Here is a 72,089-nt window from a genome sequence, read left to right on the forward strand (position 1 = left end):
ATAAAGTTCTTTTCCTTGTCAGCATACAATGCTTTTTCAAAAGTTTATTAACTTACGTGATTTTTTTTCTGTCTTGAAAGGTAGGACTAAGATATCGATAAATTCAGCAACCAAATCACCATTTATTTATGAATTCCAAGATTCGTCATTTATACGTGTTATAGAGGAAGTGAATGATTAATCTTACTTCGGGATGGATCTTCTTTTTAAAATTCTTAACTTCAGACGCCGGCGCCTATGGTATACATGTACATGTGTTATGATTTCTTAGTTGGTCGAGGTAAGTTATTAATCTATCATAAGTATATATTCTTTATTTAAACTACCACTGCATGTAAATTTTCTGCAAATATAATCCTGTGCAATCTTTTTCTGTCATGGGAACTGTTACAAGTGAAATTTTATCATTTTCGCAAGGGAGATTAGATCTAGAGCCAATCTGTCCCAATATGGATTGGGACAGATCTTCCCCATAGAAGATTCTGTGCTGAACTGTATACATGTGGAACAAAAAAGAAACTACATGTACTTCTTAACTATGGGCTAACATTATTAGAAATCAACATTATCTCAACCAAAGGAGCGTTTTTGCAGAAAAATATGAGTTCAGAATCCGAAGAAGACAATGACAGATCAAATTATTTTCAATTACGTACGTGCTTTGATGACGATTGCACACATTTTTTACGAAAGTTGTTAGAAAGTTACTTTCCGACTTGTGCAGACCTTTTGAAAGAACTTCCACGTGAGATGTTTCAATCAGAAAACCCAAACGGTATTATTTCACGGAAGCAACATTTATTAATTAAAAATGAAACAGTCATTTCAAAAAAATTTAAATTCGAATTACTTTGCAACATATTGAGGACCGGAGTGTGCGACAAATTTTTTTCTTCTCTTTCTCTTGACACCCTATCGGACGATGCAAGTTCGTTAGAACATCAGAGCATTGGAGACAATATTGAAAAAATGTGGCAAATATGGGTCCAAAATTTATCAAATAACGAAGAAGAGGAAATATCCGACAGTGACAAAGAATCTATTTGGAACACATTAATAAAAGTCGCAGACTGTATGGCTAAAGTTTTCCCGAATTTTGGAAAGAAATTCTTTAAGAATATTGAGAAGAAAAAAGAAGCGGAAGAGGGAAAATATGGTAATTCCAATATGTATGAATTGTATTGCTATTTCACATATTTAAATCTTCTAAAGAAATACAATAGCGTAACATGTTTAAAACACCATCGATTAAAGAGATAAATCAATGGTTAAATGAGGTACATTTTAAGGGTACATGCATGTAGTCCGGGATAATTCTGGAATGACGAATTATCTTTCAGGTTTATGTAAGTATCTTCTCGGAAATATTTAGGTCCTACGAAGTATCAAACTTTTGTGATATTTACGAAACCTGTTCATGCAAGAAATCTTAAGAACTTGATAACATGGTGTGAAAAATTGAATTTGAATAGTCGCAAGAAATAGCTTTGCATATCCTATTCTCATGTCCTTTAAAGGTTTAAATCCCAACAAGTGAATCAAGTTTTGAGAGAAATGCATTTTTAAAAGTAATATTCATGTATGAAAAAAGAAAATGCAAAAAATTATATTGATCAGATGGAAAGCTAAAGGTACAAAATTCCAACTCTGTAATTGTTAAATTGTACACCTGTAAACCTTAATTTTTCCATTGTAAAACTAAATATTGTGTGAAGTGATTTTAAGTGCTTTTTCCTATCTTTTTTCTTCAAACTCATAAAAAAGTTGGACTATATTTGCGCTCATAGATAAAAAAATTAGTAATAAACTTCGTAAGTGTCGTCAGATTATGATTTACACACTTTAAAGAAGGTGGGTTCCCTTTTTCGCAGCTCTCAATGAGATTGTATATAGCTTATTCTAGCCAAACACCCCAGGGTTTATGAACCATTTCATCAGTACATATACAGGTAGTTTCTGCCATGCAGCCCTGATGAGAAAAAAATTCCTGTCTTGGGTCCAGCGATCAGAAAAAAAGAACATGGGAAAAATAATCAATTTTTTCGCAAGAAAAATTTTTCGGTCCATATTCATGGCAGGGTTTCACCTTACTACAACCCTACAACAAAAAGGGTGAGAGGGCTACCTGCCTTACAGTGAACATTTTCATACTAAATTAACAGTATTTTACATAGTGTTCGGAAAAAAAGTGGCCGGGGGGCATGATAATACGAGCCTTATGTACATTAATTTATTACAACTGAAAAATCTTTCGGATTCTTTCCCCTCTGTATATCTCTGTAATGTGTATGTTAAGATCCAGGAATACCCCTTTTTTCTGTATACAGCCATCTTATTTTTTATCGGCTTAAGAGACAATATGAATGCATAATATGCATGCGTATTACAAAAGTCAATTCTTTAGTATCTTGCCACCCGTAAAGCACCCTCTTTCGTCTCAGGCATTAGCATAATGCAACGTTGCGTAATTATTTAAAAATCTTGAACGTTCATGTACAACTTGCATTTCACAAGTTGACAAATCGAAAGTCGACGAATTACATGTGAGCATTGGCATAAATTGCATTTACATTTTACACATTAGAAGTTATGTTGGATACTTGCAATTAATTAAAAAATTGAGATAGAAAAATTGACAAATTGTGAAATTATGTTTTACAATTTACAAATGAGATTTACATGTATATATTCCGTTTTCGTTGCCTTTCCATATACTGACGGGCAGAAAACATGAACAAATAAATCAACAAATGTAGATTAGACTCGGATTAATATGGTGTTCCATTGGGACCATTCACACCTTCGCACTCTCGTCTTAAAGGTGCTTAGACACAGATTTGAAGTTAATATTTTCTCAAATTTTCTGTATGATATCACGACTTATATATTGCAATAGCATTTCACACGAAAATATAATTAAAAACTTATTTTATCTGGAAATTATTGGAACTACGAATTCCTAGACGCGTTTGATATACACATCCTTGCACTTTCACAAATTTTATCTTTATCCTTAACATTTAAGAAAAGAAGCGATTTTTTGTGTATTAATGAAAAATTACATCTATAATCCAGAAAATTAAGAGTAGAAATGTGCAAAAGCAAACCCCCTCACTGATATCGTCAGCCTGTGCTCAGTGTTGTGTACAGAGTTTAACAAATTGAATACACCCGTGAAACGTAAACTGTTTTTGGAAACGGGGCACGAGCTCTGTTATTGTTAATGTTTACGATTCACCGGGTGTGTTCAATTGTTAAACTCTGCACACACCACTGAGCACGGACTGACAATACTGTGAGTGGGTTTTGTTTTCGAACATTTCTACTCTGAATTTTCTGGATTATAGTTTTAATATTTTTCATTAATACACAACAAAATTGCCACTTTTCTTAAGTATTAAGAATAAAATTTAAATTTGTGAAAGTGCAAGGATGTGTCAACCAAACGCGTTCAGAAATTTGAAGTTTCAATAACTACGAGATGAAATAAGATTTTTATTATATTTTAGTATGAAATGCTATAGCAACAAATAAGTCATGAAATTATACAGAAAATTTGAGAAAATATTAACTTCAAATCTGTGTCCAAGCACCTTTAAGGGCGAAGATGGGAGAGTGCGAAGTTGCGAAGGCGAAAGTGCGAAGATGCGAAGGCGAAGGAACGAAGGTGCGATGGAGCGATACTAGTATCGCACTTTCACCATCGCAACTTCGCGCTTTCGCCTTAGCATTTTACTTTTGTGGAACTCTTTATCGTTATGAGTTAATTTTAATCGACTAAATTCAGTGAGTTTTTAGAGTTACTGTGTGTAGGCTCATTAATTTACCGCACTTTTGCCCTGGCACCTTCACTTTCGCCTTCACTTCTTTTGCGCTAGTATTTTTTTTTCTCTCGGATGTTATTGGTACGCATGCGCTAGATTAGTGTGACGGCGCCAGAATGGATGGTAAGCAATGGTTTAAATTAAGTTCAAACTGTAGAGAGGTCCACAAAAAAGGGCGAAACCGAACGTGCTAAGGCGAGAATGCGAAGTTACGAAGGTGAAAGAGCAATACTAGTATCGCTCCTTCGCCTTCGCACTTTCGCCCTCGCACCTTCGCGCTTCGCCGTCGCATCTTCGCACTTTCGCTCCCTCGCCTTCGCAACTTTACACTTTGGCATCTGCGCCTCAAAAGCGAAAGTGCGAAGGTGCGAGTGTCCCCAACGGAACACTATGAAAGATTTATTTAAATAGCAATCTTGTGAATATGATATGTTCACAACCGGGAAGTTGCCCGCGTGGCGCAGTGGTTAGAGCGTCTGCTCTAGAGTCGCGGAGTAAGGAGTTGATCCTTACGTCGCGGGTTCAAATCCCACCGTAGGACGTGGAGACCGGTCCTTCGGATGAGACCGCATAAACTGAGTTCCCGTGTCGCAGTAAGTGCTGGCACGAAAAAGATCCCTCACTGCTCAATGGCCCTGAGTGCCGAGTATAGGTCAAAATTTGTAGCCCTCCACCGGCAAGTGGTGGCGTCTCCATATGAGTGAAAAATTCTCGAGAGGGACGTTAAACAACAAACAAACAAACACAACCGAGAATTTCACCTTCATTAAATGTATTTCTTCACATGCCGTCGGTGATTGTATACTATAAAAGAAGTATATGTTAGTGATTAATTATTGTAGAGGCGAGGAACAAGGTATTGATCTTCCGCCGCACGACGAATAAAATAATATGCACTGAGACACGTGATACATAAACGAGTTTTCATTGGTGTAAGCACAGTTAATTGTCACTGCACAGGGGTTCATATGGGTTAACCAATAACATGGAAAGTTTTGTCGTAAATGTTTTTATCTTCATAATAAAATGATGTTCATTGCTTTATTTGAGATAGTCACATATACATTGTACACGTTAAATAATACGAAGCATCTCTCTTTGAAGATGTATTTGATTTAGTCAATTTAGTACTTTTGCTTGATTTCAGGACCCGATGAGCCAAGGAAGTATTACCAAATTGGCGAAAAGAACAAAATTGAACATACTAATTTGGAAAATTCGGCTGAAACTATTGTTTGTAACCAGTATGGTACCAAAAATAAGATTTCTTCGGAAAATGTAGCTCAGCATGCTGTAAAAACTTTCATATGTAAGCAACAGGGAGGAAACAACAAGATTGCTATAACACTTGACAATCAGACAAAAACCGAATTTGATATTGAAGGAAAAGGTATGAGGTATATCAAATGTATATCAAATGTTTTACTAGCTGCAGAACTGTAGCTCTCTGGTTAAGAGAATTCGGACAGATAAACCAGAGAGCTACAGATCCAAGCATTGTAAAAACCTTCGATTTACGGCGATGCTTATTTCTCGCTCGCTTCGGGAATTATTTCTTGTTTAATATGCGTTCCCCCGCTTAAAGTATGGTATCTTTAATTTAACAAATATTTTACTTCTATATAAATTCCGGATACTTTATTTACCTTTAGGGCGCGTTATTTTAGCAAGACCCCCACCATATCGACGTCGGAATGCCAAAGCTGATATTCCAAGGCTATATATGGCTGTGTGTAACCGTTGAAAGGTAAATAAAGTGTCAGAAATACAAGTAAAATATGGTTAATTAAATAATATAATCCTTTAAGCGGGTTAAGGCATATAATAAAAAAAAAAAAATTACCCGAAACGTGCGACATAATAGCGTCGCCGTAAATCGAAGGGTTTTTTTGGATCTGCGGCCCTCTGGTTTATCTGTCCGAATTTTCTCAACCAGAGAACTACAGTTCTGCAGATAGTGTTTTATATGACCTATATATATTGAAAAATATTTAACTTCTGTGGTTTTCTTTAGACTTGAGACTAACTTTGCACAGTACAGATCGAAGCGTATTTCCAGAAATTGCAAGTAGAATTGGCAGGTTATCAATCAGGGAACTAAATGAAGATCAATGTCTGAAAGAAAATGCAGTAGAAATAACTGCTATTCAAAATGCATGTCTTATAGTGGATCTAAAAATCACGGGCTCGGACATAGAGGGATCTATGGGTATCTTACTGGAATGCCTCATGCAGAAGAGCAATGCATATCAAATTCTTATTGACAATGACGTGTCTGAACTCAGTGTATTCGGATACTATTACCTGCCTCAGAATTACATAGACACAACAGGTATAGAGCTATTCTAATCCTGAACTATATGACATGCTGAACATAATTCTTTTAAATAGTTACATGTAAGAAAAATTATATATTGCCCTTCTGTTTTCATGGAATTAAAATGATATAAATATCAATTCATCCCCAACTTCCCCACTCAAAATAAAAATTAGTGACCAAAAATTTTTCTCTCTAGATTTGAAGATGAATTTTATTCTGTTCAATCATGTGACATTAACTTTAAAGAGGACAATAGGTGACATAGATGTATTTGTATCGGATTCCCTGCATTTGCTGATTCATAATAGCTTCAAAGCAGACGGTATGTTTGTTACAATATTAAATATATGCTAAATATTTATAAAATACCAAACAATCTCAGTTAAGTGGGTTACTTAATAAAATAAAATTTGATTAATTTCTTTTCTTTTTTGAAAGTTTTGTAATGAAAGATGTAGCATATAGATTAATATTTGCTGGAAAGGGTTACCATTTGTGGGTAACAGATTTCATGGTTTGTGAAAATCAGGGTACAAAATAAAATGATTCAGGGATCGACATTAACGGTTGTCCGATTGCCCGGGACAAGTAAATTCTCTGTTCGGGCAAGTGAAACTGTCAACTTACTTGTCCGATCGGGCAAGTGAATTTTTCTGATAGAAATGTATATTGGTATCTATTTTACATTAATTATAAATAAAACAATAGATTGAACACCTGATTTCCGCCAGATACATGACTGACATTGCTCCCTTGGATTTCTAGATTATATCGTTCATTAAAAATCGGGTTCGTTAGTCTTTTTTATTTCATGTTAAATACGCTCTACGTACTTTGCTAACTACTTAATTCATTCACACTGACAGAATATAACATGACCTATCCTGATCAAGATATGTATGTTTCATAGCAACTATCTACCTTACCGTTGCATCAATCAAAATTCACAAAACAAAACGATCCTACCCAAAATGATTTTTTATTGAAAAGGAAACGGATGGTTATTGATGCATTGCAGTGTGCGTTTACAGATTAAATCGACAAGGAAAGTGGTAGTATACATTTATGTCCAAACGTACCATCTAAATTTTTTCTGGTACCTCAACTTGCCAGATTTATAGTAGTGTATCTGTTCACACTTTTTCTTATCATAATATTTACGGCAATAAATTATTTTCCTATTTGGGCAACCAAGTTTTGCATTCGGACAAGTCAAAATTTGAGATCACTTGCCCTTCGGGCAAGTGATTCTGAAAGTTAACGTCTATCCCTGTGATTCCAGAGTATATTGACTTTCAAGGATAAACAATGAAGAAGAAAATGATGGTTGGATAAATTTTCTAAAAAAAAAAAATCACAATATACTATTTGCACATTATATGCATGTTATTTAATGTGGAATACAGGCTAAGTTCATTTTTCATTTAGTTGACGAAAACTTGCGGGTTCAAATCAAGGGAGATATCGTAGATCCACAAAATCTCAGATTCAAGGACATTCAGGGAGCTTTTACCAACTACACAGAAAAGCAATTGGCAACAATTAATTATTGGCTTGAATCGGAATGCCATCTGAAAATTATAAAGATATTAAGGCAAAACTCAGTGACCCATGTCATTCTAAAAACAGAGTCCTGTATTACGTACGGAAGTCTTACTGAAAAGAAAGGACCAATTGTTACTCTGCTGCATAAAATTTTCGAAGCAGAAGGCGTGGAAGAAAAGTTAGCAGAAGTCTCAATCATGAGAATTGGTCTATTAGTGAATACATCTATGGATGAGGAATTTCATGAGGAACCTGGAAAAGGTTTGTAAAATAGTAGTTTGATAATTACTTGTTCATGATAATACAACAAAGTAATTTCCTTTCATTGACTTCATTTTTGCTTCAGGTATTGTCTTTTATCTGAGTCCAGAGTCGAAGATCTCAGAAGTTATAGAGAAAAACAAATTTCCAGAGGTACTCCAGGCCATGCTAGGGGGAAAAAACGAACAAATAATGAAAGGAGCCAAACAGATGAAAATCAGAGCAGTTCTTAACTATGGTAATTTCTCTTCATATTTATGATGCAGATGTAAAAACCTTGAAGTTAAATGACATAAATGACTGAAATGCTTTTATCCTGAACATTAATTAATTGAAAATATTTTGTTCATGTACTGCTTTTTCTGCAAATTGTTTCTTATTTCAAAATGAAACAGAACGAAATGGTGATGACAGTGATCAGGCAATCGAAATTTCAGAAACATATGAAGAGGAAACAACAGAAGAAAAAATGAAACGCTTTGTAGAACAAGCAAAGAATAAACTACAATCAGATCATATGTTAGAGGCAAAAGAAATAGCACGAACGGTTTTTGAAAGACTATCAGACGAAATGGACATCAACATTTTCAAAGACCTGACAAAAATATTTGAAAAGGTATCTGATATTTATACAACTTTCTGAACAGTTCGATAGGCATTACATGACTTGATACATTTCTTTAAAAAAGTAAACAATTTATCAATTTAGTTTAAAAACTTTTAATTTCAGTGTGCTGATAATTTTTATGCCCTGAAGTGTTTTTGCAAAGGTAAAAAAAAGTAATAATGAATTCATTTAATGTTAACATTTGCTTATTGCCATTACCAAATATATATTCTTATTTCAATTTGCAGTCATAGAATGTTTGGGAATGTATGAGTTTTTGTTGTATAACTAGCAAACAAACATTGAATTTAGAAGGTTTTCATCTATAACCATTCCATCTCCTAAACAGATCAAAAAGTTGAAATAAGTAAATAATATAAAGAGAGAAAACGAAAGACATAAAAAATATTATTACACCATTCATATTTATAAAAATTTTAACTGTATTTAATATCGATTGATTTTAGTCCGTTTGTTGGAGAAGGGGGATGGCAATCTCTTGGAGTCTTTGATAAGGTCAAGGAACTACTGGTTTAACATAATATATGGTCCATATGAATTTGAGGTATGCAGTTAACTCTGCGCGATGATATGTTTGACATTTTGTTATACTAAATTTTTTGTTGACGGACCACTTTTTTTTCATAACAGGACATCCTGATTTTATTCGAGGAAATTGAAAAAATATCTTTTAATTACTTGCAACGTGACAATTACAGCTTCATAGCTTCTGGAATTTGTTGCGAATTGCTAATGTCTTATAGAAGCCTAAAATACAGATTTCAATTGCGAAAGGACAATCCTGCGGTTCAACAGAGAATGCGAAGTGTTGACTTTCATCTTTGTAAACTGTATTATTCAAAGGTAAGGCATATATTGCATCAACCAATAGCGGTGTTGCTTTTGAAGAAGGCATAAATGTACAAGAAGAGTGATAGCTCAAAAATAGAATTCTCTTAAATGTGAAATCACTGATTTTAGGTACTAGTAATCTATACCCTTAACATGAAGGATTTTTCCGAGGGTTTGGTTTTTACCTAGCAGAAGTTTTGTAGGATATTTTTCTCCACTACTGGATGTTCTACAGGCTGTTTGAATGAATACATTGAACAAAATGCCCTATCTTAGATATAAAATTAAAAGAAATTAATATTCCAAGATCTTGCAGAGGAATGCTGCTAATTTTGAAGAAAAAAAAATGACGTCTTAAAAAATTCTCCATGACCTAGATAAGAAAATAAAACTGTTTCTAAATCTCCAAATTTTTCTAAATGAAATATATGGAGATAACGAACACTATTCAAGCTCAACAGTCCATTAAACAATACAAAATAGGAGCAGAGCAAACACGGACCTCCAAAACATCAGAGGTGGGATCAGGTGCCATGGAGGAGTGAGCATCCCTTGCCGACCGGTCCCGTGTGCTCCTTGATCGGGAAATAACGAAAAAATCCGTCGACAATTATGTGTGTAAATAATGGACTAACAATTAGTATGAAAAACGTCTGTCAGCATTTGACTCAATGATAAATTGTATTTGCTGACAAGGTCATTGTATCGACCATAGAACTTACGAAATGATGACTTTAAATGAGACTGCGGAAATTCTTGTTTCATCAACTTGTTTGTCAATAATTTACCTCGTTTTAGAAATTGTACATACGTAGAGCATGCTCTTGCATATCGAATCAACTGGGAGATATAAACCCCGTATGCAGGTGATGAAGGTATATTGCTGCATAAGTAAGAGAAGTTGACGATTGAAAAGTTAAAGTCATTACGTTTATCATAAAGCTTGGTTGTTAGATTGCCATTAACGTCTTTTTCAAGTAAAATATCCAAATATGAAACAGATGTGTCAGACTCTGTGGTATCTTTTATCTCAAGCTCACCGGGATATATCGTATCGACATAAGAATGGAAATAACCATTGTTAATTGACGAAACGTCTTCGATATATCTAAGTGTCGAGTTGAAGGCTACAGCAAGTGTTTTCTTCCTTTCACGTATAAGATTTTGAACAAATTCTGCTTCATATGAATACAAAAAAGGTCTGCTAATAACGGGGCGCAATTGGTACCCATGGGAATTCCAATAGATTGTTGGAAGACCTGGTCTCCAAAAACCACATAGATATTGTCAATCAGAAACTCACGCATCTTTTTGATGTCAACTTCAGAGTACTTGTGTGTACAATCAGAATGTTTTTTAACAAAATAATTTTGCAAATGACCAATGACAAGGTAAGTAAATTTACGAGTTCCATTTTTATTGAAAAAGCAGCTGTCAATGATATCAAAAAGCCTGGACTTTAATTTATCGTGGGGAATGGTTGTGTATAAAGTTGAAAAGTCGTTAAGTCTTTAAGCTGTTGATTTTGGTAAATTCTTCTGATTTCAAATTTTCCAAAAGTTCCTTGGAATTTTTAAGTATCCACATCTGTTTTACACCACTTCTCGAATATATTGTTGCACAGTACTCTTGAAGTTTCTCCTTCACTACTGTTAATATCTTAGTGAGGAGTAAAGAAAGAGGCTTGGTTGAACATTAACTGGAACTCGCTATGTATCTTTGTTTTTATGGATTTTTATGAAGTTTCGGAATCCAATATAGATATGATAATTCAAATTCACTTTGGTTGTTTGGAATATTAAAAATATTCAAAACTGACCTATGATTTTGAAGAATGTCTTCCTTAGAAAGGGAACTATGAGTATAAATTGGATTACCACTTATAGAATTAAATCCAAGTTCCTCTAAAATACATTTAATATAATGAGCCTTACAAACAAAGACAATGTTGTTACCTGCTTTGCCAGCAGGGACCAGTACGTACTGATCCTGTATCTATCTAATTCTTTTTTCACTTCTGGATTATTGAATACAGAAGGATAGATGGTTCTCAAATTGCCCCTCAATCTTTATTGTGCGATTTTAACATACATCTGATACATTTAATCCATTCTGAGAGAGTGTCAAGGTCTTCTTTTTCATGTCTGGCCCATCGCCTGGCGTAATTCTCTACAGAATCCATAATATTTATGAAATTCCGACGCCAGTTGAAGGATCGGGGTTCCCTATATTTAAGACCTTTTAAAATTAATGATCTAAGGTCCTCATTATTAACTATATTTACATCACCAGTAATAACGCGTCCAGTCTAAAGTCAGTAACATCAAAACAGGATTTTTCTACACTTTATACAACCATTACTCACGACAACTACTCGTAAAAACTAGGCTTTTGAATATTAGGAACAAAAACAAAAGTACGGGGTTAATTTCTAAATCGTGAGTCGCTGTTGGTTTTTCTGGTCACCATTATTTGGTAATAAATGACTCTTCCACTTATGGTTACACAGGTGTCAGGTCATTTCTCTCCTGGGTTATTTCTCTCCAATACCATTTCACGGTAGGTCATTTCACTCTCCTACCTGGGTCATTTCACTCCCTGTCCGTCTGTGTTCTTGGATTCATGTCTTTTCAACTAAAATTCATAACACTGATGAAAACTGAACATTTGCCAGACTTTTGCCTTTTAGAGCGCTCTCTCGTCCATGAAAACTATATTTTGAATGGAAAATTTTAATCCAGGGTAAATAAATTTTATCAAAATAATCATTTAACCGGCTCCGTATATAAGAAAATTGTGTGTTTGACTGTTTGTAGATTAGCACTTAGATTTACAAGACATTTTCATAAATGTAGTAGCCTCTAGAATTATAGACTTAATTACAATATATTAACTGAAATAAATTGTAGAAGCAATTAAATGATGGTTTATCAGTTTTAAAAAATTGATTTACTCAGTTTGTCCAAACTCACCTATAAAACACTTATTTCATCCTAATACTCAGCTCAAGATACATTAATACTAGAAACCATGGCTATTTAATTGTTAGTTTAGATGCGTCGCGTTACAGTACTGAAGATTTTAGGAATGACTCTAATTCTTGGCCAAATTATTCGAGTATAACCTGGTTTGGGTCAGTTTACGCTTTATAATCCGCGAAGCGGATTATAAAACAGCGTAAACTGACCCAAACCAGGTTATACTCGAATAATTTGGCCAAGAATTAGAGTCATTCCTTATAATTTAATTTTAAAATCATTAAATAACTATGGGTGTAAAATTTCGTTACTTTTTATTAGTTCAAATTTGCCGCTAAATAATACAACCGTAGTAACGGAAGTGATGGGAAGCGAGGGGAGGTAAAAACTGATACATAGGCCTAGCAGCCATGTTGTTTGGTTACATGTGGTAAGATCGAATTATCGTTTGAAATTAAAGGTACATTTATTAAATCTGGAATTTTCCATGAATCCCGAGGACTGGAAATGAGAGGATTGTATGGATACAGATGATTCAGCTGGTTGTCAAGTGGGTGTGTCCCCATACCAAACCAGGTTATACAGAAATAATTTGTGTTCCTTTTTGGATATATACCAATCAGAGGCTAGAATACAAACAAAATTAAATTATATGTCCATAACATGAACGCCTTTTAAAGTAGGTGAGACAGTTGAAAAAAAAACTATTTGATGCTTTATTTTTGAATAAAGAATCATTGATTATGAATCAAACGCTTCGTATATTATACGCTTCGTATGTATATATCTTTGAAAAGTCCTTTAAATTATTTTCAAATTTGCACCAATTCTGATAAGAATTGAAGCAACATTAAAAAAAAAAGATAATCACAAGCGACGTCCTATATAATTATTGATGCAGTTACCACAGAAAAATAATTCACTTTTTTAAGTTCAGTCAATTTTTAAACGATATTAAAACAAAGCATTCTAGTGTATTTGTGAATACAAATAAACATTTTTACATTATTTAACTCCAGTCGGGATGAGTTTGATTTTGATTGGGAAATGTTTAAAGTGCAAAACTAGCAAGTTTACTAAAATTTTGCAATTTATGTCTTTTTCTATGCTATGTAAAATAATGTTCCCTTCCAAAATGGATTATCAATAACAATGGATTCTCGATCTTGATAATGAATTAAAGCAATTGAAAATTCACACATAAACATATGCCCACAGCATGTAAACATGTATAATTTATTGCCTTCGTATAATGTGTCATAAATCTGATAGACAACAACTTAAAAATTAGCATTTTAACATTACATATTCTTGATAAAAGCAATAAAAAGTAGATAAAGCAAAGGGAACAAAGATGCTATATCGGGTACTGTTCTATTTTTTTTTTTATAATCGATATTGTTAAGTCTTCAAAAATAAATAAATAAATAAATAAAACATAAATAGACTTTAAATTCTATAAAATCTATACTTATAAACTACATAATAAACTTTGCAGGTAAACTCCGAAACGCCTGCAACAGAGTTCATACTAATTCATTTTCATGAAACAAACAATCGTTTAAATATTTGATAAAACTTCATTAATGAATTATTCGATCAAAAATAGTTTTCACTAATATAGAGTGAATAAGTTTTGATTACTGATTACAAATTAAAACGTGCAAATCCTGATCGGAGTCTTGATAGTAGTACTATCATATCGCCATTAAGAGCATAATGGCAACGAATACGAAGTACAATTTAAATATAGTAATAAACTTGCTAAAAGAAAAGTCAATTGATGAATAAATTATTTTTAACATAAAGAAGAAAAAGTGCTATATCCTAGGTTTTCACATTTTTACTAAAGCTTTTAAAAAGTATGCTTTAATCAATACATTTCAGTGGTTTTTCTACATACAATCTTTTGAAATATTAAAAACTGAGTCGCTCCCCACTGTCGACTGACTTCTAAACACAAAACTATCTTTTTAGGTCACTTGAGTCACTCAGGTGACCTATTACTATCTGGTTTTGTCCGTCGGCGTGCGTCGTGTGTTAACATTTTAACATTTTCAGCTTCTTCTCTGGAACAGCTGAAGCAATTTCAGCCATTTTGGGCATATAGGATCTATAGGTGGAGGGAAACAACAATTATGAAGTTGGTGGTCCCTGCCCCCCCCCCCCCCCCGGGCCTGAGGGGTGGCCGTCAAAATTAATGAAATCTTTAAAAATCTTCTTCTTTATTTCTGGACATCGAGCAGTCAAATTATTAGCATGACTGTAATAAGTATTGAGTCTTCAACCAAAATTGTGAATTTCATGGTCCCTGCCCCCCCTGGGGCCTGAGGGGTGGGGCTAAAACCAACAAAATTAATGTAATCTTTAAAAAAATCTTCTTTACTCCTGGAAATCAAGCAGTCAAACTGTTGGCATGATTGTAATAAGCATTGAGACCTCTACCAAAATTGTGAAATTCATGGCCCCAGGATCAGGGGTTCTGGTGCTGGGGCGGAGCTATACTGATTATAAAATGAACATGCATTAATTCTTTGAAAATCTTCTTCTCTGCTCCTGGGTAATAAACACACTACGTAGATAGTTATGATGAGCAAGGGAGCCTCTTCCAAAATTGTGAAATTCATGGCCACTGGGTCAAGGTTTCTGGTGTTAGGGCGGGGCTCTATTGTTTATATAGTGAAAAAGCACTAATCTTTTGAAAAACTTTTTCTCTGCTCCTGTGTATTATCTAAACAAATTAAGTGCATTGTTATGATAAGCAAAGATGCCTCTTCCAAAATTTTGAAATTCATGACCCCAGGGTCGGGGGTTCTGGTGAAAGGGGGGATGGGGGCTCTATTGATTATATAGTGAAAAACATAATTTCTTTGAAAAACTTTTTTTCTTCCCTGGTTATAAAGCAAAGAAACAAATCGTATAGTTATGATAAGCAATAGTGCTTCTTCCAGAATTGTGAGTATCATGGCCCCTGGGTCGGATGTTCTGGTCTAAGGATGTGCTCTCTATTGAAAGTATATGGATATTGAAAAATTAATGCATTTATTAGGTCACCTGAGTCACTCAGGTGACCTATTGCTATCTGTTTTCGTCCGTCGTCGTGCGTCGTCCGTCGTCCGTCGTGCGTCGTGTGTTAACATTTGAACATTTTCAGCTTCTTCTCTGAAACCGCTGAACCAATTTGTAATAAGCATTGAGCCCTCTACCAAAATTGTGAAATTCATGGCCCCAGGGTCAGGGGTTCTGGTGCGAGGGTGGGGCTATATAGATCGTATAGTGAAAGTGCATTATTTCTTTGAAAATCTTCTTCTCTACTCCTGTGTATTATATAAACAAATTAGATACAGAGTTATGATCAGCAAGGGTGACTCTACCAAAATTGTGAAATTCATAGCCCCAGGGTAAGGGGTTCTGGTGCTGGGGGGGGGGGGGCTATATAGATCATATAGTGAAAGTGCATTATTTCTTTGAAAATCTTCTCTACTCCTGGGTATTATTTAAACAAATTAAATACATAGTTATGATAAGCAAGAGTAACTCTACCAAAATTGTGAATTTCATGGCCCCTGGGTCAGGGGTTCTGATGTTAGGGCGGGGCTTTATTTATTATATAGTGAAAATGCATTAATGCTTTAAACATCTTCTTCTCTGCTTCTGGGTATTATTTAAACAAACTAAGTACATTATTATGATAAACAAGGACACCTCTTCCAAAATTGTGAAATTCATGGCCCCAGGGACAGGGGTTCTTGTGCTAGGGTGGGGCTATATAGCTCCTACAGTGAAGGTGAATTATTTCTTTGAAAATCTTCTTCTCTGCCCCTGGGTACTATTTAAACAAACTAAGTACATTGTTATGATATGCAAGGATGCCTCTTCTAAAAATGTGAATTTCATGGCCCCAGGGTCAAGGGTCCTGGTCAAAAGGTGTGGGGGGGGGGCTCTATTGATTATATAGTGAAAAATCAAAATTTCTTTGAAAATATTCTTTTCTGCTTCTGGTTAAAAAGCAAAGAAGCTAAGTATATAGTTATGATGAGCAAGAGTGCTTCTTTCAGAGTAGTGAATTGCATGACCCCTGGGTCAGATGTGCTGGTATAAGGGTGGGGCTTTTGATAATGTAGTGAACATGCATTAATTCTATTAAATGATCCTGTCTGCTCCTTAATGTTAAGCAGTTAAACAAAGTGATTACTTATGATGAGCAAACTTGAAACTTCTGGTCCCAGGGTGAGAGGCTCTGGTGTTTCTCGGTGGTGAAGGGGAGGGGGGAGGGGCTCTATTGATAATATAGTGAATCTGTAGTGAAAATGCATTATTTTTTTAAAAAATCTTTTCTGCACTTGGGCATATCAGAGGCAAAAAGTGTAAAAGTTGTAATAAGGAAGGGTATTTTTACCAGATTTTTGAACATCTGGACCATTTGGTCAAGTGTTCTGGTCCTAGCCAGGGCTCAATTAATTTGCATTCTACTGAGAGGAGTTATTCCCCTTTGCCGTTTACTTTTGATAATTAATCATTGTAAATAATGTACTTGACAAATTAATAGAATAAGAGAATTATGCAAGAATTTTTATTGTATAATACAAAAAGTATTTTCATAGTTTTAATGATCATGTGGACTTGTAAGTAATAGATAAATAAAAATGAGACAAAAATAACTTGTCTTATTTATTGTTCATCAAAGACCAAGAGAGGCCAATGTAAGAGATTACAACAAGGAATTGAAATAGTACAAAAGCACTGATAGTTTGTTAATATACTGTATGGTGATAGTGATAAATGGGGAAGAGATGAGAACCTAATTTATGAACTGTTAATGAATAGTAGACTAATTATTTTGTTGATCCTGATCACCCTATTTTTCTTGCTTTTGGGCAACAAAGCTTCACCTTTCATTTCATTTTAATACTCTATGGATCCTCTTAATTGTTGTATTGTACTCAGGTGACCGTTAAGGCCCTTGGGCCTCTTGTTCTATTAAATGATCCTGTCTGCTCCTTAGTATTGAGCAGATGAACAAATTGCATAGTTATGATGAGCAAAGGTGCTTCTTACAAAATCTTTAAAGCTGGTGGTCCCAGGGTGAGGGGTTCTGGTGTTTCTCGCGGGGGGGGGAGGGGGGTGGTCTATTGATGATATAGTATCTTAATTCTTTGAAAATCATCAACAAAGTGTATAGTTGTGATGATGAGGGCTGTGTTGAATCTGTACTGAAAATGCAATATTTCTTTGAAAATTTTCTCTTCTCCTGGGCATATCGGAGGAAAACAGTGTAAAAGTTTTAATAAGCAAGGGTATTTTTACAAGATTTTTGAACATCTGGACCATTTGGTCAAGTGTTCTAGTGCTGGACAGGGCTCTATTAAGTTGTATTCTACTGAGAGAAGTTATTCCCCATTGCCATTCAATTTTGATAATTAATCATTTGAAAGGTTAAAAGAATAAGTGAATTACGCAAGATTTTTTATTGTATAATACAAAAATACTATTATAGTTTTAATAATTAGGTAGACTTGTTAATAATAGATATATAAAAATGAAGCAAATATAACTTATCTTATTAATTGTTCTTCAAAGACCAATAGGGGCCAATGTGAAAGGTTATGATATGGGATAAAAATAGTACAGAAGCACAAATAATGTTAATACCGGATAGTCTGCATGGTGATAAGTGATAAATGGGGGACAAATTAGAACTTAATTTATGAGTTATTACTGAATAATGGACTAATTATTTCATTGATCGTAATCATCCTTTTTCTCTCTCTTTTGGACAACAAAGCTTCATCTATCAGAGTTTATTTAATCTATGGATCCTGTAAATTGTTGTATCATACTCAGGTGACCGTTAAGGCCCTTTGGCCTCTTGTATAGACAAAAATTGTTATGATGACGTAGAAACGTCAGACGCTGATAACGTCATAATCAATATCTAAGTTTGTAGGTTTTATCATCTATAAGCAACTTAATAACGCCGTACCCATATAAAAGATATAAAATATAACACTTTGTCATTATAATATACAAATCAAATTAATAAAGTTTAATTATATCAATTATTGTTCATTTCTTTTGTTAATTGCTCATTGACAAATATTTTAGTAGTTTATCGTATTATAGTTTTATATACATCGGGTTCAGGCTCCGTTCATTCCGAAGTTGTCAATACGCAGTTAATCTGAATTTGACAGGTAAACTTCGTGAAACGAAAGAATATTATAGACAATAAACACGGAACTCTGAAATTTTCATAGCTTGTGATTGGTCACCAACAAAATTACTTTGTTAAAAATCACTCTGATTCTACACACAAGTACTTTGAGGTTGATGTTAAAAAGATACTGGAGTTCCTCATTGACAACATCAACATAGTTTTCGGAGACCAGGTCTTTCAACAAACTGTGAAATTCGATAGGCACTAATTGTGCTTCTTTATTAGCCGACTTGTTTTTATATTTCTATGAAGCAGAATCTATTTAGAGACTTCTAATTGAGAAGAAGAAAACACTTGCTTTGGTCTTCAATTCGACATTCAGATATATACAGGAAGTGTTATCAATTAACAATAGTTACTTCCATTCCATTCCATTCATACTTCGACTCAGTATACCCAAGTAAACTCGAAATAAAAGATACCAAGGAGTCTGCCACATTTGTTTCATATTTGGATGTTTTATTGACTATAGACGATAGGTCCCACTAACAACTAAATTGCATGACAAACGAGATGGCTTTTCTATCGTAAATCTTCAACTTTCCTTATTTGTGTAATAATATTCCGCTGTTACCTACATAAAGTGTTTACGTCTCCTGACTTTTTCGATACTGAATAAAATGCTGTGAGTACGATAAATTTTTTAAACCGAGGCAGGCTACTGACAGATATGTTGATGTTACAGGAATTTCAACATCATCGTTTAAAGTCACCATTTCGTAAATTCTATGGTCGTTATAATGACCTTGTTAGCAATTATAACATATCATTGGGTCGTATTTCGGCTGACATGTTTCTTACCAATTGTAAGGCCTTTATATTTAAAATTCAAACTTAATTTGACTACGGAATATTCCGTTTACCTGATCAATACATAGGGCTCATGGTGAGTGTGACCGGTCGATAGCGGATGCTTACTCCTCCTAGACACCTGATCCCACTTCTGGGATTTCTGAGGGTTCGTGTTTTATGTACTGTTCACGGATTTGTCATAATGTCATATTTGTAAATTTTTTTGAGATTGGTCACTGTTCGTTATCTTAACCTTTTTCATTTCCAAAATCAAATAGAGAAATGAGAGTATCTTTGAAATTGCAACTCGAAAGATATATATATATATATATATATATATATATATATATATATATATATATATATATATATATATATATATATATATATATATGTGTGTGTGTGTGTGTGTGTGTGTGTGAGGGTGTGTGTGTGTGTGTGTGTGTGAGGGTGAGGGTGTGTGTGTGAGGGTGTGTGGGTGTGTGTGTGTGTGTGGGGGGGGGGGGGTGTGGGTGGGTGTGTTGACAAAATAATATGTAAGTGACATCGTAGATTTTTTCGTTTGCCCGATATAACAAGGAGCACACAGCGGGTGTGACCGGCCGATAGAGGATGCCTACTACTCTATGGCACCTGCTCCCAACTTTGATGTTTTAGGGGTCCTTATTTGCCCTGCTCCTAATTTGTATTGTTTCAATGGACTTTTAAATTGATTACTTCTCGTTATCGTCATTATTCATATTGTTGTATATATGCTTCCATTCATACATAGCAGGAAATGAAATTAGTAATACAAACTTTTATTCAAATAGTGTCGTTGAAAATTGCAACACTAAACACTTTCTTAAGTAAGAGTGTTCATTAATTATTTATAGGGATAGTGTGAGCTAGCAAGAAGTCTACAGTCTGATATTGAAGTGATGGTTCACTTTTTTAATTGTGTGTAAAAATGTTCACAAATGTGCAATGTACATGTTCAATCCAATCTAGTAATTCCCATTTAGATTCTATTTATGAAAATCATCAAAACAAGTATGACGAATCGAAGATTCAGGGGTATATAGTTTTTGCCCTGTCCGTCTGTTTGTCTGTTTGTCCGCAAAAACTTTAACCTTGCCCATAACTTTTGATTGGTTAGAGCTACGGCTTTCATACTTCATATATGTGTATTCCTTGTGACAAAGGTTTTTCTTTGGCTACCAAAATATTTCACCTCTTGACCCTGACCTTGGAGTTTGACCCACTTTTGCAAGAAATTACCAAACTTTAACCTTGGCCATAACTTTAGAACAGTTGGTTCAAGGGCTTTCATATTTCACATGTGTATTTCTTTTTGACAAGATCTTTCCAGGAATATAAATATTTTTGAACTTGATCTTTCGGTTTAACCCACTCTTAAAAAAACTTTAACCTTGGACATAACTTCTGAACAGTTAGCACTAGGGTCTACATATTTCACGGGTATATTTCCTATGACAAGACCTTTCTTAAGATAGCAACAATTTTGACCTTTTGAACTCGACCTAAGTTTGACCTACCTTTGGAAAAACTTCGGTTATAACTTTAAAAAGTTGGTGCTAGGTTTTTTTTTTATGTTTTACATGTGTATTTCTTATGACAAAGCCTTCCTTTGGGAATCTTTAATTCGACCCTTTGACCTTGAAGTATGACCCACATTAAAAAAATTAACATTGGCCATAACTTTTGAATGGTGCTTGGGCTTTCATACTTCACATGTGTAATCCTTGTGACATGACCTTCCTTTGGATACCAACAACTTTGATCTTTTGACCTTGACCTTAGAGTTTGACCTTTTTGTGAAAAAACATTAACCTTGGCTATAACTTTTGAACGGTTGGTGCTAGGGCTTTCATACTTCATATGTATAATTCTTGTAACAAGTCCTTCCTTTGGATACCAACAACTTTGACCTTGAACTAAGAGTTTAACCTTCTTTTGAAAAAAAACCCATTAACGTTGGCCATAATTTTTGTACGGTTGGTGCTAGTGCTTTCATACTTCACACGTGTAATGTTTGTGACAATTCCTTCCTTTTGATACCAACAACTTTGACCCTTTGACTTTCACCTACTTTTAAAAAAACTTTAACCTTGGCCACAACATTTGAACAGTTGGTGCTAAGGCTATCATATTTCATATGTGTTTTCCTTGTGAGAAGGCCTTTCCTTGGGCACCATTAATTTTGTCCAGTTGACCCTGATGTTTGACTTACTTTAACTTTTTTGAAAATTTTTTAACCTTTTCCATATCTATTTAATGGTTGCAGCTAGGGCTTTCATATTTCACAGGTTTATCCCTTGAGACAAGACCGTACTTTAGGTACCAACATCTTTGATTTGTATTTGAGAAAGTTTAACCTTCACTACAAGTTGCCATATGGGGGCATCAGTGTTTCACAAACACATCTTGTTTATGCAGCTATAAAATTTAAATACATACAACAGGCTTTAAATTTTTATTCCAAAACCTTTTGAAATTGTTACTGTTTTTCCCCTTAAACATATAACTATATAGTTTTATTGTTTTAGTCGATTATGTGAACATCAAAAAATTTCAATGATTTTTTTTTTGTCCATTTAGGGATACCACAATTTAATATGTGCAATCTACAAGCAGAGAGGTAAGGAAATGGTATTCTTTTCCTGTAAAACTTCATTTTTTTTTTAAAATTACGAAACAGCACTAAATATTAATGCTAAATACGAGTACATGTCTAGAAAACGTGAATATTTAAGCAGTATGAAGTCATGAATTGAGCCATTCCCAGCTGAACATGCATATCAATATTTCAAATCGTTTGATACATTTTGTATGTGTATTAATTAGGGATGTCAAGGAATATTAGACTAATAGTATTCAAATATTCTTTGATAGCATCGGCATTCGACTTTTTTTTTCCGATAATCTAACCAAGTAAGTTATCCATCTATACCTACATTTGCTGTGTTTTACTAAAATAACAATAAAATTAATCTAAATGCCATTTGTGGGCATAGTCACATGTACAATGTAGAAATATACACGAAGAAACGCGTTAAGTGGTGTCATGATGAAAAATATGGACATGAAAAAATACCAATTAAGGGCAGCAAAAAATTCAAATCTTGGGTGTATTTTTGTTGATTTTAAACATATAAGGGATTTTTTTTTAAATTGCACGTTTCAGTCTTTTTAACTGACACACCATATAATACTCAAAAAACTGAAATAATTTTTTAAGGTCAGATGACACGTTCCTCAATAATATATAATTTTCCCCCATTTGTCATTGAAGTATTGCTACTTTAATAAGTTTCCTCACAAAAATACGGTACCTTACCAGAACATTTGTGCAAGATAGCAGAGAATGGTGTTTTCTATATAATTCTTTTAGAAATCGCTTATATTGCCATTATCACAATTATTGGTGTATATTGGTATACTTATGTTTCAATACATTTTAAAACAGTTCAGAGTTTGATATATTACGAAGAGATACAAAAGATATTTGAGAAACATGTCGTCAGACCTTAATTGAAAATACTCTTACTCATATTTACTCAGCCAAGGAAAATTACATACTTATATTTAGTTCCTTGCTGTCTTTAAAAAAAAAAGTTATTTAGATGGTACAGATATAAAATATCCTATATATGAATTCTCTTCATCCTTTTGCAAAACAACTAGCAATATGTTGAACCATTTAAAGAACAAATGCCCAAATTATGTGTCTACTGGTTTAGCATGTTGAAGAAGATTTAATAAATTCCAAATGACTTTACCACAAAAGTGAACAGCAACAGCTTGAAAAGTAACAGTCTCAACTACGAACAAGTGAAGTATGGAATCTCCACTTTAAATATGAGAAATAGAATGTGCGTTACTTTTCATTCATTGATTTGATGAACTTTGCTGTTTGAAAATTTACACTTCTTACTTTCTGACATAGACCACTGTGTAAATAGAATATATAGTTTGAGATAAGAGTAACTTTTATTCTCTTCAGATCGAGATGGGGACGAAATGGACGCAAATAATCTGTTCATGTGGGCTAAGGCGTTAAATGACCTGAGAAAGTTTGATGTAGCTTTGAAGAAAACAGAGGAAGCTATTGAAGTACATTGTGCACAGGTATTCGAAAGTAGATAATAAATAATCACTAAAAAGGCAACGAAAGAAATGTTTATCAGTCACCCATATAAAATTTTGCCTCAACATTCAACAATAATGATTCTTTTCAAATAATCAAATTGTAATTAATACTCAGTATTTTAAAAAAAAATTTGATTGAAAATTCCACCTTGACAATTTTAAGGAACTAATAATCACCAACCTCAGTGAAAGTTACCTCTTTTAGCAGAGGGTCATTAATTAAATTTTTATTCATTTTTCACAAAGTTCGGTCGTTCAGTTTGTTTCACGTATCTATTTGAAATATAGTCATGAAGGTTGTTTGGAAGTAAAAATTCATATCTTTTCCCAACATGCTCATTTAATTAATTAATGATATCTAGAGATATGGGTTGCATTTCAAGGGGCTTGGAGACTCAGATTTGAAGCTAATATTTTCTAAAATTTTCAAAATTATATAATGAAATTATAAAATGATATATATTGCTAAAGCATTTCACACCGAATTATATTTAAAACGTGTTAAGAAAATTCTTTTATCTGGAAAGTATTAATACCAACTCACCAATATTGCCAGTTTGTGCTCAGTAATGTATACAGACTAAACAAATTGATAAATTGTTAACACTAACAATTATAAGAGAGCTTGTGCCCTGTTTACAAACACATGTGTTTGACGTGATGTTATGAAGAATGGCGTTGTCATTAAATTCTTAGAATATTTATGTAAGTTGAAATCATAAAAAATGAAGTTAATTTTTGAATGAAAATAGACATTTAAAATTGTAAACAATGCAACTGTGCCCAGGCCCCTTTAATGCTGATTTTCTAAAGAGAGAAATTTATAATACGCTTCAAAAATATTTTTAAATCACATCATCAAAATGGTCATAATGGCGGATCATATCACTTCAAAAAGGTCAGGGTGACATTCCATGAAATCTCTGAAACAGCCAATTTCCAAATTTGACATTTGGAAAAATGAATTAATGTATGTTTTCATTTCTTTCATAATCTGTTTTCAGACAGAAATAACTTTACTGGATTTAAGAAAATTTAGAGATTCACTTATTTTGGAATGGAATCGTGTGCCAAAGGACCAAGGCCATGTAGACGCTGAATGGTTATTTGCAACTAATATAAGTATGCCACAACAGGTATATGAATAAATTTTCTTAGATCTCAAGCTAAATCAAAGAATAAACTTTAAATAAAATATCTTTGTACAATTGAATTATGTCATTCAATTTTCTAGATGAAGGAAAAGGCCTTACAAGCCAAAGAAAAGCATGTAAAGAGGCCTGGAGCACACCGCAGACGTGAGTAAACAAGAAAGGTTGAGATTTTAAACTTGTACGCGTACGTGTACGTATATAGATAATTAGACGTACACGTACACGTTTTTGTAATTTGTCTGTTGAGATTTTAATGACGTGTAACAAGAACGTGTACAAGAATTTCGCGCACTTTATTTTCAATGTCTTCAGAAATGACGTCATTTTCGTTTATGACGTTTCCGTAAATAATGGCAGATGCTTTGGAAATTGCTTGTTTATGTGAAGACGATGATGTGTTGCTTATGTCTACAGTTACAGAAAACGATGTGAAAAGTCAACAACTAAATCTAGACAATTTATCTGAGGAAGAGTTTTATTCATTCTTTCGATTTCAGAAGAATGATATTTCTCGCCTATGCGAGGCATTGTCCCTTTCATCCTAATTCGTATGCCCAAATGGTACTCGGGTATCTACGACAGAGGGTGTCTTGATACTGCTTAGGCGCTTGTTTTATCCTAACAGACTAGATGACATGAAACCATTGTTCAACCGTTCGAAGTCAGAGCTTTCATACATTTCAAACACTGTATTGGATTATTTGTACCACAGACATTCGGGTAAATTTTGTGACCTAAATCAAAGTTGGTTGGACGAAGAACACCTTCGAATGTACGCTGATGCCATATCAGACATTGGTGGACCACTTCCAAATTGCTGGGGTTTCATAGATCGAACAGTAAGGCTGATATGTAGACCTTCCGCGAACCAAAACCTTGTCTATAATGGACACAAAAGGGTACATGGCTTAAAATTTCAGTCTGTAGTGATACCAAATGGTTTAATTGCAAATATGTATGGCCCTATAGAGGCAAAGCGCCATGATTCTGCCATGCTAAGAATGAGTGAACTAATGCCGAAACTTGAACAACGCATGACAATGAAGGATGGTACAGTATTCTCTCTTTACGGCGACCTTGCTTATCCTTTGCGTGTGCACCTTATTACACCTTTCAAAGGAGCTGTTCTCAGCAACCAGGAAAGAATATTTAACTGTAGAATGTCAAAGCTCCGTTCCAGCGTTGAGTGGACATTTGGAAAAATCCTCTCTCTGTTCGCTTTCGTTGACTATAAGAAAAATCAGAAACTATTTTTACAACCTGTGGCTAAGTATTATCTGGTAGCGTCATTACTCACTAATTGCCACACCTGTTTGTATGGTAGTGTTACGAGCGAGTACTTTAATCTTCCACCTCCTACACTTGAAGAATACATGTCATAAAGTACGGGTGTATGTCATTGATATCGCTGTATATTTCACAAACTGTTACGTGGTAAATTTTAACCTGGTCTTCATGACAAAAATCTGTGTTGAGTTTTTCTAGTAACTTTTAAAGTAGCCTGTAGAAAAGCTTAATTGAGTTTAAACAGTTTAGGTATATTGAAATAAATAAAATTCTTTCATAGTCATGCTTTTAATTGATTTCTTGAATATTTTAAAAACACCAAGGAATGTTTTCGCATTTACATTGTATCTTATTACATGGCTAGCTAATATGCAATAATATATTCCATTTATTTATTCAAACATTTTGTAAAAAGCTAGCTAAATGCTAAAATAATCTATTTATTTATTTAAAAATTTTGAAAAAAGTTCTAACATCATTTTCGTCTGCTGCTTTTCAGCCTCCAGTCTTTGGAGCCTTTCCTTTTTCTCCAGCTCAAATCTCTCCTTCTCCAAGTTTAGCTGCTCTCGACGAAGTGACAATTCCTCATCTCGGGATTGTTTTTCAGTTTCTGCTTTTTCTTTCAAGAATGATATCAAACTTGAACTTTTTCTAGGAAATTTACCGCTATTTCGCTGGTCCTCGTCTAAGTAAAAATCAGAACAAAATAATTGACTTGGTTCTAGATGTCCCAAAAAATAAATTAATTGATAAATTAATAAACTTAAGAATAGTAAACACACCACTTCAATGTTATATCAGTAAAGGAATTTTCATATTAAATGCTAAATTTATCCTTCGATTTGAAACTGAAGGAATAATGTAGAACAGGGCCATGCAAATAGCAACTTTTGCAGAATATCAACTTTAAACTTGAATTTCATCTAATGTTTTCTCAGACTGCAACATGTGGAAATGACGTACACTGTACTGTAAGCTGTATATTTCCAATCTTGCTAGTTAATGTTCCACGTCCAGTCTTAAATTACAATGACTAGATTTTAAAATAAGAACCAGTAAACAAATTACACATTAACTATTCTCTCTCTCTCTCTCTTTCTCTGAATAAGTTATTTATTGACAGTGACATGTGTGCATATATAATTATTTGTTTACAAACTGTATAAAAGAACAATCAACATCCGGCCCATCGGGCCTATATGCCACTTTAAACACAGAATTGAAATATGTTATATAATAAAGAAATTAAATAATACACACCACTTTTGGATGGTGTCAGGTTCTCTAGTGCACGTTTTCTGGGATCTTTGCACAGGGTCTCCTCTTTAACAGCCTTTGATTTATCTTTCCGTTTTTTCTCTTCTTCTTCGTTTGCTAACTCGATTATTTCGTCCAAAAGAATTTCTTTTTCTCCATACGTTTCATCTACACCAGATCTACAGGTAATTTAAATATTGACAAAAATGTGATAAGATTATGATTTAAAATAAAACTCTGAATGAAAATAAAAAAGTGAATGAATTCAAGTTCTACTAAGGAACAGTCTTTTTAGATACGTATGATTCAAGTCGGGTTCATTACAGGTATGAAATGATTATCTTATTACATAACAGCAATGTAAATTTTTAATTAAGATAATTAGCATAGTCTGCATATTTTTTGAGGGAACAACTGTTGAACTTCTTCCTTTGTTCTATGAGAAGGACAGTCCTTTTCCGAACCCTCCTTGCGTCAATATTCAGGGGAAGAACTGAAGAAATCTCTGCCCATTTTGCTCTATCTTTGAAGGGATTCCTGCTGATGACCTCTCTATCAACAACAAAAACAACAAATAAATGATTTACTTAACCAAAATTTTAAAAATTTTAATGTTGAAAAAGAAATTACATTTTTTTTAAAGACCAGGGACCCGTTTTAAAATTTTGCAAAATTAATAATTCTGTTTGAAATTGCTAGAAAAAATATCTTTATAAATTCTTTTTAAAAGTTTAAAACAATTTTTTTCAAATTATTGTAAAATAGATCGTAATAAACAGAAATAGATTTTGGACTTAGTCGTAAGTTCTTTAGTAAAACAGGCCCCTGAAACTTGAGGGTCTAAAATTGCAGTATCTTATACCTTATATCTTTATGATGAAAATTCGAGAAATACTGTAAAACATATCCTTGTTAGAAACTTACTAACTTGTTTTTTAACATGTAATTCTTACCTCAAAAGTTTAATGTCATCTTGCTCCGAAAATCTAAACTGTTTTTTCCTCCCCGATTCCATGGTACATATAACGCAATATAATGGTCTGAAAAAAAATATTGTGTTAATTATTTATACTAAAAGTACATTTACAGATTGAACTTGAAAATGTCTTTGTAAAAGTTTAAGCATGTCAACTTTCTCTCTGACATATATGGACCATCTTCCGGTAATGTACCGTAGTAGGCCTATAAATATACAACGTTCTGTCCACAAGTAGTCCCCCCCCCCCCTTGAGTTTTTGTTTTTGAAGTCTTTTTAAAATAGCTCACTGGAAGGTTAATTTTTAGGTATAAATACTACACGTAAAAATCATCCTAGGGAAAGTTACTTCGTAATGTCTTGCGGGAATATTTTTCTATGGGGAATGAATCACTATAATACCCCCCCCCCCTTTCAATACCTCTTGACTACTAGTACTTAAAAAGACGGAGATGATTAAACCTAATAGTAGAATAGATACATATAATGAAACAAATTCACACAACTAATTTTTGTGCTATTTTAAGAATACAGAAGCTAAACGTGTTTTCATTTTTAATAAACGGTGATCGGTGTCCCTGTTTCAACATTTGTGACATCAATTTGACTTCAGTTAGTAAATAAAACCTCTTTAAAATACGTACTTATAAAACTAAAAATCCTAAATAAAGTACAACAACCAAATTTTCATACATGAATAGACTAATTTTTATTATAAAAGCTACAAGTTTGTACTTACGTGTAGACGCCACCCTACAAGTTGCGGGAACGGGTAGAGAACTTGTCATCACTAAAACTGATGACGTAATACACGAGGAATTTAGGGAATTCCCCTACTAGACGTACCCGTACCCGTACACGTATGAAATCTCAACCTCTCTATTATTATGTCACGCCTTTCTCCAAAATACCAGAAAAATGTGTATGATGGACATTAAAGGTTGTAAGAAACATTTCCGTGTTGAAATCGTTTCTGTTCAAAGTAATGTAGAGGTTTTAATAGATATCATTTTAAACAAGCAAACAATGTCAACGTTCCAAAAAATACAAGAAAACTTATTAAATTTTTTGTTGTTGCATGAAACTTGTAAGTATTGTGATGTATTCCTGTACAAACTAATGCAAAGTTTTTATAAAAATATTTATTACAAAACAGTATTTTTCTGTGAGGTCTGAGATTACTGTAAACAAAACCCGATTGCTTTTAAATTTTAATAAATGTGCATACAATTAATTGTTTTCTACCATATTAGATTAAATCCAATGTACTTTTAAGAGATTGATTTTTATATCGGCAGCTAAGAGACCAGAAAAAGAGAAACCTAAATTGTCACCCACTGAAGAATTTGAGAAAAGTACCATGTCTTTTGAAGACACTTCTAAATATAGAACATGGAAAGACGTACCCCATTACGTTCCTGAGCCAATAGTGAAGAAAAAAAGAAGAAAACTCAAAAAGACAGTCAAAGAAGAAGAGGATTACGACGTTGAAATAGTAGAAAGAAAAAATAGTGATTCCGATTCTGGACAGGCATCAATCAGTGAGAATGAATATTCAATCAAAAAGCCTTTTTCTTATGAAGCACCAGAATATCAGATTTCCGAGACAGATACCTTTAGTGACAGTGGTTTTGATACATTTGACGACGAGGCTCAATTAAGGTATTCTATTATAGCCAGTTCTGATAAAACACCCACAAACAGTGATCTCGTTGTTTTTGGATTAACTTTGACTGACGATTGTAAAGCCAGTTTTCAGATAAAAAGAAAATCAAAGCCATTTCAATATCAAAATGAAATGGACGTGCAGAATCTTCTTCGCCTTCTTCAATGGGACAAGAATAAGTATAAACGGTGTAGTATTGAGATAGAATCAGCTCACAGAGCAGTATGTAAAAATTTAGATTTGGCAGACGATGTGAAAGAAATTGTCATTTCGGGAAGATCAAAGTGTGGAAAGGCATTTTCTGATGACGAAGTAGTAGTAGAGGTTCTTGGAGAATCTAAAGCGCAGAGTTCTAATATTCCCAGATTAAAAAAAGATGTGACTAAAGAAATAAAAGACAATGATATCTTTGGAAAAGTCCTTGGGAGATTAAAAAGAAATAGATATGGAGATTTAGAACATCCTGTGCTTATCTGCTCTAAAGATGAATTTGCAGATCATAAGATGATACCTCTTTGTAAGACAGTTCCGAAAATAAATGTTTCTCATAAAAAATGTAAACACAAATATCAAGTAGATTTGTTCTCATATGATACAGAGAGAAGTGTTGTTGAATATCGGACAACTTTGGATATTAACCCTACACGTAAGCAATCATGCTGTTTTCTGGTTGCAATTCTAAATTGGAATGACATGTATCCATTTGGAATAACGTTAAGTGTAATAAACACAAAAGGGGATATAAAATCAGGTCTTGGCATCCTTCAGCTCCAATATCGTGTGCCCTGTACTTACAGTAAAGAAACCAGAGAGGCAACCGAATCAATATTAGAAAAAAGAGTAAAAGCCCATGTTGAAGAGAAAAAGGTAATAAAAGTTTTCACAATAGACGATGGAAAAGAAGGTGCAACAGAAACTTCTTACAGTGTAAATCTCGTAGAATCAGGGCTCTATCGCATCGGGGTACATGTAATAGACCCCACATCAGTCATTAAAAAGGGGGATGCCCTTGATTTGGAAGCAAGAAGGCATGGTTCGGACTTCTATGTAAACAAAGATATACATCCAGTGTTTATGATTCCTGAACGACTCAGCAATGAATTATTCAACATGGAAACTGGAAAAGAGAGGGAAGCGTTGAGTGTTTTTTTCGACTTTTCTATTGACGAAGAGGAAATTGATTCTCTCAAATACTCAGACATTAAAGGGCAAGTAAAGAGATCTGTTGTAAAATCTGAAAAGCAGTATAACATCTCTGATGTTCAAAATCTCTTAAGCTCAAAGCATATGAAAAGTGATATTCATGTATTATATATGACTTCTAGAAAGCTACGCAAAAAAAGAATTGGAAATGCGTCATATTACACGGAAGTGAACGAAATGTTTCCATATGAGAAGAATAATTTTATTGAATGTATAGATGCACATTTGTTAGTGCAAGAGCTGGACATATTTACTAATCAATCAATTGCAAAGTTTCTTTTTGCAAAATATCCCAGGTGTGTACCTTGCAAGTGTCATGTCCGCCCTTCTGAAAAACTACTCTTGAGATGGAAAAATGCTCACAATGAGCATATGGATAACATCTTATTTCATCTTCAGGATTGTGAAATAGGTACTGGTGCCGTATGTTCTATTTTCAACTGCAAACCGAGCCTTATTCGATATAGGCATCATGTACCTGTTCAAAATAATGTTTGGGATGCATTGAAAGAGTATGCTAGATTAAAACAATATGACAAATTACAGGTTGTTCTTGGTGCAGATGAAATTCATCCACTACAAAACTTGGCCCTTGAAGAATGGATCGAAATACAGGAAGCAGCTGAATACAAATGCTTAATTTCTAAGCAGCTTGAGGCACTTCATTTTGATTTGCGTGTCCCCATTTTCACAACTTTTACCGCTCCGCTCAGAAGGTTTATAGATCTTGTCGTTCATAGAATGGTACATGCAGCGCTTGACAACTTGAAAGAGCCCCCTTACAGCGAAAATGAAATTCAAAAAATTTGTGTTGAGATGAATCAAACAAACCGCATTAGAAAGCAGTTCCGAAAAAGTTGTTTGAAGTTATTGTTTGCCCATTCATTAAGTAACGATCCCCGTGTTTTCAATGGCTTTATTCGAAATGTCACAAATAATGACGTTGAGTTAACTTTTCCTACGTTACGTAAATTGAGCAGAGCAAGCAAGCTGTTACCAATTAACTTATTACATTCAAAGCAGAAACCTAAATTTGAAAAAGAAATTGGTTTTGATCGATATTTTATGACCATCAAATGGCAAAACCGTATTTATTCATTGAATAGAAGAACAAAAAATCCACCAAAAGAGAATACTTATCTCAGAATAAATCCACACCAAAATGTCCAATTTCATCAGCTCAGACAGTGGGTAAATATCATACAAGCACTTTTAAATGGAAAAACAAAAAATATTCACTCACTAATGTCAGCTGTCGATCAACCAACTTCAAATGAACAAATTTCAGCATCATGGAACACAGTAAATGATGTAAGTTCAGAAATTCGTGGTGGATATTTTGCTCAACAAATATGCAACTACAGCCTATCATTCAGTTATGGTCAACTTGTTGTAATTCAGATGTGTTCGGAGCCAGAGAGAGGAATAATGACGCCTATGCCACAACTGTTTGACATAACACCAAATATAAAAATCTGTTTACAACATGCTAGAGATCCTCTTGGTACTTTGTCCTCAATAGCTACGAAATCAACAAACGAAAAGTACTCTTCATGTAGCGAATACATCAACATTTGGATGCCTATATTCTCCATGGAAGTTGCAATTCAAACAGCAGATGATGATTCCATTACAATAAGTGATTTGCCAATCACTTTTCGTCTTGGAGGTGGAGGATTTTCTCTTAAACAGTCTTTTCTTGAAAAACGTGACATTCATTTCACTGCACATTCGACAGATCTTTTGAATACAGAGGAGGATGTAAAAAAAGACAATGAAGAAGACAAAGAACGATTTTATATGCCTGGATCTGATTTTCTCTGTATAAGGTGTCCTTTGGAGCCACTAAGCGATGTTGTCAGCAATTTTGGTAGAGGTGCTATTTCCCCACGGCAAAGGTATTGGATAGGCCATGCTCAAGTAAACGATGTCCGATTTCTAACGAAAAAAAACGAGAATAAAGTCAGTGTAGCGTTTGTTTGTCATAATAAAAGCCCTCCAATTCCACAGGAAATTTTAAATAAGAGGAAGGATTGCAGTTTAGAAATATTACCTAAAGCAGATGTCTGCAGGTTAGGTTTTTCTCTAATGTATTTTGCTGTTTGCTGGTGTATTTTATGAATAACTTAACACTCAATTTCTCTCACTCTTTAATTGTAGGAGAACAGAGTTGTATGTAAAATGGTTAGAAAGTGCTTCAGAACTTGCTAAAGCTATTGCATTAAGAGGACCACTTCCGGGACTTGGTAACTTCTAGAAAATCTCATAAATCATTGATATAATTCCTACTACTAAAAATACTGTAATAACTGTATCTTATTCACACTTTGAAAATGTTAGCTTTCCTGTTGAAATATGTATCATTGCATACTTCAGATAAAATTCATAAAGATTTAGGAGATCATGTGCAAGACCTTGAAATCCCAAACACTGGAATTACATTCAATGAGAACCAAAGAAAAGCAATTAAAAAAGCACTCTCTTCAAGCTTTTCCTTGATCCAGGGTCCACCAGGTAACATGACAATAAGCACAAGAAATTACAATACGGTATTATAATTAAGGGAAAAATAAAATAATCAGAGAGAGGGGGATTGCTTAGAAATGATTTATGAAGTAATTCATTGTCATGACTGGAGTACAAAATTTTGTTAAATTAAAAGGATGACTGCACTTGAGGACATGCAAAAAATGGGTGGACTTAAGAGTCATGAAAAAGTCCGTAAATAGAAATTTTTATAAAATGTTCATTTCTTTCCTTAATATAAATCACCGGTATCTTAACTGTGTATTCTTGATACAGATATAAATATAAGACACTGTTTTCAAGGAAAACCAAATAAATATTGAAGGCATGGGAACCGAAGATTTCTTGAGTATCAATAGATAATCAGAGTCACGCTTATTTCATCGTCTTAAGGTAGTCCGATCATCAGGTTCTGAAAATAAGCAGTTAAGTAATCGAAAAACTCATAAAAATGTCTCCGAATTAGCAAAATAATGTGTATTTGCGCATGGAATTTCTTCAAAGTTCATCATTATATTGCAACATATCATATAAAGAAAATTAACAAATATCAAATATAATTTCAGGAAATGCGAATAAAAGCATCAGCTAATTCTAATTGAAAATTTATCAATAAATATATTTTATGATTAAAAAAAACTATAGTTTCAAGGCATTCGGAGATAATTGCATGATTTTATACGGTATTTAAGTTCGACTATTTACTTCAATTGTTACTTAATAAAAAGTGTGAATAGCTCGTGATATTATGGCAAAACATCATGGATCACCTCTCATTCATATCATGCTAATATGCATTGGTATCTAAGGCTAGATTAAAAGAAATTCGATTTCTCTAAAACTAGTTATTTTTTGTACTTTTATGGAGTACAACTGTCCACGTTTTACAAGACCATCTCTAAGACGTCAAAGGACCATATCATATTCATGAATTATATTGAGATGCATGAAATGAAAATTGTTGCACGAAAAGATTTCAGTTTCAAGCTTCATATTAAATAATAATGTCAAGAGTTATCCTTCCTGACTGAGCGGATATCATTAATACATAGTCAGCGCATGTTTGTCGGCTTTATTCTTAAGAAAATTGTAGTTGTATATTGAACAAAATAATGCCATATCAAAAGAAAATGAATCGACAAATGTGCGCTCATACTTAATTTTACAAAAAACATGTTCAAACCAAACTTGTCGGTTCCATTACTAAGACTGTGTTAAGCTTGATTTGACCTCGATTGACCGGTTAAATATTACAATTTATCACGTGATGTCTAGCTACAAGGGTTTTTCTGAAAACAATTATTCTACAAGTATTAGCTTTCTTAAAAAGCTCGTCTGACGTGAGCAAAATTTATTATTATACGAAGAATTGAGAAAAGTTGAATCCAACGTAATCAACACAACTCTAAGAGACACGAAAGTTTAATCCAGTGGCATCAACTTGAAAAAAAGGAGAAAAAACTAGGTTATGAATTTATTCTATATAAACAGTAACTGTATTACTTGTAATTTTCTTTTTTTTTCATGGAACCGGGGAGAAGAGGAGGAACCCCCCCCCCCATATTTTGCCGATATATAATTATATTCTATAGAAAACATAGCTATTTTATGTCCCATAAATCATGTAAAAAACGTATTCATGATAACTATTGCTTGATAAGGAATTTTTTCTTGAATAATAGTGCCCCCGGAAATTTTTAGTTGTGCACCCCACTCCTCGTGAAATTTCATCCAACTGGCTTTTTCCTGGATACATACATACATGTAAATATAACCGGTGCTTTAGAAAAAAAAAGTTACAACACATACTCTGAAAAATCTAAACATCAATTGGTGAACAATTGGGATAATAATGATTTTTAACAATTTACTCAAAGTCCGGAAAGTTAATTTACACAGTAATTATACCCCCGCTCTGAAGGAGAGGGGGGTATACTGTTTTACCCTTGTGTGTCTATCTGTCTGTCCGTCCGTCTAGCTGTTCGTCTGTATTTCTGTCCGTAACAAATTTTGGTAGTTTCTCTGCAACTACTCATTGCAGATGCTTGAAATTTTAGCACACTCTTTGTTTAGGCATGCCATACGGTAGGATTCATTTTTGTACGAATTCGATGTCAACTTCCTGTTGATCCGTGTGTCTCTCCGTACCATACATAACAAATTTTGGTCGCAGTTTTCTTAGCAACTACTCATCGCAGAGGCTTGAAATTTTAGCACACTCTTTGTTTAAGCATGTCATATGGTGGGATTCATTTTTGTACGGATCCGATGTCAACTTCTTGTTTACCCGTGCGTCTGTCCGTACCATACATAACGAATTTTGGTCACAGTTTTCTCAGCAACTACTCATCGCAGATGCTTGAAATTTTGAAATTTTAGCACATCCTTTGTTTAGGCATGCCATATGGTGGGAATCATTTTTGTACGAATCCGATTTCAACTTTCTGTTTATCCGTGCATCTGTCTGTACCATACAATAAAAAAAAGGGATGGCAGTTTTCTCACCAACTACTCATCGCAGATGCTCCTGATTATAACTGTGTCTGTCCATAACTGAACTTCTTGATTCACATCAGAGCAAGGGTATTATTAGTGAGCATTGGCTCACAGACTTCTTGTTTATAATAAGTCCGAAAAAGTCGTGTTTTACACCGTAACAGTATCCAAACACAAGATAACAATATAAGAAAGGTTGTTGTTAAACATTTTGACCATAGTACGTGGTACTTCCAAGATGACAATGCCCCATTCCATCGGTCCAATGAATCTGAAATTTGGAAACATCAGAACAGAATTCCACAGATAAGTTGGCCTCCCCAGTCTCCCGATTTGAGCCCAATCGAGAATATTTGTTATTAATGAAAATCAAAATCAAAAACAGACTTTGTAAATGTAAATGACTTGAAAACTCAGTTACAAAGGGTTTGGAATGAAGTCACTTTTTTAAATTCAAACACTTTATGCAAGCCTTCCAAAAAGATGCAGAGAGGTATTGATCAAGAAAGGTGACATAAGAAAATATAAGAGTGATTAAAGTTCATTTAAGAGGCTGGCAAGGAAGTCATATAATTTTATATGATCCAAATGGCTGCTATTAAAAAAAGTTGATCAATTATGGCAGTATGCTGTATGTCTCCACGTTCTATTCACTTCCTAAGTGCATTTTCGTGAATAATTTATCGTATCCGTTATCAGTCTCGCTGTAGTCTCACTTAATCTCACCAGAGCTATGTAATGGATAAATAACGAGATAGTGTTGAATAGTTTTAGAGAAAACATTCCCTCCGAGGGTCGAAGGTCCGAGGAGAGGATGTTTTCTCTAAACTATTCAATACTATCGAGTTATTTATCTTACTTAAGAAACTTCCCCACTTTGGACCCCAAAGAAACATCTACCCATTCATATATCCAACTTTGCTGTAATACAATGGGATCTAGCCCATTTAGATATCCAACAGTGACAAAATACAATAGCCTAATCGAACACCCCTTTTATTCATGGACTAGTGAGCATGAAACTACATGGTGCTAATGTCATTTCAAACCTAGCCATTGTGCATGAAATCAGATGAAGAATAGTTTAAAATCCAAAGTAAATTAAGAGAGGTTCAGATAGTGTTTTGAATATACTTTTTGACCTGAAAGCAGAAGAAAACTACAGAATTTTGATAAAAGGTTGGAAATCTATCATTATATATAAGATGATGATTTGTTGAGGAAAAGTAATGGAATCTTATGGAGTTCCATTCAGAATACTTCTAGTAGTGCTAAAACAGATGAAAAGATTGTCGGTGTTATGCAGAACCCGCTTTAAAAATATTCCATATCAAGATCTGCAATAAAAAAGGTGACAAAAAATAGATGGGCTGTCAATTTATTAAGAGGTGATGTGGTTTAAGGTTCAAGGTGAAAATGTATTTATAAGCGTGTCAAAAAGTGATGCTTTCATAATTTAGGACCGGAAACATTCTGTTTAAATATCATCGGATAAGTATTAGATATATTATTGACGACAAGAGTCTTATAGTGTGCAAAATTTGGAGGAATTGTAATTTTTGTGGGCATTGGAAGTACATTTTTAACATGATTCTAATGGTGTGAAAAATGCGAATTCCATGTGCATTGCAATGGACATTAATTCTAATAGAGTGACAAATTCGGAGTAATTATTTTTATGTGCATTGGAAATACATTGTACATTTGAAACTCTTTTGTCTCTTTTGTTCATTGCTTAATTATGTTTGTATGCACAGTTGGATATTTAAATATCCAACCGATAGGCAGTTGGATATTTGAATATCCAACTGATGGCCAGTTGGATCTTTAAATATCCAACTAGTGATGGTTGAATCGGTAAAATATACGTAGACTAATAACAATGGGTGAAGTCATTGAAGTTTTTTTTAATGTGAACTCGGGTATTATGATATGCAGAACAATGAATAAAAGGTTCCAAACACATTAGTAGGCCCACATTTTTACTGACTTTATACATAGTCAGCGCATGTCTGTCTATTGTTCTCCGTTAACAGTAGTTGTATATTTGCATTAATAATGTGTCAAAGGGAGATTGATAGACAAACATGCGCTCATGGTTTAAAAAAAAAAGAAAGAAAGCCTCTTCCTTCATTCGCTCTCTCTTTTGTATTCAAGGGTTGTGACGTTGAATATTAAAATTCACCACGTGATTCCTTACCTCAGGTAACTCTGAGAATACTAAATTCCGTCACGTGACTTGTTATAGTTACACTATAGATATTAATTGGTTAGCGGTAAATACACTCGCAGTTTTTCATTCACGAGGGGCGGAGCCCCGAGTGAATAAAAACTGTGAGTGTATTTACCGCTAACCAATTAATATCTATAGTGTAAGTTACTTGTACCAGAGGACCAATGAGAGAAAAGCAAGTTGATAATTAGCACCGCCTACTACGAGGTGTCAAGCCACGGTTTAGAGTCTGTATAAATAACTGTCTCCATCTGCAAGGATAATATTTAGCTGCGGCACTGCTTCTGTAAATCGTTGATAAAAAAATTGGTACGTCTGAAGATTTTGTACCTTTGGAATGTAGAAGACACAGAAAACATGATTTTTGTCAGGTACAGGGGTAGCGATTGTAGGCTTTTATATTCAGGCCGTCAACTCTGAGAGAAAATTTATCTTTCTAGATCTTTTTTTTAAAGGGGGGATGGGTATGGGAAACATCGCCATTGAAATTTTTTCTTTATGGCAATCGGCGTACAGAAAAAAATGAAATGATTTCTGACATTTTAATGTAAATTTGAAATGGTATTGAAAGTTGAAAAAAAACGCGGGGACTTCTGATTTGAAATTGCTATATGTATTTGGAGACGGGAAAGAGAATGACGAGAATTCCAGATAGGACGTATCATTCACTGATTAAGGATACGTGGAGAAAACATACAGAAACATTTATGAAGCGAACATCGACAAGCTAATGTTAGTTTTTTTGAAATTAAGAATGTCTTAATTCATTCATCAGCCATTGCCAAGGTCTGGAAATTAACATCATGTATTCATCAGTCAAAGTCTTGTCACAGTATGGCTTGATGCCAAAAGATGGGCGTGACTTAAAAAAAAACTGTGCTTCTGGCAAATACACCACAGCAACATCAAAGCAAAATCTAAATTTACCGCCAGTCCTATGGTACAAGTAAGGTAGCATGTGTTGTGCTAACTAGGACATTATGTTCGAACACGTAAAATTGTCAGTCCTTGATTTCAGGACAGATGATACCAATAAACTTTTATCTAAAATCATAATAGCCACTGAAGTCATGAGTAAAATGAATAAGTTTAACCGTGTAGATTTTAATTTTTTATTCAAAGTTTTCAAAGTAAAGGATTCAGTGACAAAAAAATTGTATAGATTCATAAGGATGGTTGTAGAAAAGTAGAATTTTGAACTTCATAAAAAGTTTTCAATTTCTTAATATTTTAGAAATTTATAATTTGCATTATTTATAACCAAAATAGGGCCAAAAATAAATACCAATCCAAGCATCCATTTTTTTGTTTGTATCATCTGTCCTTAAAATCTTCTTTACTTACATGAACAGGCTCATATTGTAAATTTCGTTTTGAAAACTGTGTAAATAGTGTACTTGCCATAATGAATAGAGAGGGAGATGGGAAAGAGTGATCACGTTTTTTAATACATCTAATTGTTATTTATCTAGTCTAATTCTAGACCCATTCTTACAATGTTAGCTCCACCTCTCATGCATACCTAATGTTTAATCAAGGGAAGGTAAGTGTAAATTCTCTATATTTGGAAAGAGATAAGGAAAAAATAAAATAATTTTATTGTATCACACTCTAAAATGATTTTAACATTTTAATTTGGTTCTAAATTGACATAATTGTTTGATATATATATATATATATATATATATATATATATATATATATATATATATATATATATATATATATATATATATATATATATATATATATATATATATGAAAGTGAAATTAGACCGAAGAAGACCTTAAACCTGTCGTTAAGTGCAGTCATCCTTTAATAACAGGTGGCAAGAATTTATTAATACCATGCATTTAATAATGATGTCTGTGACTGATCTTTGCAAAATAGTGAGTACTTGCTGACTTATACCAAAGCAAGATGGAGCTTTGGATAATTTTGATAACATGTATAATCAATGAGAAAATTACTCAATGTGTACATATTTAACCTTACTGTCAATTTTTTATAGTTTATATTTTAATTTTTAAGATAAATTCAGAGTACAATATGTTTACAGTATGCTTGAAATTGCTTCAGGTACCGGGAAAACAGTAACTGGAGTTGCGCTGATAAATATTTTCAGTTCCATTAATCGTCGTTATTTTGAAATGAAGAGAGGGAAAAAAGACTTCGTTGTATTCTGCGGCCCGTCCAATAAATCTGTTGATTTAGTCACAGGTAAAAAGTAAAGTTTTGTCTTTCGTATTCAAACATTAAAAAATATTTCATACCTCTAAGAGATTTTTGCTTTAAATTTACTTTTTTTCAGTTTACTTAAAAAGAAGTTGTCCTCCAGAATTAAATATTCTTCGAATGTACGGCAGTTCCTTAGAGTGTAAAGCATTTCCCATACCAGGCAAAGTGTTTTCAAAAAGAAAGAGCGAGTCTGCACCAGATGAGTCCCTTAATGATGTTACTTTACATAATTTAATCCGAAAATCCGGTAATAAATATGCTGAAAAGATAAGAGACTTTGACAAAAAATTCAAACAAGGAAAAGAAATAGATTATCAAGACATCAAAGATTACAAAAAATACATTAACAAAGCTGTACAGGAAGAAATACCCAAATATGATGTCATTTTGTGCACAACTGCAGTTGTTACAAGTTCAAGACTCCTGCATGCCACAGCCAAATCAATTTACCAGCTGTTGATTGATGAAGCAGGCATGTGTACAGAACCGGAATGTTTATCAGCTATCGTGGCTACACAAGCAAAGCAAGTTGTTTTGATAGGTGACCATAAACAGCTCCAACCAGTTGTCATATGTCAGGAAGCGGCAGCACTGGGACTTCAAAAGTCCATGTTTGAGCGCTATGCCGAATCACAAACTTCTGGAGAAGTACTCACACTTCTAACCGATCAATACAGAATGGTAATTAACTTATGCTATGTTATAAGAATAACACTTGTTCTTTTTGGCTATTTGATGTAAGCGTGCTTTAAAAAATAACAATTTAATATCTTCAATTTTTAGCACCCCAGCCTTTGCCGCTTCCCATCCAACACATTTTACGATAAAAAGCTAAGAACAAAAGATCTCGAGAAATGGAAGATGCAACAGCCACTTAGTTTGTGGCGGGATCCAAAGAACCCTTTAGTTTTCTGTCATATAGAAGGCCAGGAGGAGTACCTTTCAAACACGACTGAAGAAGGCAATGAGATGTCTAAATTCAATAATGCCGAAATTGATCAAGTGGTAAATCTTACATTACTAACTTTATGGTTAGATTGTCTTTTCATAATGACTTTGCATTATGTCAATTCACTAAATATTTTGATTAATAATAAGATAGGGAAAACATATGATAAATTAACTTAATTGATGTCGTTTTGTCTCGGGATTTTTCCCTGAGAATTTGATGTACATTTGTACGTTTGAAGATGATGATATCAAAACCGTCCTATGACTGCATGAATTCAGTGCTCCGGCTGTACTTGAAATTTAGAATCCTTTACCTAAATTAAAACAACCGACTTATATTAAATCAAATGTCCCCTAAATTCTTTAAATGCGACTTAAGCAAAGAGTATAAAAGGGTTCATGAAAATAATGAATAACAAAATAATTACATTTGTAAAGTCATTTGTCGAAAGTATCAATAAAACAAGTGAAATGTTTGACAAAAACTGAAGTACCTTACTGATCGAAGAAAGTGTTATTGATGAATGTTAAATGTAGTTTTCTAAACGAAAACAGATGTCTTCTCCTTCCCAAACTGTAACTACTGCGATCTTTGTGATCTCAACAAACCAGAAGACCATGAACAACAACATATTGAAGTTTTAAATGATTGTGACAATTTTTATTGGACTATAATATTTTTACAACCATTGGTAATTGGTATCGTTATGCTTTCATGTTAAAAAGTTAAATTTGATTGTTTTAAAAACATTTGTTAAAAAGTACTATTACCATTCCGCGTGCATAAACCACACATTCCGGGTAACCGTTAAAATGTATGATGGCAGGTAACAATAAAAAAAATTAACTTGCGGAGGATGTTTGCGCGCACGCTTCACCTTGACGCTTTCCTTTAGATGCATTCTAAATACATTTAGCATAACAAAAAGTGTAACATGTTTATTCAGGGTAACATGTGATATTATTATCCCTTAAAAACCATTGTTGACTTTATTTAAAGTCTGACTTTATTCCAAAGAACAAATGCAAAATTTGTGACAGACAATCATCTCTGCCACTAGGGTGAGAAAGTGTTTGAATTTGTTGAACACGCTGAGCAGCTTTTTTTTTTTTTTCAAATTTCGTAAAGTTTTTTAGTTGCTAGAGATGATTAGAAAGACCGATTGAACGCTGAGTTACTGTGAATATCCTTAAACATTTTACTCTGTACAGAATACATGCAGTTTATTTCATTTTCATATTTTTACCGTGTCTATGATCTTCATCAATTTCTTTTGGCCAATACTGATCCAGTGAATGCACATATTATCCAGTTTATAAACTGAGCATGAAATCTAAGTATTATTGATAATATCTTTATAGGAAAAGGTGTATCAGCATTTGCTGAAACAGGAAGGAATAAGTCCTGAAAATATCTACATCATGTCACAGTATAATGCACAGTGCAGTAAAATCAAAGAGAGACTGAAGAGATATGTTCCACAAGTCAATACAGTTGTGGCAAGTCAAGGTAAGATCTAACTTTCTAGCTAGGGATTTGAAAATAATCTTTTATTGTATGGTTTCCTTGATTAGGAGTTAAAACCTATGCTCATCTGTACAATAAAGTTTATTTTCTATCAAGAGCACTCTATATACCTGGCATCTGAACAAGCACTTATAAAAAGTAATAGTTCTACATTATAGGGCTCAGTCACACTTTGCTGGATAGCACCATCGTACGTCAAACAGGTGAAAAGGGGTGACAGAACGTAACTCGTGGGTATTGCATTTATGAAATTCGTGCCTTGCATTTTTCAAGGCTCTTGCAATCAACGTATGAAGCGTAAAAAACGCACAAAAACTGATCGATTATCAGATATGTACTGCACAGGCCACGGTCAACTAACTAATTTTACCCGTTTCAGTACCGAATCAGTAACGTGTAAAATGAATGCACATCGCAAGAGAATATGACAAAACGTTAGATGAGCGGTCATGCTGGCTGGAACTCTCCGGATATAGAACGCATTCACAGAATAAGAATCGGACAAGAAACACGCGAACGGCGATAAAAGGATTAAAAAAATTGTCATCCGTTTGACGTCCGTTAGCGCTATCCGGTAAGGTGTGGCTGAGCGCATAGATAATAAATTTGATGATTTTTAGCACAACTGGTCAGAAACTAGAAGAACTTTTGCGATAGTAAGGTGTCCGTCCGTCTAGCTGTCTGTCTGTCTGTCTGTCCGTCCGTCTGTAAACTTTTTTTTTTCCAAAATGCTACTCCTCCTACAGTTTTGGTCTGATTTCAATATGACTTGGAACACAAGTAGACTACACCAAGATGCATAATTCTATATAACAGTTTTTGATTTCAATGAACGGTGTTGCCATGGTTACTCCTCCTACGGTTTTTGGTCTAAAATCAGTATTACACATGTAGACTGCACTAAGATACATGAACATAATTTTGTGTATCGTTTTTTTTATTTCGATGAATAGTGTTGCCATGGTTACTAAAAATAGAAATTTCTATGCAATACTTTCAAAACGCTACTCCTCCAACGATTTTCGTCTGATTTTAATATAAAGTGGCACACAAGAAGACTATAGTAAGATGCATAATTCTGTATATCGTTTTTTTTTATTTCGATGAATGGTGTTGCCATGGTTACTAAAAGTAGAAATTTCTATGAAATACTTTCAAAAAGCTACCCCTCCTACAGTTTTGGTCTGATTTCAAAATAACTTGACACACAATTAGACAACATTGAAATGCATAATTCTGTTATATTTTTTTTAATTTCAATGAACGGTGTTGCCATGGTTACTGTAAAAAGAAATTTCTGTGAAATACTTTCAAAACACTTATATTCCTACAGTTTGGTTTGGTTTTAATATAACCTGGCATGCAATTAGACTACATTGAGATAAATACTTGTATTTATCAGTTTTTTTATTTCAATGAATGATGTTGCCATGGTTACTAAAATCAATATTTCTGTAAAATTATTTTAAAAGACTACTCCTCCTACAGTTTTATTCTGATTGCAATAAATCTTCCTACAAAAAGAGACTAAACCAAGGATCATTATTCTATTTATTACTGTTGCAAAGTTTCAAGTCCAAGTGCAACTTTTCCTTTGTTATAAGTTCAAACCAGTAGAGCTACAGTCTCATCAGAGGCTTCTGGTTTTTTAGTATATTAATCGTATATCTTGACTACAACAGGTGGGGAATGGGACTATGTTATATTTAGTCTTGTAAGGTCCTTACCAGAATACCGAATCGAACCTCATCCTACAAAAGGATGGTGCAAAGAAAACTTGGGCTTCATCATAGATTACCATCAAATAAATGTTGCACTTACAAGAGCAAGAAAAGGTCTAATTATGATTGGTAAGTATACGTACAGTAAATTTTTCTTTTGTGTACTCCTTTTGAACATTTGCATAGCAATGTCTGAAGTAAGATGAATGCCTCATAGATCGTAGACGAAAAATTGTCAGATTCTTTTTGGCCTCAACAAGCCTTATAAAATGTGATCCTTTTTAATCTAACAGGAAACAAAAAACTCCTGAAATGTGATGACATTTTCAAAACATTATTGGATGAATATGAACAGAAAAAGTGTTTAGAGACTGCCGATAATTTTCCTCCAGTGAAAAAGAAAAAGGAACAACGAAAGGCTTGGGTTCCTTAACCTTGCTGATTACTATTTCAAATTAATATTGATTGGAAAGAAGAACTAGAATTGATATTTATCCGCTTTTGATATATGAAGTTGAACTTAAAAAAAGTGTTACAGTAAAATATACCTTAATTGTAAGAACTATGTATTTAGTAATACGTCAATCTACATTTTCCTCATAGTAAACCAAATATGTTTTGTCATTTCATCTTTGTTCCACCTGAGTGCTTGTTCTTGTAAAACTCATGGACATCTAATTCATCTTGTACCTAATAAAAAGTGCTGAATCTTTTATTCATGTTTGTAGGTATATTCATAATAGTTAATGAAAGTAGTTACTTTCTGTCTGTAAAAAATCAGTATGAGTAATGAGAGAGCCTCTACCATTCTGGAGAGAGGTATGGGCAGACTCCGGACCGTGGCTTGAGACGATGCATTGAATTATTCCCATATTATGATTGATTATGATTAATAAAGGTAACTTTCTATTGTGTTTTATATGAACTGCTTTTAAACATGCAAATTACAATCATTATGACCTTATGAACTATTTAAAAATCATTCACTGTCTGTATTTTAATTATAATATATTGGTTTTCTTTTCTTTTTTTTATTATTTCAAAAAATGAATTACCAGTTATACCAACTTTGTATGCCTTTAACCTTTGAACAATAAAAAAAAAATCAGTGATAACGTTTTCATCATTCATTGTGCTGTCATTTTCTTTGTCTAAATATTTTTTTAAAAAAATTGATTTGTAGTCAGTTTACAGCAATACAAAGTAAAATTGTACATGGATCATATCGCACAAAATCATCAAACCTTGTCATTTGTCACATTGGAGGGATTGTGCCATAATCCAAAGGCAGTAAGAAAAATTGAGTCTATACGTCAAATATTATATTATATTATTTTATTATATTACATTATATATATATATATATATATATATATATATATATATATATATATATATATATATATATATATATATATATATATATATATATATATATATATATATATATATATATATCCATTTCTGTTTTCTCTGTGATAACTCTTTTGAAAGTTAGTTGACATGATTTCTTGATCATTCTACCGGAATGCAAATTTCGCCAAGCGATATGCCAGGAGCTAAGGAGGTCGAATATGCATGTAAATCTCGTGCGGCTGTCTTTGTGTTTGACGTCACGGGGCGCGGACTATTAAATTGACATGGGAGACCTCGTGTAATTTAAATCTATTAGGCTACAAATTTAAAATCTAAATTTATAATTTTATTTCACAATGCAATGGAAATATAAGGAATCACTGTCTAGTTAGTAGAGTATGCCAGGGATATCAACGATAGTTGGAAACGTAGGATAATTTATGCATAGCGATCGAAGGACCTGTGTCTATACCGGATAATTTAAGTACATTCGGATATATAAATAGTCACCCTTCGTCACAAGCTATCTTTCCGGATAATGTAGGTCCATTTGTATATAGTCTAATAATAAGTTGTTTTCTACCTCCTTTCTCGAAGAAACGATGAAACGGTATTTTAGGAAGTTTAATTGGGGCAATGTTTAAAATTTTGAAACTAAATAAGTTTGTTTTCAATATAACTATTGAGGTTTGTAGTTTCAAAGCAAATTAGACGTACCGATGGCGAAGTTTGACTTTGGATTTGGCCTAATCAAAAGCCCTTAGATCACTTTAAAAAAATTAAGATGGTAAAAAAAAGGTATAGAACTCCTTTCATAGGGTATCCACATTCACCAATAAAATACTTTAAATCAAATAAAAACTAAAACTTTACTTTCTATTCTAACTATTCAAATATAAACAATCTACGTTACTACCAAAGTTCTATCCGAAATTCCATATACTTCCCGAGATATGCTGAGATCATATCCCAAATTTGACCTTCTTTTTTTACTCGACATTAGCTTGGGCCTCTGAATAGTTGCATTTATTGCAAAGCGGGAACGACGGGGCGAATTCTTCCCGGAATTTATTCTATACTCTCTGAATATTTGTTTTTTAGCACCCAGTCTCTACAAAATTTTATCTGATTTGATCATATGGTCGTACGAAGTTATCAACAATATTTTAGCGGTATAATTTAAAAAAAAAATCAAAAGGTATATTGTACATTCCGGGAAAATTTCGTTCAATTATAGTTCTTTTTACATTAATAAACAACATGGCTGTGAAGTTGTTGAAGCAAAAGTTTTCTAAAAAAAATTTCGCCAAAGGAATTATTACTGACTTAACCTTACGATCTGGAGTAAAAAATCAACTTTAAAATGTTGAAAGATTGTGCAATCACTAAGCAGCTGTTCGCTGCAGTTCAAACACCATCTGTATACATGTATGTGAATAACCAGGGCCCGAGCTAATGCCGAATAAAAAAAGTAGGTCAATTTTGAAATTGATTTCACCATATCTCGGGAAGTACATGGAATTTTTGTATGAACTTTGCTAGTAATGTAGATTGATTATATATAAATAGATATGAATAGAAAGTAAAACTCAAGAGCATTCGATTTAAAAGTATTTTATTAGCAAAAGTGGGTACCCTATGTAAGAAGTTCCACACCCTTACCTTTTTTATACACCCCAATTTTTTTAAGGCGGATTTAAGCGATCCAAAGTCCTGTGGTCTGTTGAAAAAGTTTGGAACAATACTGTTTGTTATCTTTTCCTTTTTTTCTACATGTTATCCTGGCATTTATATAAAACATGTTACCAAGATAACAAAAAGGTCTTAGTTTTTTTGTAGGTGATATTGTTTTGAACTGATAATTTGGGAGGGGAGGGCGAATTTGTTTATTCTGTTACAGAACCCATGGTATCTCATGTGGTCCACCTGGTCAATAACTGCATAAAAAATCCAACTAATGAATGGCCAAATAAAAATTTATTGAAATAGGATGAAGACATTTCTTAATTTTGCGAGCATTTGTGTCACAGTGAGCAGTCAAACCGCAAAAAAGCTTTGGAAATTTATTACTCATATGCCTTAGAATAGGTACTATGCAAAATTTGCAGGATTCAGGCACAGCAAGGAGCAAATTATACTGGTACAAAAGGCATAAAGTACAAGAAAAAAAAAAGCTTTAGTAATTGATAGTGATCATAGATATATATTACCATGATTAATTACTAGTATTTTCAGCTACATTACTAAAAAAACCCAGGCCAACATTTTTTTAACAAACAAAGACAGCTTTGGGAGTGAGTCAACAGCTGCAGTGGGCATACTTAAAGATTCCTTTCCATCAAGGCATGACCTAATCACTTCCCCAGTAATTAATTAGGACAGTAATTAAAGATTTGCAAAAATGAAATAACTAGGAAATGTTGGAGTTTTCTAAAACTAGATATAAAAGTGCAATAATTGGCAAATGATATATATCCTAATCTAGCTACAATTAATTGCAGGTATTAGATTACATTCTGAGCGAAACTATGATTGGCTAGATGATTTTCTTTTGGGGGGCATATTTCAAATTACCTGGTAGTTTTTGAAATAGTTGGCTTGTTTAAAATTAAATTGGTTCATTATCTCCTTGGATCGATTTATTTGAGATATTTAGTTCAACTATTTGACATTGTGAAAGGCAGATTAACAAAGTGATTGGTCAGGAGTCTCACTTGGACAAGCAGCACCCACTACTTGCTCAGTATGTCTTGACCTTCATATTGATGCTTTAAAAAGGAAATGAAAATTCACAAATTGATTATTCAATCAATCAACTTGCTCAAATTCAGTTTTTGCTTATCAGGCTACATTGGAATGGCTAGTCTGCTAATATGCGCGAAGAGACAGGGGAACTAAGCTTGTCGAATAAGCAGTTTAATAGAAATTATATATGAATCTTTTTACGATTATCAAAGATTTCATAGGTTGATATGAAATTGCATTCTTGGAGCTAAGATCTTTACTAGTGTAGAAGAAAAATCAAAACCAAAGAGTTAATAATGTGTTAGTCAAAACAATATTGATTGATTGATTGTATGTTGTTTTACGTCCCATTCGACAATTTTTCACTCATAAAGAGACGTCACCATGAAGGGCTTCAAACTTAGACCTTTACTCGGCACTCAGGGCCATTGAGCAGTGAGGGATCTTTATCGTGCCAACGCCTGCCGTGACACGGGGCCTCGGTTTTTAAGGTCTCATCCGAAGGACCCGCAACTTTCATTTCAAAGTGCCGAGCGCTTGGCGAAGGAACAGTTGCTACCTACTTTTTATCGACTTAGGCAGTCGCGGCCGTGGCTCGAACCCACGACCTCCAGATCACGAAGCGAGCGATCTACCGACTGAGATACCGTGACGGTCAAAACAATATTGTACTTTTTTTTTTAGGTACACTACGATATTCAATTTAAAGCTTGTCTGGCGAGGGATAATTATCCAGGATATGTCCTGGAGTATGCTTTTTCAAGTATACCAGAGTTTTTTTTTTCCAGCGCACATACCCATGGACAAATATACAACATACAACATATGCAACATACTCCAGATTTTGTTTTCTGAAATATTTTATTGTGCTAATTTATTTTATTGTGCACCTATGTCAGTGTCTAAAGTCAATATACACAGAATGAGGATTTAAGCCTTGGGACTAATCTTATCATTCAAAGAGGTTGTACATGGATTGACTCGCTCCCAGTTACAAAGTACGTCCATTGCCCACCAACTTGATCTTAAACCAATTTGCTTTACTGACCCTTCAAAAACCATTGTTTAAAACTTCCACAAAGCACCAAAGGATCGCATATCAGATAAATTTCCTTTAATTACCAAATACGTGTATTATGCTAACGGTCCTAAATTACTATCTCCCATTACTACTCATTATACCTAGTATCACGATTACCTCAAGTTATCTAACTAACTGCCGCTCTTTTGCGATAAAGTCAAGAAAGTTATAAATCTCGCGTCATTTTCGGGGCATAACATATTGTTTATGCTAGTGAAATTGAATGATTCGAACATTGAGTATGCCGAATGTACAATGTAATGCCGATGTTCGCACTTCAGAAAGTAAGTCATCCTATTCGGAATGTTTGGACTTCCAAAAATAACATTCATCAGGAAGAAATGTTGGAATTTATTATTAGAATAGTCGGCTTTAGCGAAAAATATCCACAAAAATGTAACACAAGAGAAATGGCATCTCATCAGCGTCGTGCACCGAAAGATATTTCACCAGGACTTTTTTCTTATATGTCTCTTAAAAATCTGCAGTGATCGATCTCGTAGTGTAGTCAATAGCACATTGTCCCCAGTTAATCAACGTTTCCTATCTTCAACGCAAAAGAGTCCCATTACGTTAAGTAATCGCGATATCAAGTATTCTTTCTTTTGTTTGGGACCGTTCACGGTTGCCCAGTCGGTAGAGCGCTCGCTTCGTGATCGGGAGGTCGTGAGTTCGAATCTCGGATGTGACTGACCTAAGTCGATAAAAAATGGGTAGCAAATGTGCCTTCGGCACTTTAAAGTGAAAGTTGCGGGTCCTTCGGATGCGACTTTGAAAATAGAGGCCCCATGTCACGGCAGGCGTTGGCACGATAAAGATCCCTCACTGCTCAATGGCCCTAAGTGCCGAGTAAAGGTCAAATTTTGAAGCCCTTCACCCGTATATGGTGACGTATCTATATAAGTGAAAAATTTTCGAATGGGACGTAAAACAACATAAACTAAATCAATCAATCTTTTGTTTGAAATAGGTTAAATTACCCTTATGACATGAGGCTATATAAAACTAAAATTAGTTGTACTTTAAATTATAAGATTAACATAAAACACTTAATAGGTGATGATTAAATAATTATAAGCCTTGGCAGTTATTGGTAATTAAAATGGTTTAACCATTCGAGTGTACTTGCAAGTACTTCCATGACCAGTCATAAAAGGCGTTTATCCTTTTTCAGGGAAACTGCGGGCAGGTTTAGTCAGTATTGGATAGTTTATATCATGCCTATATGTGTCATTATTGTAGAATACAAAATTTTAATCTCGTTCACTTCAATTAGGGAAGCAACAACTAGTGCACATTTGCCATCGATGCAATACAGGAGGTTATTTTAGCTTTGAAACGCTGGCTGTAAAATGCATATGTTTTTGCATCCATTAAGTAGTTGTTACAAGATTAATAACATATTTTTACTTTCATTCCAATGTTGTTTTTTTTTACTATGGATTATAGTTGGTTCATAAATTGTGAGGAGGGAATTTATTTATTCAGCTGGGGAAATGGGGGGTGTTGGGTGTTTAAGGACAGACATATAATAAAAAGTATTCTGGTGCCTAATAGTTGAGAGGTGAGTAAATATCTCGTTTTTGTTCGATTTTGTCTGATTCAGTCCAAACCTTTTAGTTCAACTATAACCAATACTTGTAAATTAAAGATAGTTTATCTTTTTATAAAAGCCATGAAAAGGTGTAACAGAAGTAACAGCCTAGTAGGCAAGTTATACGATAAAATAAACCATCGGGACGGAAATACAGTGGAGGTAAATATCCACAATTTTAGATTAAATGGGGAGTTGCATTCTAACACATTGTTAAAAGCATTATAACGGAATAGGTGAATGATGATTGAAATTCATATTTTGTTTTTATGCATTGATTAGTAATTGACGAGTAGGTCAAATGTTTTATAAGTTTGTATTGGTGAATGAGCAGGCCCTGGTCGACGGTGACCATTTGCGTTGAAGTACTGCCGCGTCACCATGATTCTTGGCACCCCCATTGGTGGCGGTTGCAGTCCCATGATTACTCGTGATAGACACGAGTAATCATGGCCTTTGCAAGTGGCGTATTCCGTCGCAGTTCAACGCAACTGGAGGAGTGCAACACATCTTCTTATGCTCATTTCATTGTTTATCCTATTGCACATGTGTTGTAAATTGAAATTCAATATTTGAATTTGTGCATTGGCTTGTAATTGACAAGCAATTGGCTTGATTGATATTGAATTGATTGATTGATTGAATATGATTGATAGTTGAATTGGTGACGTCCATGCACTTGTGACCTACCCTGTGCATGATCCGCCCGATTTGGGTCGTCACATTTGTTGTATTGACTGTTAATTGTGGGGCAGCCCTGTAGTAGCCCCAGCAAATTGATCACCGCGGCCAGAAGCGCCAAATCAAACAAGCATTCTGAGAGTATTGCATTAGCAATACTAGTCCCCTACCGGTGAGTGTAATCTGGTTCCCGTTAAAAATTGAAAATGCCATAATTCCGTCAAAAATCAATGAAGGAAATGCGAACTTGATCTATAACTCATCAAGGTAAAGTCACATGCCAAAAATCAGCTCAATATCTGCAAGCGTTTAGGAAAAAAGTGCGGAACACCAAGTAGGACAGACTGACAGAGGGACAGACAGACGGACGGACAGACTCAGAGGAAACCTATAGTCCCCTCCGGTTTCACCGGTAGGGGACAAACAAACAAAATAACATCTCTGTTGTTTGTTTGATCTATAGGGAATCTGCAAAAAACATATATATAATCCTTTCATTTGAGATTTTTTAATACATGTATAACCTTAATTCTTCTGTAATTAGCATATATAACTTGAACTTTATTTTGAAATAGACTTAATTGTGAAAGTAATAAGTCATTGTCTTTTTCCATTAATGGGATATTTTTCCAAACAAACAAAATGATGTTAACCTAAGCACTTGAATAAAGAATAAGCTATATAACGTGTAAAACTTGTCATTAACCTGATATGTTTTATGCTAACAGCTGGTAAATTTATTCGAAGTGTACTTAATTCACTATTTGAGAGTTCTTTGTGAAACAAGTGTAAGAGTGTATCCGCCTACTGAAACTCCAAACCATCTAGTTAAGGATTCTCTATACATAGTGGGTTTTTTTTGTGTGTGGACATTTTCATCATAGGGTACCAGCCATTTATCCTCAGGAAAAATGCTCAAAAACAAAAAAAAGTTATTGATAAACAGACATCACTGTCGCTTTTTTAAATGGGGAAAACAAATGCAAATAATGTGTTCAATTAGTTTTTGGCCTAGTAAAATGTTGAGAATATTTGAATTTATTACAGATTGAGTAATTCACTAAAGTTTTCATTGTATTTTTGTCCTATGGGTAGATTACTCTGACTGCATAAGAATTTGAACTCCTTGGAGTTCAGAACATGTATATAGAGGGCCTTTAAAATTAGATATTCACTACGTTTCTGTCCGTTTTTGATATGTCACGATAGCAGATTACTGACGATGGATTACCAAAAAAGATACACATATTTTTTTATTTACTAATATTCATTAGTTATGTAATGGATAAATAACGAGATGGTGTTGAATAGTTTAGAGAAAACATTCCCTCCGAGGGCCGAAGGCCCGAGGAGGGGATGTTTTCTCTAAGCTATTCAACACCATCTCGTTATTTATCTTACTTAAAAAACTTCCCCACTTTGGACCCCAAAGAAACATTTACCCATTCATATATCCAACTTTGCTGTAATACAATGGGATCTAGCCCATTCAGTTATCCAACAGTGACACAATACAATAGCCTAATCGAACGCCCCTTTTATTCATGGACTAGTGAGCATGAAACCGCATGGTGCTAATGTCATTTCAAATCTTTCCATTGTTCTGAACAGTCATGGAATCAGACGAAGAATAGTTTTAAATCCAATGTAAATTTAGAGAGGTTCAGATAGTGTTTTGAATACTTTTGTCCTGAAAGCAGAAGAAAACTACAAAATTTTGATAAAAGGTTGGAAATCTATCATTACATGTAAGATGACGATTTGTTGGGGAAAAGTGTTGGAATCTTGCGGAGCTCCATTTGGACAATACTTCTAGTAGTGCTATAACAGATGAAAAGATTGTCGGTTTTATGCGGAACCTGCTTTAAAAATATTCCATATCAAGATTTGCAATAAAAAGGGTGACATAAAATAGATGGGGTGTCAATTTATTAAATTGTTTTGGGAAGTACGCTGGAAAAGTATGAGAACAGAGACGAATCTCGAAAAATCTGAGAGGATTTGCTAATAACGCATCCCTGAAATAACATTCAGCAACAGGAAGTGATGTGGATTAAGGTTCAAGGTGAACATGTATTCATAAGCATGTCAAAAAGTGATGCTTTCAAAATTTAAGACCGGAAACATTAAAATACCATCGGATAAGTATTGGATATTTTATTGACGACAAATGTTAATAGTGTGCAAAATTCGGAGGAATTTTAATTTTTGTGAGCATTGAAAGTACATTTTTAACACAATTCTAATAGTGAGAAAAAAGTGATTAAAATTCCGTGTGCATTGGACATAAATTCTAATAGTGTGACATATTCGGAGTAATTGTTTTTTATTTGCATTGGAAATACATTTTCAACTCTTTTATCTCTTTTGTTCATTGCTTAATTATGTTTGTATGCCCGGTTGGATATTTGGATATTTAAATATCCAACCGATAGGCAGTTGGATATTTGAATATTCAACTGATGGCCAGTTGGATCTTTAAATATCCAACTAGTGATGGTTGAATCGGTAAAATATAAGTAGACCAATAACAATGGGTGACGTCATTGAAGTTTTTTAATAATATAATACTTAATGAAAGAATAGAGTTGTGCAGGGAGATTGTACATCCTCGTATAGTGGAATATGTATGAGTCGGGCCTATGTCTAATATGGTGGCATACTTCTGCCCCCTACATGCAAGATAAAATAAGTCAACGTGTAAGAAGATTACGTTAATATTGAAGAAAATACATTATCTTTAAATTACAAATCTGTTTTAAAAAAATCTGATTTAAAATTAGTAAATTTACTTACTAACGCCAGTATCTTGCGGAAACATATGGGTGTCTACACTTGCTTGTTATAACTTGTGCATTCTCTTAATTTTTAGTGTCTTAACAACATATAAAGTGTTATATGTGCTTATGTATTCACATATTTCATATTGTTTCTAGGTATTTTTACATAATCTTAAGCACTTTCTTTTATTTGATTGATTTTATTGCAATAAGTTATATTGACTTAGGACAAGCACCCTAATTTTAGGGGGAAATTATATAAGGTTATAACTTTGTCCTTAAAAACTTGCATCTTGAGAACCGTTAAGATGTAGGGATTTTTACATAAATTTTGCTCATACATTGCTTGGATGAAAGGGGGTTTATGAAATACAAGGGATACTGACATTGTAACCTTGTCAGAGGACCTATATGAAAAATGCCAGTTACAGTTTAGGAATATTGTACACGTAAAATTATACATTACAGATCAGGTATTATCATAAAATCTACAAAAATGCTGCAATTTTTACTCTAAATGAAAATAAAATTTCAAAAAAGATTTAAAAATTATACATTTTGATATACATTAACGTGACAGCAATTTTAAATGTTAGTAACGAGAATCAAATTCATGTTCCAATGCCTGTACATGTAACCTAACGTTTTAAAACGTTGCGAATCAAAGACCCTTTTGGCCCTGCCTGTCAGCAGAATTATCCACTGAAGGCAAATGTCACATTTTCTACATAAAACATACTCTCTCTCTCTCTCTCTCTATACATATACACATATATATATATATATATATATATATATATATATATATATATATATATATATATATATATATATATATATATATATATATATATATATATATTAGGTATATCATCAACGTAGTCCTGGTGGTGGTCGATCTGTTGATTAAACTTGAAGATCTTACCTTCTTACGTGTCGTACACTTTGTCAAGTACTTTAATACAGTAGTGTTAGAGTGTAAATATATATAAGGGTCATTGATTAATAATAATTATTTTTTTTACAATTTACGATGCTATCAGTGAGATATCTGCAGATTTGTAACTCGCTGGTCTTAAAAAATTGGGATTGACGACCAGAAACTACATTCCAAGCCACCTATTAAAAATGTATACATGTATTCTATAGTTCGGAAGTTTCTCAGCCAAAACAACAGTATAAATAAACGGAATTGTCGACGATATCTCAATTTTGGGACCAGGAGGGCTATTAAAAACGTTTGTGAGGGTTAGTTTGTTCTGAAGGAATGTTAGAAAAATCACGTTTAGTAATATTTTGAGATGGCATCTTAAAAAGATGGAGAAAAGATTTTTTTTTATATATTTAGAAATATCCATGCGCACTCTTTGTGCGCAATAAATATATACTTTTTTAAATGGGCGGCTTTGTAGTTCTCTGGTAGTCCATCCCATTTTTTCCAGACCAGAGAGTTTTTAAATTTTATTTTATTTTATTTATAAGTATAAATAAAAAAAAAATAAAGACAAGAAATAGACTTTTATTTTTATTGAAAAAATCCAGCAAGTATTTACAATCTTCATGAAAAAATAAAACAAGACACTGAAAATTCTTAGTTGCTAGAATAAAAAAATCAAAAAAGAGAATTAATATGCAGAAAAAATGAAAAACAATCCTTCAATTTTTTATCTAAAGAAAAAGGTAAAAATAAAATATTGTAAAACGAATTAATTTAAACAAAAATTTAAAAAAAAGGTAATTGATAAGAAGGTAATGATTAGAAAAAAATATTCATTATTATAATATTAACGAATTCAAAATTCTAAAATTTTAAAGAAATAAAACGGACCAACAAGCATGCATAAATGAAGAAAATAAATAAGTGAAATAAACAAACCAAAAATATTATGAATTCACTGTTAAAGAAATAAATATAGGTCTGAAATAAGAACAGTTATAGCATGCACATTAAAATTCATGATTAAAAGCTATACAGAACTATGTACATGTATTTACAAAAAGGTATAGTATCAATTATCTAAATCCCTCCAAGCTAAACCACACAGAGGTCTACTGACACACAGATGAACGATTCGACACCTTCAGTGGGGATTACACGCTCAAGGCGGCAAACCTCCGCACCAGGCACTGTACTTCAATCTCGGATGGTGCAAACTAAGTAGAAAACATAATTATACAATTAATCAAATTAGAAATCAATCAAAGGGGAGAGCAATGAAAAAGACTTTAAAAGTATACCCTAAATTTAAAAAAATGAAATTATGCATACCAATGCAGACTTCAGTCTCTTAGAAGGCACAAAAGAGCAATCTGGACTCTTCCGCTTCCGGATAGACTTGTCCTACAAACAAAACGAAATTATACATATCACAGACACAATTACTAATAAAACAAATATATATGTAATTGTGTTTGATTATATAATCTCTCATACCTTATCCTCTGCCTGTATGTCTGTGAGTGGGGTTGAAGGACAGTCGCTAACCCGTTTGAGCCCACTGCTATCACCACTGCTGTCCCCGGGGATGTTCCCCTCTACCTTGTCGTCTGCTAACTTCTCCAACTCTGTCCGTTCACCAGTGATCTGAACAGAAACATACTTCGTTGGTGTTATATAATAATGAAACCAATGTAAAGGAAATTCAGATTTTCATCACTTAATTCTGTCAAAAGGAAATATATATAGCATCTGCATTATTAAAACATATTAATCTCCTAGATTTATTCATAAGTCTTGAAAAAGTTACGCTGACTGAAAAAAATGTTTTCCGGATGATTTTATTCATCAGTTTCTTGAAAGAAAAGAATAATCTAAAAAGATTTTCAACACTTGACTGTATCACTAAGAAGGAAAACTTGACTGAAAAAAAATGTTTAAAAGGTAAATATATGGTTGATTTTCTCAGTTTACCTAATAAAAATCACTGAATTATACCTACCCTTTCAGCTACAGCTTTCTGTCCATCACCAGGAGGATTAGGACGAGTCTCGTCAGTGGAGGACAATGTAGTCACTCCTTGGGTACATGCTTCTGATGTGTCATTCTGTGTGAGTAAAACTCCTTTATAATTTTTATTCAGTATTTATATATCTATGTGTTAGTAACAATTTGCTTAGTGTATATTTGAAGTGGATCTTGTCTCTATTGATATGATAAAGAAGATTTACATCTTGAAATTCATATAACACTCATTTATCATATCAATGGTTTCAGTTCAATATTATGAAGAATATACATTGTATACATTCTATTATGTACTATTATACATAATATGTACTATTCTACATATTCCATTGATTCACAAATCTCTATGTCAATTTGTGGCAAGTTTATCTTTCATGCTTTTCTTATACATTTAAATGATACTCACATCATCAATATCCTTAGTCTTTGATGACTCTGGTGTGGACTATTGAAAAAAATAAGGAAATCAGAAGTTAACATTTATACTAGAAACAATTTTTCCTGGATAGTACCACAATCCTAGCCCAGAAATTTATCTTTTAAAAAGAACATGGACGAATTGGGTGGGAGAAATGCTTATAGTTTCAAGTGTATAAAAATAAAAATATATTTGTGAACAAAGTTTTTAGAGCAAAGTTCTTATTGAAATATATGAAATTTTTTTCTGCGGAAAATTCTCTCTGCAAAAGTTATTCAACAAAAGTTGTGTCTTAGAATATAGTAAGTCTTTGCGTTATGTTTTTGTTAAACCGAAAAAAATGTATGTTTATAGAACTTTTAACACCTACTTTGAAGATATACTTTCAAAACAAAAAAGAAAAAAGAAAAAGACCCTCTCCATTAGAAAATTTGTGTTATCGTATGATTATATCTGCCTCTTTGGTGTGTGCACGCTATTTCATAGACCAATAATTTCAACATTTGTGATATTGTTGAAAATTATGGAGATTCTTCATAAAGTATATATTAATGTTAACTGAAATATCAAAGAAAATTTTGTTATAATTAAGATTTAAATGTGACTTTCTTTATTGAACCATAGGCATTTTTCTCTGCTTATTTGCCCATCCACTTAAATCAATAATGACAATAAATGCTAAATAAGTTACTCCGAAACATAAGACAAATAACAAAAAATATTTCTTTTTTAAAAATTATTTTTTTTAATAGAAATTGACCATAGATCAACATACATATATAGCAATTTACATGCATGATGTATAAAAGTGCTAACAATAACGATCTTGAAAATTAAAAATTTTAAGTTTACCTTTGATATTTAACGAACAATTCCACACAACTGCTTGCCAGCATCCTTTTGATCCTGTGGTGCTGGCACAGTGCAACTTTGCTGCTGCAGTTTGGACACGGGTTTTGTTTTGCTTAAGTGCTGTGTCTCGATTAATTACCGATATGTCATTAATATGCAGATCGACCATCCCAACTTCATTACAATTACGAATTTCAAACTCGATATTTAGAGCTCTCTTCCGACAATCTGTTGGAATTCCGATGGGCAATTATTCTGCTCCTTTATTAGCCGACCTATTTTTATATTCCTGTGAAGCAGACTTTATTTAAAAACGTCTACCCGGAAACTCTTGCTCTGGCCTTCTAATCGACATTTAAATCTATCGACAATGTTTATCAATTAACAATAGTTACTGCATTCGTATGTCGACTCGATATATCCCAGTGAACTCGAAATAAAAGACACTACAGAGTTTGCCACATCTGTTTTATATTTGGATGTTTTACTGACTGTACAGGATTGGTTAATAACTAAACTGTATGACAAACGGGGTGATTTCAGCTTTTCTAAATCAACTTCCCTTATTTATGTAGTAATATTCCAACATCAGTTGAATATGTTGTTCATGCCTCCCAGTTTCGATACGCAAGAGCATGCCCTGAATACTCTCAATTTTTAAACTGAGGCAAGCTACTGACAAATAAGTTGATGTTACAAGGATTTCAACAACTCAACTTAAAGTCAACTTTTCGCAAATTCTACAGTCGTTATAATGACTTTAATTGTAAATTCAACCTATTAATAGTTTGTTTTTTTTTTTTGTTGTTTTTTTTTGTCCGACATGTTTCATACTATTTTTTTTAGAACATTGCTTTTATCCTAAATTTGACTACTGAGTACTCCTTTTACCTGATCAATACATAGTGCTCACGCGGGTGTGAACGGTCGATAGGGGTTGCTTACTCCTCCTAGACACCTGATCCCACCTCTGGTGTTCCCAGGGGTCCGTGTTTTTGCCCTCTTCAATTCATTTTATCTTCTATATTTGTGAGATCACTGTTCGTTATCTTAATTCAACTTTTACATATCTCAAAGTTGTCCGACAGTCTCACCATGTGCTAAATTTGATATTTCTAGTAATAACATTGATTTAAATATGTTTTCTTGCAATAAAAAAATTGTACCACTCAAAAATTAATAATTATGTTGACAAGATTTAATTTCTTCCATTTCACAGAAAACAATTCTAATTGTCATTTTTACCTTTCTTGTCCACACCATGTCCTTCCTCCAAACCCTGTTGATTCGCCAGTATCTTCTCAAAAACTTGGGTGGCTCAGGCTAAAAAATAAGTCATAATGCTATAAAATCTATATATTTCTTCATGTAAGGATAGGCTATGAAAAGTTTTTTTGCAGTTTCGAACCCCCAATCTTTGACACAATGGAAGAAGGTTGGCCTTTCTTTAAATTTAGAAGACTGCAAGTACAAAATGTTAACTATTGAAATTCATATTCGTATTAAGTTTTGATAATATATTGAGCTTTAACAGCCCAGATACATGGAGAATTTGAAAGTTTACTGAAAATAAGAATCATTACATAGAGAAATGTTGAAAATCTACAAGAAATCTTGACATATTATTAATAGACTCTCATACCAAGATCCATCGTCGCAAGCCACGGGTTTTGTGTCCATTCTATTTCCAATAGAATGGACACAAAACCCGTGGCTTGCGACGATGACCAAGATATAATTGTTCTATTCGTCAGGTTTAGCTTGAAGGATTTCATAGCAGCTTATCGATTTCTAAATGATTAAAGTAGAAAAAGATAAAATATACGTAGTACCATACACTTTGATAATTACCTGTTTGGGAGCTGTGTCTGGTAACACCTTTGTCGGTTGCTCCTTTTGAACCAGGGTGGAGGGTTGAACTTTATGTGGCTGAGTCTGCTCCTAAATTATGCCATGCTTATTTCATTCAATGATTTAATGATTCATAATAATTCAGAGTATTTTATCAGATAATAAAATATTCAATTCTTTTATTTATTTATTATTTTAGATCACCCCCCCCCCCCCGAAGTTGATGAATATCATACACACCTCTCTTGTCCATTTCCGATCTTTACTCCAGACCTTGTTGTACCTCCAGGGTCTCTTTCGCCGCTTGGGAACAACCTACAAACCAAAAAATTTAATATGAATATCAATACTTCTAAAGACCAAAAATTGTATAAGTTACTAGTAATCTTACTTTGAATTAAATGTCTATGAATTATACATACACCTGTTTTAGTACTTAGTATCTTAATTTGATACGAGCAAACAAATTATATAAAGTCAATCAATCTGTACCGTACCTCGCCAGACGCCCAGGACTGTGAAGGTCTGGGTTCTGATGAGTTTTTGTCTGGATCATCAAAGTTCTGTGGAAAAATATTCATTTTCATATACTTGTAATATTTGACAAATCTATTTTTTAACAGGTGGATTAAAAACATTAAGGATGATGAACAAATTGACACTTTATTGATTGACTATCATTCAACACACCTGTTTGGATACAGGTAACACCTGTATAGGTTGGTCACTTTGTTCCTTGGGGATGAATGGCGCCTTCTGATGTTCAGAAGGGGTCAGTCCCTAAAATAAAAGACGGTAAATTCTTTCAATGGCTTATATTCAATTAAAAATGTGTTCCATCATCCTTTCTCTCTCTCTCTCTCTCTCTCTCTCTCTCTCTCTCTCTCTCTCTCTCTCTCTGATGTTTATTCATTTGAGGACTGGGGAACCATATTTTCTTTGATTGCCAGATTCTATCCCAGTCTTTTACTTTTGGATCCTTTTTTTTGTTTTGCAGGCAAATGCATGAACCTCCATGCTAATATTAAATTAATAGCTGACCACTCTTAGATTTATTTACCTCTTTAATGACGATACCTAGCAGGTGACATATACATTCCTTGAAACACTCTAGTTCCTATTTGATTTTCACTAATATAAAGATTATTGAAAAAAGACTAAGGTGCTCTATAGTGATCAGTCTATTCATTCATCTGTCTGTCAAATACATATATCCCTTGTTCAGAGTACAGGTGACTCTAAGTACTTCAAACTTTGTATTTTTTAATTAGATACATGTAGCTGCTTTGGAACATCTGAAAGGTCTATTACATTATCACCAGTTTTACTAGTTTTCTTCATGTAAGTTGAATATATTTTAAACTTTTAAATTTTTATTTTTTCCAGGTAAGAAAGAAATTCAGGAGTTCTTAAATTGCCCTTGGAGTTCTTGGATTGCATCAAACTGCTAAAAGACCTCAACAAAAACAGCGTCTTGAAAATAAAAATGAAAATATTCATTGAAAAAAAAAATGATGAAAGAGCCACTAAAAATCTTCAAGCCTTTGATCTGAAATCTGGAAGTCAATCTGTGGACTTTACTAGTATGTCATAATTACTAAGTCATCATTTGTGTATAATAAATACACTAAACTGTAAACACTTGTTAAAATGTGTATAATTTTTAGATATAATTTGTAGCTCACAGACTTCAATAGTTTCATGTAATTTAAGTAATAATGAAAATTTCCTGTTGTCTAGCTAGATTAGGAACTATTATTGTCCAATTTTGGATATTGTGAAATAATTCATCTAGTATGCATACATGTGTGTACACTTACGTGTAAATTAATTGTTATAGCAAATTCAATTGATCATTAAGTTGAATGTTGACTACTGTTTTTCATCAAAATTGTTTACACTGAATTGTTCGTGGATTTTTCCATTTGCCCAATCATGTCAAGGAGCACATGGCAGGAAATGCTTTCTCCTCCATTGCACCTGGTGTTTTTAGAGGTCTGTGTTTGCTCTGCTCTAATTATGTATTGTTTCAATGGACTTTAAAGCTTGATCACTGTTGGTAATCTTCATATTTCATATACTATTAGAGTACTTGAAGAAAACTGTAAAGATTTAACATACAGTATAATGCATGTATCTTGCACTTTAAGTACAGTGTATGTGGTTAAGAAATGTTAAATCGTCTCATAGTGCATTGAATTTGTTAAAAATTAGAAAATGTGTTGAATTTTTTTTTTGAAATAATGTTAAATTGCAGATTTTTTGAAATCATGCAAGTAAGAAATTGCTAAATATTTTTTAGCTTTTCTGGACAGTCTAGATGAGTTCTTATTATATACCAAGCATTGTCATCCCAGTTAAAATTTAAGGAGCAAGGTTCATTCCTAAGCTCTACCTGGACAAACTTGAATGGATTAAAGCACATTAACAGATTTACTTCAGATGCTTGACCTGATCTACATTTTCCTCATGTGTTTTTTTTGTTTTTGTTTGTTTGTTGTTTAACATCCCTCTCAAGAATTTTTCATCCATATTGAGATACCACTACTTGCTGGTGGAGAGCTGCAAAATTTGACCTATACTTTGCACTCAGGGCCTTGAGCAGTAAGGGATCTTTTTTGTGCCCACATCAACTGCTAGGCGGGACCTCGGTTTATATGGTCTAAATCTGAAGGACTGGTCCCCACATCCCCAGTGGATTTGAACCTGAGACTTAAGGATTAAATCCTTACTCGCGACTCTAGATTACAAACTCTATCCTTTGCGCCACATCGGGGACTCCACAAGATTAAGTGTTTTGAGCAGTCCTATTCTCATGTAATTATAAACTCTATGTTGAACAAACCTGCAAAGATGATGTATGTACATGTAAATGTTTCAGGGTACCAATCCTTGATTTGACTTAGATTTTCTGGATTAATGACCAGTTTTTTAGAGAAGGTTCATTCAAAGTAACAATATACTCTTTGGTGATCAGTAAACATAGATGATGTATCCTGCTTCTGATGCTGGATGTAACATACATTTTCAGGGTTATTGAGCAGTTAAATCTAACCCAGACCAACTTGCATAGATTTTGGATCCAGGTGATATACATTATCAGAGTGTTTGTTGAGTGAGACTTTGCCTTACTAGTAGATAACATTTATAGAAGTGAGCTTTGTATTCTTTGATTAGGTATGTTTTTTCTTTGCTCAGGATATATATACCATCAGTGCCAACTACCATACATTTTATATAATAGATGTAGCTGTTGTTCAACTGAATATGATAAAACTGTGGATGAAAATAATTTGATTTTTGTACCTTTGAATGTATTGAATTAATTTGTAAAAGCTGTTATGATACAATGTTTGATATTTTATAAAAGCTTTTAGCATATGCAATCAATAAATGTATCAACATTTTTATTTTATTATACTTTTTACCCTGCAAACTTCTTAAAAACAGAATAGTAATGATCCATTTAACTGATACTAGGTTAGTGTCACATTGTACTGGTATATCATGTATACTGAACTGTAAATAAGAAACATCTAAATAGGTAAAATCACAGCATGAATCATTGGATTATGTAAGAAGTGCACTATCTTGTGCTTTGGTATGGTATTAATAATAAATGTTAAACTATCATTTTTTTTTCAAATTAACAAAGGATATGCTTGAGTGACTGTATTTTGACTAGCAGTAAAAATATGATGATTTATAAGCATTTGAATTATTTTGATTCATGGTCTCTGCAAGTTTAATGATAGCAAATATGTATATTGAACATGGCATCCACATATTGCTATACTGGATGGGGCATAACTTTTACTGAATCTTAATCACAACCTTGAAATTTTATGTAGTACATGTACTCTTGGTTTCAACTGATCAAATGTATTCTTAAATCAGAAAGAATTTAAACAAATATAGGCATAGGTCAGAACTTCATCAATTAGTTGGAAAGCGAATGCACTCAGTGACTATATGGTTTAAAAGAAGCTTGGTATAAATAGCAGGAAAAACTACTTGATGTCCACTGTGAACTTTGTGTCCTCAACAAAACAATATGGAGTATACTATACTTGGTCTAAAGAATAATCTATGTCTGCATTCACTTTTAGGTTAAACTGTTTTGGGCATTGAGAGTTTGTTTGTTGTTTAACGTCCCTCTGGAGAATTTTTCACTCATATGGAGATGCCAACACTTGCCGATGGAGAGCTGCAAATGACCTATGCTCGGCACTCAGAGCCAATGGGCAGTGAGGGATCTTTTTCATGCTAGCATCTACTGCGACACTGGACCTCTGTTTGTACGAAGGACCGGTCCTTAAGTCCCACAGTGGGATTCAAACATGTGACAAAAGGATCAACTAACTCCATGACTCTAGAGCATTGGCTCTTTCCACTGCACCACGTGGGCGACAGCATTGAGAGTTAAATGTGGATATCAGAACAAGCTACTCTGGGCTTATACTCTCTATATATTGATTGATTGTATGTTGTTTAACATTCCTCTCAAGATTTTTTCACTCAAATGGAGACACCACCACATGCCGGTGGAGATCTGCAAATTTTGTCCTATATCGGCACTTACGGCCATTGAGCATCGAGGGATTTTTTTCGTGCCAGCACCTGCTGCGACACAGGACCTCGATTTATACGGTCTCATCTGAAGGACCGGTCTCCCCATCCCACAGTGGGATTTGAACCTGCGACGTAAGGATCAACTCCTTACTTCGCTACTCTAGAGCAGACGCTCTAACCACTGCGCCACTGGGGCAACTACTCTCTATTTAAGTCACTTGTGCAATGACTTTAGTTTAATTCAAAGTTTTGTACTGATCATGTTGAGTCACATTAGCACAAATATCTTTCTGCTGACCTTGACTAATGACCATCCGCAACTATTCTGGTTGGAAACGATATGTTAATTAATGCATAATAAGTGAAATTACTATGAAAGAAAAATGGTCTACTTAAACCACAAGTTATATTTATAAAAAATATACACTGGTCTCCTTAAGTCATATGAGAGAAACATAAAATATTAAGGAGACCATTTTTTTCATATATTTTTAGGAGGCATTTATTATGAAAAAATAAAGCAAGAGTCGACTAAATGGTGTTCTATAGATCTTTGATCTGGTATTTCTTTTTAGAAAAAAGCAAATTTAAAAAATTTGTATATTGTCTCCTTAAGCCATATATAATGGTCTGGTCTCCCTAGTCCTTAAATCAGAGTTTTATATATATATATATATATATATATATATATATATATATATATATATATATATATATATATATATATATATATATATATATATAAAGCACTAAAAACCAACAACACTGTATATCCTAAGTGTCGGATCTACTAAGTAGATACAAGGTCACGGATGGAAATTTATACAAAGCACTAAAAATGACCAACGACACGAACAATAATAATTGTCAAATTTTCGGGACAACCTGTCCCTTCCTCAGGACAAAGAAAAAAGTTAAGAAGTCATAAAAACAAAGGAAATAGAGAAGCAAAAACAACTAGCACTACTACTAAACTACCAAACACTTAATATTTACAAGGTTACATGTTTAATTTGGAGTTTATAAACAGTTGTGAACAAAGAAATCCGGAGCGCTATGAATTGCGTCCGGTCTATCGGGTGTACTCGGTGAAGTGTGATTTACATAATTGAACGAATTAATTATCGCTAATTAATTACGGCCAACAGTAAATCGTACATTGTCTTATTCTCTCAAAATAGCGTAACTCTACATGATAAAAAGAAATTAAAGAAAGATAATATGGAAGGACAATTTTGAAATATGAATTTGGATATATTATAAATTTGGAAATCGGAAAAAAGAAATAAACAAAAATGTGAGCTGTAAATATTTGGGTAGGTTGTTCCAGGATTATTAATACGAATTAACGGTAAAGTTTACGCTATATAGAGAGAATGAACTTGTTTGTTACAATTCGGGATTGGGTCTAGTTCACGTTCATCCTGGTGAAGTCATTAAGTTTGTTAATACCATTAGGGCGGAATGACTTCAGCCTGTGCATCCAGAACTTTTCCTTGCCTTTTCTCTGCGCGTCTGTCCATCTTGGATTATGGTCAATAACCACTACTGTCATGTCCTCCCATTTGTGACCTTCAAGGTTGAAATGTTCCCCAACGGGTTCATTGAGTTTTTTGGTCCTAATGGTAGAACGGTGATTATTGACTCTCCTGCGGAGATCTCCTGTTTCACCAACATACTGTTTGGAGCAAACTTTGCAGCTGATGAGATAAATGCAGTTGTCTGTTTGACAGGACAAATTCCCTAGTATTTTGTAGCTGCGGCCTGTAACGGGGCTGTTAAAACTGTCTGTGTCAGAGCTGTACTTACAGAGAAGACATCTTCTGTCAGAGCAAGTTTTAAAGCCCCCGTTAGGTAATGGATTGTCCAATCTGGTTCTTACTACCATGTCCTTCAGGTTCCTCGGGCGCCTGTATGCAGCCAATGGGGGCTCCTTAAAGACCTCTGCCATTCGTTATAAGGCAGGGGATGAACAGATGCGCCGAATTCTGGTGGCTAGACCCTTAGGCACACCCTTAAATGTGTGCGGGGGATGACAGCTAGTTGCATAAGATACAGATGGGAATCTGTGGGTTTCGTGTGGAGACTGAACTCGATTTCACCATCAGTCAGGGTAGATGTAGTATCTAGGAATATGTTTTTCGAATTAGATACGTCTACTGTAAATTTGATAGACTGATGAAAGGTGTTGGCGAACGAAATGAATGCCTCGAGGCTCTCGCGACATTCCACCCACTTCATCTCTATATCGTCAATGAAACGCAACCAGCTAAGGGGCCTAAATGGTGCTTGAAGTAGCAAGTTGCGTTCCAGTCTGCCCATGAAAATATTGGCATAAGATGGTGCCATTTTCGTACCCATAGCAGTGCCATTAACCTGCAGGTAATGTTCTCCATTAAACATGAAGTTGTTATACTTGAGAACATGTTCAAGGAGCTTGGCAAGGGACCCGGTAGAAGGAATTTGTATGGATCTACTATCCCAGACTTCTCTACAGGCTTCGATACCCTCATCGTGCGGAATATTGGTGTACAAAGATGTGACGTCCATAGTCACGAGAAGGGTATGATCTGGAAGGCCAGTAGAGGGCGTCTTGTTGATGTAGTCCGTGGTGTCCTTGAGATAGGATGGCAAATTCTCTACGTGTGGACGGAGATGTAAATCGATGTATTCAGAAATTTTCTCCGTGGGGTGTCCAATAGCGCTAACTATAGGGCGACCTGGCATACCTTCTTTGTGTATCTTAGGAAGCAGATAAAATTGTCCTGGTCTACAGTCAATAGGATTGAGTGTCTCATAGACGTTGATACCAATCTCGTTTTTCTCAAACATTTCGTCAAGAGTTTTGGTGATGGCGGTGGAGAATTCTTTAGTGGGGTCAGAGTCCAGTTTCTTATAGAAACGTTCGTCTGAGAGTTGTCTATAGGCCTCCGCCATGTACGTCTTTTTGTCAAGCACTACTACTGTAGAGCCTTTGTCTGCTTTCTTGATTACAATGTCATCCCGATTCTTTAATGATTGTAAGGCGGATCTCTCTTCCTTACTCAAATTGTCGGGAGCCTTGTCTGGCATTGAAAGGAGTTTCTCTATGTCTGACTCCACGGCGTCAATATACGACTCAAGGGCTCCGCATTTGCCCGGTGCAGGTTCCCAGTCACTTTTTGGCCGATAGAGTTTGTGTTCCTCTAGGTCGTGCAATTGTGGCTGAGAAGAGTCATATGAGTCAATTTCGGAGTTTTTTCTAGAAAAATGCTCCTTCAACCGAAGTCTCCGAAAGAAAGCTCGGGTGTCCTCTCTGACTTGTTTTTCGTCGACCTCATGTGGCGTGGGACAGAAATTTAGCCCCTTGGAAAGAAGTGAGGTCTCCGATTCGGAGAGAGGAACACTAGATCTATTGAGCACTGGGCAGACGTCAGGAGTTTGTGAGGGTCCGTCCCTCGCGATTGTCGTTAAGCGCTTGAAGCGTCTCGAGCTAGTGTTTGGTAGTTTAGTAGTAGTGCTAGTTGTTTTTGCTTCTCTATTTCCTTTGTTTTTATGACTTCTTAACTTTTTTCTTTGTCCTGAGGAAGGGACAGGTTGTCCCGAAAATTTGACAATTATTATTGTTCGTGTCGTTGGTCATTTTTAGTGCTTTGTATATATATATATATATATATATATATATATATATATATATATATATATATATATATATATATATATATATATATATATATAAAATCACAGATATGCTTATAAGATAACAATTGTTATAAATAACTCAAAGAAGATTATTATAAAATTCAAAATTTAAAATACATCACAGACACTTGAAGGACGCCAACTGTTTCATTATGTCTTTTTCAACATCTGTTCTCTGAAACACGAATACGCACCATATGGAGATAAATAAATGGCTTGTTAAGAAGAGGTATAGACAAATTCAAAATTCGAAATTTTCTGCATGTTTATGACTAGAGCTGCTCCGTCTTTTACTTCTACCACTGGGTGGAAATTTTTCGGCATCTTCTACACAACCGTGACTTCCGAAAGCGTCAAGTAAGGACTTTAATTCCTTGCTACATTTCATCAATTCCTTGTTTCCTATTAAAACCAAAATTATTAAAACATTTATAAACGAAAGAAATGTAGGTAGTCAACTTAGCACTATTAACTGGCCTTACCTATGATAATCAGCCCTTTCTTAGCTCTGGTAAGAGCAACGTTAATTTGATGAACATCCGTGATGAATCCAAGGTTTTCAATGCAACAACCTTTTGTAGGATTAGGCTCAATTCTATAGTGCGGAAGAGATCTCACCAAGCTAAATATTACGTAATCCCATTCGCCTCCTATAAAAAAAATATAATACAAAAAGCTATAATGATTAGATGGCTCAAAGAAAACCATACTTTTCCGAAAAGTATTTTTGTCTTACCACACAATTTTTTTTTGTCTTACCACACAAGTTTTTTTTCCTTGCAGGAATACATTCAAGCATCAAGTCTAGATTAGATATGTTTGACCAAAAACGAAAATTCCCCCTTCCAAAACGATTTTGTTATGTCTTAAATCAAAATCATATATATATATATATATATATATATATATATATATATATATATATATATATATATATATATATATATATATATATATATATATATATATATATATATATATATATAAACTAGAATGTTCCAGGGAACGCTTGTGTCGCCTGCTTTGTAACTTCATTAAAGGTGTAAATAAATCCAAGAGTGGTCAGCTTTTGTTTACTATAAGCAAGTCTGATAGACTGATAGTTTATGCATTTGCCTGAAAAGAAAAAAATAGCATAGATGGATAGTATAAGAGTTCGATAGAATCTGATAATCAAAGAAAATATGGTACCATAACTCTCAAATGAATAATTAAGTTGAAATTATTAGAAATAACTATTTGTCATTTTATTAATACGCGTTTCTTACAATCCTCCATAAGAGATTTCAGTCTGTCTTTACTGCAATTGCGAGTCTTCACGATCCATTGTTGAATACCGATCCCGATGTATTTTTATGGTATTTAAATCTGTTTATGTGGTAACTGAATAGCAAACAGTTTCAGACTACTTTTTCATGAGCTAAACGTGTTTTCAATAATCATTCAAAAGAGATTTCAGTCTGTCTTTACTGCAATTCTCAGTCTACACGATCCATTGTGGAATACAGATCCCGATGTATATATATATATATATATATATATATATATATATATATATATATATATATATATATATATATATATATATATATATATATATATATATTGAATATAAGTTTGTCTGGTAACTGAATATCATACGGTTTCAAAGTACCCTATCATAAGCTCATAAACATGTATAAATGCTAATTTTCTAAACCCTGCCTCTCAAAATTCAAAAATCATAGTTTAATTAAACTGCCCGAGTTATTTTTTTTTGTGCAAAGTAGGTCAAAGGTCAAGGTCAAGTGGATTATAATGCTGGTATTTTTCATATTGTATTATGACAAACAGTTCACATGCTAAATAGTATAGACTTACCTCCTAAATGTCAAAATATGCTGTATATCGGCACTATGAATAATTGTGAAGAGGAGGTCAAAGGTCAAGGTCAAAGGTCACGAGGTCGGTAACCATGGTAATTTACAAATGCCATAGTGCCAAGCATTATATGTGCAAAATATTAAATCCATATCTCTTACAGTTCTTGAGATATAAATGTCTGACAGACGGACAGACAGCTAGACGGACGGACAGACAGACGCCAGGTAAAGTGATCCCTTATTGCCGCTCTGCTCTGCAGGCGACACAAAAAGCAGCGAATAAAAACATGCAAGAGTTATAAAACAATTTTAATCGACCGTTTAAAGTTAATTTATCTTTTGTACCAAAAGTTCAGTAACCTAGACTTTTGATATCTGATATTGAATCATGGTCATTGTGCATCTTTAGGTCGTCAGAAACACCAAATTTAAACTTGAATACAATCAAAATTGAAGTCATCCGAATGGCTTCGATATATCCCTCGGAGGTACAATGAAACATACATTTCATTAAATGCCCCATATATGAAAGTTTGTACGGATATGTGATATTAACCCATTTGATCTATGAATGGAGGTACAACAGGGGGAAAATGTGTATGGAAAGTGATTGAAATGCAGTCCTTAGCATCTAGACATACACACGAACGGACACGTTTATTCCAGTATATTCATCATATAACATCGCTGCGGGTGGTATAATTTTTTTCTCAAATTTTTAGCCTGTATACAATTTTAATATTTCACTACTAAGTAATCCTGGCATTTGACATATAACCTTGATTCAAACACATAATGCGTCTTTCGATTATAAGCAGCAATACTCTCAAGTTTCTATTCAAAGGTTCTAGAGTTAAAGTCCATAA

The 72,089-nt window shown here is 33.8% G+C and overlaps 2 protein-coding genes and 1 long non-coding RNA gene across 3 annotated transcripts in view; 1 reads left to right on the plus strand and 2 right to left on the minus strand.

Annotated features, from left to right (window-relative positions):
* The first annotated feature begins 600 nt into the window (after window positions 1-600).
* LOC133204635 (helicase with zinc finger domain 2-like) lies at window positions 601-45,218 on the plus strand. Its single transcript, XM_061340388.1, has 20 exons — window positions 601-1,167; window positions 4,998-5,221; window positions 5,846-6,156; window positions 6,341-6,466; window positions 7,573-7,950; window positions 8,036-8,188; window positions 8,346-8,566; window positions 8,681-8,720; window positions 23,403-23,527; window positions 24,553-24,684; window positions 24,783-24,846; window positions 29,521-33,163; window positions 33,252-33,337; window positions 33,468-33,605; window positions 40,427-40,567; window positions 40,659-41,266; window positions 41,369-41,590; window positions 42,899-43,046; window positions 44,747-44,914; window positions 45,079-45,218. The coding sequence occupies exons 1-20, from the start codon at window positions 601-603 to the stop codon at window positions 45,216-45,218; spliced, it is 7,635 nt and encodes a 2,544-aa protein (XP_061196372.1).
* LOC133172526 (uncharacterized) lies at window positions 26,423-28,261 on the minus strand. The gene is made up of 4 exons (XM_061307433.1): window positions 28,200-28,261; window positions 27,646-27,798; window positions 27,248-27,425; window positions 26,423-26,663 (listed from the first exon to the last, which is right to left on the minus strand). Exons 1-4 carry the CDS (start codon window positions 28,259-28,261, stop codon window positions 26,430-26,432), a joined length of 627 nt encoding a protein of 208 aa, XP_061163417.1. The 3' UTR covers window positions 26,423-26,429.
* A 24,194-nt stretch (window positions 45,219-69,412) lies between the features above and the next one.
* The window catches only part of LOC133171644 (uncharacterized), a 3,391-nt gene continuing 714 nt past the window's right edge, over window positions 69,413-72,089 (minus strand). The window contains exons 3-4 of the long non-coding RNA XR_009718833.1: window positions 69,844-70,011; window positions 69,413-69,763 (exon numbers count right to left, since the gene is read on the minus strand). This is a non-coding gene — a long non-coding RNA (uncharacterized LOC133171644). The remainder of the gene's footprint in view (window positions 69,764-69,843; window positions 70,012-72,089) is intronic.

Source organism: Saccostrea echinata, unplaced genomic scaffold, assembly GCF_033153115.1.
Source record: "Saccostrea echinata isolate AGI-Se365-2 ecotype Australia unplaced genomic scaffold, CSIRO_AGI_Sech_v1 ptg000054l, whole genome shotgun sequence".
Lineage (NCBI taxonomy): Eukaryota > Metazoa > Mollusca > Bivalvia > Ostreida > Ostreidae > Saccostrea > Saccostrea echinata.

Excerpts from the sequence above, each read along its gene's own strand:
- LOC133204635 (XM_061340388.1), top strand. The coding sequence starts at position 601 with ATGAGTTCAGAATCCGAAGAAGACAATGACAGATCAAATTATTTTCAA. Across the intron at positions 23,528-24,552 it reads TTGAAGTACATTGTGCACAG|ACAGAAATAACTTTACTGGA; the intron begins GTATTCGAAAGT and ends ATCTGTTTTCAG. Across the intron at positions 41,591-42,898 it reads ATGCCGAAATTGATCAAGTG|GAAAAGGTGTATCAGCATTT; the intron begins GTAAATCTTACA and ends ATATCTTTATAG.
- LOC133172526 (XM_061307433.1), bottom strand. The coding sequence starts at position 28,261 with ATGGAATCGGGGAGGAAAAAACAGTTTAGATTTTCGGAGCAAGATGAC. Across the intron at positions 27,799-28,199 it reads GATGACATTAAACTTTTGAG|AGAGGTCATCAGCAGGAATC; the intron begins GTAAGAATTACA and ends TGTTGTTGATAG. Across the intron at positions 26,664-27,247 it reads TGACACCATCCAAAAGTGGT|CGAAATAGCGGTAAATTTCC; the intron begins GTGTATTATTTA and ends GACGAGGACCAG.